Genomic DNA, 71,381 nt, shown 5'->3' with positions numbered 1-71,381 from the left:
ACTTTGCTATGGGATCAAAAATTTTAGAGTTTCTTATGCTTACTTAAAATTCAATAGAGCTATTGTTTCCTTTGAGTGTGGTTTGGATAAAATGCAACAGACAGATTCTCACAGGGAGAAACAAGGAGGCAGGAGGAAATAAAGGGGATCATTTTGTAAAGGCATTTTTGTGGTCTCACACACAGCAGGATTTAATAATTTCAACAATGGCCCTGTCCTCTTCCCCAGGAACTGAATTTAACTGAAGATGCAGGTTTACCTGACTGCACCACATCAGCCAAAGAATTCCTGCGATTTCTTCTCTCCTTTGATAAACCCAGGAGGGATTACAGGATTTACAAACTCCAAATTCCACTACACAAAACTGTGGTCACTGACAGGGTGAATTCCCACCATAGTGTTTAGTCCTCTTTTTACCACTTTTAACTAGGAACAACAAAATTTAACACACATGTCCCATTTAAAATATATTCGCAGCTCTACCCTGCTCTAGAAATAACTGGATATGGAACACATTACACTGATATTTATTTTCCTCTTATTTTTTTTTGAACTGTATGACATTTGTTACATCCATTTTCATTCCTAAGAGCCTCCAGAGGGTCAGAAGCTCCTTCTGCGAGGAGAGCATTGCAAGAGGTGTTGAGTGCCAGCGCACTAGAACTCCGGGCCAGAGCACACCACTTCTTCCTGAGCCAGGGGATGGTGAAGAGGCTCTGCACAGAGCAAGATGCAACTATCTCCTTTGGTGCCAGTCACAACAGGAGCAGGTCACCTTTGTCTCTGTACCTGCACCTCATCAGCTGACACCATTTCCCCAGCACACCATGACGGGTGAGACCAGTCCTGCTCAAATTCCTTATAAATCTCCCTCTGCTTCCACTGTCTTCCACTGTCCTCACTGCCACTACTTTACCTTCTGTGACCGTGAATTTCAATGCACAACTGAAAGGAGCAGAGTATGTCCTGCCATGTAGAATTACAGAAAAGACACACAGCACTCCAAGGTGGTAATGCTACACCCCTGTGTTACCGACCACGGGTTCTATAAACTGCAAAAAATCTGGAAGAGCTCAACCTTCCTGTAGAACAAAACAGCACCTGTAAGCCTCTGAAGAGATCACACAGCATTTGCTTACTGGTTATGGGTACTTGAAGAGGAAATAAAATGTTTTATCCTTGGTTCATTGTTTCATACAGCGAAACCATTAACCTTCCTCTTTCTTTGAATGCAGGAAAAACAGAGATACTGAGCTTTTAAGGACTACTTTCTCAGTACAAAGCTGCAACAGGAAAAAATGCAGCATATTTTAACATATATTAGATGAAATGGGGTAGATGTAGTTTCCCTACAACCACCTACAATGCATTTTGTCCATATTTGTTATTCCTGCACTCTACAATGACCCGAAGTATTTTCCTTGTTTGCTTTTCCATCCTCCCACTTAATTACAACTTAACAACAAAAGTCTTCTTTAAAGTAGGGTATCAGTAAATAAGAATTTTACATAAATTCCCTCCTCTCCCAGAATCAAGACCAACAGAACATCGAAAAGCAGTTGTCACATTTGCATATTTTTTCCATCCACATGACTCGATAGCATCATGTTGTTGTGTTGGTTTTGTTTAAACTTTAATTCATGCCATTTTCTTATCTCAAAAGACAAAGCTGCATGTAGCTGATTTTTAGGAACTGTGATAGTTGATTTACTTTGATAAAACCATCAGCAGACTGCACAGATTAAAGCCTCTTTGCTCTATTTCAAAACATAATTACAAACAAGTATACCGTACCCTGCCTGTGACAAACAAGCTGACAGCAAGTGCCCAGTTAAAGGAACTAAATTAAATTCTCAGTTAGGAGCCTTGGGTCCTAAAAGCCACCCTTCAAATAACTGATTTATTTACTTAACTAAATCGAAATGAGAAAACCACAGAAGATCATTGCAAAATCAGCAGGTAGTCTAAACTTTATAAAAATTCATTTGGATCCAAATTATTTTGGCTATGTAGTACCAACATGTAATGAAACTGTGTAAATATCCCCTGTGAATAAACCTTGTGCAAAGTATTTTGCATCTCACAAACCATTTCTTTATATAAGTCTATCTCACCTCTCTTCTCTCAAACACCATTTACCCATTCCATAGGAACTACCCAAGTTTCTGCAAAGGACTACAGGCCTCACACAGCCAAGATAGTGCACATGCTGTCCACCAAAAAAGATTACTTAAAAAAAACAAACCACATAATAATTTAATATTGTTTCCTTACTATCAGCTATTATCCTATCAACCCCACAAGAAGCAATGTTAAGAAAAGTTCGTTTCTACTCTTTGTTCATAATATCAGTGCTAAGGGCGCAATTTACACGACCACGGTGTTTGACTTCACCATATAGTCACTAAAAATAAATAGCTTCCAGAACACCTTACAAAAGTTTTAAACAAAAAAAATTATTGGGAAACAGGATTTTAATTATTTTTTTTAAAAGCTTCGGATTCCCATTTTTACTTGATTCCAGAGAGTGTTGAGCCCGAATTTATTGCAGGCTGATTGTGAAGCCAATGCTGAACACGCACAGAGGCGTTAAACAAACAGAACCGAGTTCTGTAACTTCCAAAAGTTTTTACCTTCCCTTCAAAAACCAACAGATCAAGAGATGGCAAAGGGAGGAGGGGGGGGAGAAGGCATGTCTTTAGCTTTTCACAGGTACGGAACGCTCGCTCGGAGGTTCCACGCTGTGCTCGGATGCCGGTTCGCGAGGGAAACACGACCTTCCCTTCGCCCCGGCGGCGGCCGCTCGGGGGGCGCACCCTGCCGCGCTCCCCCCCGGGGCCCCGGCAAGCCCCTCCGGGCGGGGCCGCCCGCCGCGCCCCCTCCGCCTCGACGAGCCCCGCGGCGGCCCCCGGTACCTGTCAGTCTCCAGCGCTCGGGGTGCCCAGGGCCAGCAGCCTTTCCGAGCCTCGAAGCGCGGCGGGGGGCCCGGAGCCCTCCCCGCGGCTCCGTGCCCGCCGCCGGTGCTCAGCGAGCGCGCTGGGACGGCAGAGGAAGCGGCGCAGGACGGGAAAGAGCCCAACGCAGCAGCAGCGGCGGCGGACCGCCCCGCACCTTGCCGAGCCGCCGCGCCGGGACGGCGGAGCGCGCGGCCCCGGGCCGCCCGAGCCAGGGGGGCGGCGGCCGCCCCCGCAGCACGGCCAGCAGCCAGGGCAGGCGCGCGCGCGTAGCCCGGCCATGCGGCCGGCGCGACACCCGAGCTGCTGCTGCCGCCGCAGGACCCCGCAGCCCGGTCTGCGGCGGAGAGGAGGAGGAGGCCGCCTGCGAGCCACCGCGCCGCCCATGGGCCGGCGGCCGGGCACCCGCGGCCGCCCGGCCCGGCCCGGCCTGCGGCACGCTGATTTTAAGCTGCGGGCTGCCGGCCTCCTCCCGGCCTCCCCGGCCAGCGCCCTCTGCCGCCGCCCGGCCTGGGGAAGGGAACGGGGCCTGCTGAAATGGCGCCCGAGGAGACTGAGAGGGGATCTCATTAATGCATATAAATATCTCAAAGGCGGGTGCCAAGAGGATGGTGCCAGGCTCTTTTCGGTGGTGCCCAGCGACAGGGCGAGGAGCAGTGGCCATAAACTAAAACACAAGAAGTTCCACCTCAACATAAGGAAGAACTTTACATTGAGGGTGGCGGAGCACTGGAACAGGCTGCCCAGGGAGGTCGTGGAGTCGCCTTGTCTGGAGGGAGAGGGAGCCCACCTGGAAGCGTTTCTGTGTCACCTGCTCTGGGTAACCCTGCCTTGGCAGGGGGCTTGGACTAAGATGATCTCCAGCGGTCCCATTTAACCCTAACAAGTCTGGGATTCTGTGAGCCTGGCCTGCCCAGCGCCGGCAGACTCCCGCCTCGGGCGGGACCGGGGCCTGAGGCAGCCGGGATAAAGAAGGAGGGACTCCGCCCCTTCCCCGGTTCCTCCGTCCCAGATCCGCTAGGGTCACGCCAGGGAAGACCATCTCAGACTAGCCACCCGTGTCCACAGCGCATCCTGCCTGTCCATGGTTTTGGTCGTGGTCTGAACAAGGGAAAACCTCCAGCCACTGGAGAGCTGTCTTTCAGGGACACCAGATGCCCGACCCCGTGCTCAGGCTGGTGGCTGCGGGATCTGTGCCCATGTTCGGGCTAGAGCCTACAGGATTACAATGAGTAATGGGTAAAAACTGAAAGAGGGGAAATTTAGGTTAGATATTAGTAAGAAATTCTTTACTGTGAGAGGGGTGAAGTACTGCAACAGGTTGCCCAGAGAAGTTCTGCCTGTCCCATCCCTGGAAGTGTTTAAGGCTAGTTTGGATGGAGCACTGAACAACCTGATATAGTAGAAGGTGTCCCTGCCCATGGCAGGGGGCATTTGGAAAGAGATGATCTTTAAGGTCCCTTCCAACCCTTAACAATCTATGATTCTATGATCCATACGAACAGCTTTTCATTGTTACTATTTTCTTCACATATTACTTCTTGGGGTATGAGCCATTTTCCAAACAATCTGCTGCCCCTAACCCTGATTTAAGAAAAGGAAATGGAGCCACAGCTTTTCTGAGGCCACACAGTACTGGGAGCCAGAGCATGGAACTGACCCCACTGACCTGTTTTCCCCACTGGAGTGCTCAGTATAGGGATACCTACACTTCAATTTTAAATTTTTGGGTCAAGCTTCTCTGTGAATTAGTTAAAATCAGTTTGTGAGATTTAGTTTGCCAGAATGGTTTGAACAACCGTGATTTAGACTGCAAATGAATAAACTTGTATTAAAAGATCACAAGAAAACCTGAACAGCCTTTTGCTACTGCAAATCATATAGCCAAATTCCCAGCATTTAGGGAAATTGAGGGGTTAGCACACCCAGTGAGCATGCTGAGGGATGGAGGCTCATCCTGGGAAAACCACTAGAGCCCTTTCCCTTGATATTTGAGTGAATTAGCATAAACCTTCCTCAAAGCCCTCAGGTGATGCGGGAATGTTTGGAAACCTGTGGTGTGAGCGCAGCAGCACAGCAACCTCACCCTGTTGCCTGGGTTTCCTCCTTTCCCACAGAAAGCCTCCCTGCCCTCTCCAATGCGGCCTTGGGCACTGCAGGAGGATATGATATATATATACCATATACTTAATCACAGAATCGGTCGGGTTGGAAGGGACCACAGTGGGCCATCTAGTCCAACCTCCCTGTAGGGTCATCCTAGAGCACATGGCACAGGATTGCATCCAGATGGTTCTTGAATATCTCCAGGTGAGGGAGACTCCACAACCTCTCTGGACAACCTGTTCCAGTGCATGGTCACCTGAACAGTAAAGAAGTTCTTCCTCATATCCAGGGGGAACTTCCGTGCATCAGTTGCTGCCCACTGCCTCTTGTCCTACTGCTTGGCACCACCGAGAAGAACCTGGCTCCATCCTCCTGGCACCCTGCCTTTAGATATTTATACACATCGATGAGGTCCCCTCTCAGCCGTCTCTGCAATAGAAATCCCGTGACCTTTTCCCAGCGCTCGAGGTGCCTCACGGAGCCACAACCTCTGGGATGGCGGAGCGCCGGGGCCGGGGTGCCGCCAGGGGGCAGGGCCCAGCCCCGCGCTGCGCTGGGCCGAGCCAGGGCGGGTTTTCGCGCCGCTTCCCCGCGCAGAGCACCCGGGGCGGGTGCGCTTTGTGGCGCTCGCCTCCTCCCGGGCTGCCTCGGAACAGAGGCGCGACCAATCGATCCCTCGGGCAAGGAGCGGGACGGGGCGGGCCGCCCGCCCTGTGAGAGGCGGAGTTCGTGTGTGGAAGTTGACCCGCACTTGCCTCGTGCCCAGTGTTAGGGTCGTTTTTTGGGTAATTGTGTCCCGTTGGAAAATACAGCGCAGCGCGCGGCCACCTCCCACGGGCCAGGAGAGGGCCGGGGGAGCGCCCTTCGGCGGGATCGCACCGACCGGTCCCGCCTTTCCTGGAAAAACGGGAGCGTTTTCACAAAATCACAGAATCATAAAGGTTGGAAAAAACCTCTGGGATCATCGAGTCCAACCTTTGACCGAACACTACCACGTCAACTAGACCATGGCACTCAGAGCCACATACGGTCTTTCCTAAATACCTCCAGGGACGGTGACTCATCCATCTCCTTGGGCAGCCCATTCCAATGTCTAATCAGCCCCTCTGTGAAGAAATTCTTCTTAATATCCATTGTAAACCTTCCCTGCAGCTTTAGACTACATCCTCTCATCCTGTCACTGGTTGCCTGAGAGAAGAGACCGATCCCTACCTGGCTACAACCTCCTTTCAGGTACTTGTAGAGAGTGATAAGGTCACCCCGGGCTTCCTATTCTCCAGCCTAAACAACCTGGTTTTGGAAAACAGTAATACGCAAACTACTAGTGTAGTTTTGGAGCAACACTATACAAGATATCCCAAATCTTCACTCATGAACCCTAGTCATGATGATGATACAAGATAGCATATGAGAGGGGAGAAACACTCAATTAAATAGCACTTTTTAATAAGAGTGGTGGTTAGTTTAGGCTGTTGTGGCCCAAGGAGCTTCATGCCACTGCAGTCTGTGCCACAGTGCACCCCAGGAGTCAGCACCATGTTCCCCACACCAGCCCCTGGCTGGCCACCCCGTTTCCAGAGGCTGGGGATTAATTAGGGTCTGAGAGAGGGCAGAGAGCAAACCTCCAGCCTGGGTGCAGTACTGAGGGCCAGGGTCTTGCCAAACCTGCCACAGTGCTGGACCCCTGCTCCTGCAGGATCCTGGAAGGTGCAGAGGGGAAACCCAGTGAATACAGGAGAAAGCATGGCAAGAGTGGCACACTCAGGAAAGTTTGCAGAGATGTGAGTTTATGTCTTCTAGTGAAGCTTCAGGTGCTGCAGGTTGTCCTGGCCAAGCTGTGCTGTCCCCATGTTATCTGATTGGGTGCATAAAAGCTGATGGTGTTACAAGCTGTAGATTAAAGAGCAAATATTAAATTTCTCTTTAGTTATTGTGTGATACTGAAATAGTTTTGTAGCCTGTCTTCAAGGAGAAAAAAGCCAGGCACTGCAGGACAAAAGTCCTTGCGTGGGGCAAAGCAAGCAGTACAAAAGCAACACAGAGCATTGAAATCCCACAATACACATTCTTCCACAGTGCTATTTGGAGGAAAATGAAACATTGTGAAATTAAACCTGACTGAAGCATACAGTTCCCACTGCCAGGTGCACCTGAGCAGTGAGGTATGCAGGGTGGGGCTCTGGCATCTCTGCACGTAGATGTCACTGAGATCTGTGAAGTGACCTCTTGATGCAATAAAACAATCTATGGAGACACAAACAGTGCTTCAGGAAGGCAGGTTCTCAGTGCTTGTGTCTTTCCTGTGCTGGCTGCAGGATAAGGGCTTTTGAGAACACAGGATGTTTTCTTTTGAAGAGACTTTGGAGAAGTAAGAATTATGGATAAATAATTTTAAAAAGAACAGAGAAAGCCACGCACCCCCTACCTTCATCAGGACAAGGAGATCTGACTGGCAAAGGTGCCGGAAAATTTAGATGCAGCAGAACTTGACGCTCCACTTTGGTTTAGGCTTTGCTTCTGGGGAAAAAATAACATATAAAAACACAGCCACCGCCAAACTCACATATGGTTATACAGTCATCCTAAGTGGTCATGAAATATTTGCACCAGTGGAGTGGAGTTGCCAGGAGGGAAGAGAGTGCATACAATTCTGGCTATTCTTTTCCAGTCTCTCACATGCAGATTACTCTGCTATTGCCTTAAGCAAAAACGGCAAAAACAGCAGTCCTGCACATATCTAAAAAAAAAAAAAAAAGAAAAAAAAAAAAGAACAAAATCTGTGCTGAAGTTGTGATGTGTTAATCTAACTACAAAGTCACATGTGCACTCACAACTCCAGTCCTAAGGAACAAATGTTTAGGGCTTGGCCGATTCCTAGTGTTGAAGTACATGCAGCTCTGGAAGGATCTGTGCTAGTTCTAAAGGGCAAATTGTCAGTACACAAGTTTTGCTATGCTTTTCTGGATGCCAGACAAATGGCCATTCTCCACATGCAGTTGGCACTTGTTTGTCTGGGGTTGTCTTACAGCATGACCTCAGTTTATCACTGCAATGAGCATGCAGGAGTTTCTGCCCTTATTTGCCCTGTCCCTCTCCATGAACTGCAAAGCTTCAGTAGCTATTGCAGAGCCAGGCCCGGAGCTGGTCTAAGGCAGACATCAGAGGACAGGTACTATCACTGCTGTCCAGAGAACAAGAAACTCCTTCTGGCAGGAGTAGTTAGTTATCTAGCAGCCTTGCTCCACTTAGTGTCCACCTGCTTCTCCTCTATCCATCACTTTTAGAAACTTCCTGAGACTCACGTGCAACCCAGCCTTTGGATGCTTCAGCAGCAGTATTGCTGCACCTCCAAACAGACCCACAGCGCTCACTCACTGCTGTCTAGGCAGCCCACTTACCCAAGTGTAAAAGTGGAGTCTAATCTGCCATCTTCCAAGGTAGAGGCAGGGTGTTCAAGATATCCCTGTATATAACATAACATCTCTGTACACATGCTGATTGGTGCAGTTGTATAGCAGTGTCCATGAAACAGAAAGTCAGATACACCTGAAATTGTTAAAAAAGATTACTAGTCCAAAGACAAATTTTATCAATATTTTGTACTTGAAATATCTTAAGCATGGAGAACATTGTTGAGTTATTTAAGTCAGTTTTGGTTCCTATTCAGTACCTTAACAAAAAGCCCATAGCTAATGTGCAGCATGACAGGATAGTCTTTGGCAAGGGACATCCAGGCAGTTAATTTAACTGTCACGTTGGCATCTTGTAACGGTACAGTTTTAGAGCCTGGCTCATCACAAATGACTAGACACCACTCAGAAGAAAGGCCATTTCAGGAGTTTCTTGAAGAACCCACTGAGCCCACAGGTCTAACAAAAGTCAGCAAGTGTTAAAACAAGGTTAACAAAATGGCCCAAAATCCTTTTTATTTTTCTTGGCAAACCTAAAGGATCTGTTAATGGTAATACCATTTCTTTTAAATGTTTTTAGACTTAAAAGACACTTTTAAGAGACAGTCTTGTAAAAGATAGTCTTTTCACAATGGAACCAGAATGGGGAGGAATAGGATGAACTTTACCATTTGGGAAATTAAGACATTTGACTGAGCAGTATGGCAGCATACTGCACGGGAGATGCCAGTGTTGAAAGTGAGAAGGGAAACTTCAGTAGACCTGTGAATGGGTGTAGCAATTTATTAGAGCAAATACCCTTTCCTTTCATCAGTATTCAGTGACTAAAAATAGACTTTTACCTCAGCTTTGTCTGTATTTACTGTGGCCTGGACTACCTGACACCTTTTGAAAGGGTGTTTTACTCTTTGTTGTCTTTATCAATTCAAGAGGTTAGGGAACAGAACAAAATTATCAGATAACGAATGTCAAGAACAAGGAATTATTTTTCCCCCTCATAAAAACAAGGTGCAGAACTTCTTGCTGCACCAAACTGTGGAAAGTACAAGTATATAGCTGATTAATAAAAGAGATGAGACTAATTTAGATGAAACTAAATCCATCAGCAGCTATTAAAGACACATAGGCTGCAGTTCTGGTGGTCTACAATAACAAATCCCAAAACTCAACAAACCATAACTGTGAGAACACAGGAATGTGTAAACCAAGGAAGGACTGCTGTCCACTGTCCTCTTTTTCTCAGCATCTACTGATAGCCACTGGCACCATGCAGTGCCCGGTGCACTGGGCATTGTCCAGGAGGCACATGAAGTGAACAGAGTTTTACAGGGGAAGGAGGACCCAGTCAGCGACAGAGAAAGCATTATGCACAGACACACGAGCTGCAAGATCCCTGCTATGATGCTTACTTATATTTGAGTGCTTAACTACGTCAGCTTAAATGCTTTTGTGGTTTTTGATATACATTTAAAATAGAATAAGGAAGTGTTCCACACAACTGCGCTTGCTAGATAGTTAATAGAGGCTACAGTCCAAATTTTCCTAGACTTAATGGTATTCCTCCCATTCATACTTTTCTCTGAGTTCTGCCTTAAAATTCAGCTTGTCAATCAACTGCAAACATTTCTTAATAGCCTAGATTATTTCCTGGCTTCCTTCCTTCAAACATTTATGTTTCACAAGCACCAAAAAAACTCTCTACACTGTACATAGAAATTTACAGGCTTGAAGCTCATAATTAGTGATTTTTTCCAACACCTCAGAAATCACTTTTACATCTTTCAGCCTATGTACATATAACAGGATTTTCTTCCCAAGCATCTTTACTCTTGTCATTTCTGTATGCAAAATACTTCACAGTAATCCAAGTAATAAAAAGCCCAATTCTACTGGAAAAGTAAGACGTTAAAGAGAAACTTTGTTCTCTGCCCATCTCACTCTTATTTCCGTCTCTTTCCACCCCTTCTCCCCCCCTTTTTGCTCTACTACAGGTTTCTGTTTGCTCTACTTCAGGACTGAAAGTCTCGTTGCTCTAAATCTAAACACTGCTCGGGACATTTGGCAACAAACAGCAAAATGACTTCCAGAGAGCACTCATGAGCCACATCCTACCTAGGTATTCACATGGGCATTCAGCCAAGAGTAATTTCACAATGAAACCTTTGGGATACAAAGTAAAACTACTCAAAACAACTGGAAAGATTACTGCAGATTGAAGAATACCATGTGTCTGGTCTGGAGAGCAGTATTGGCTCAACAGAGCTGAAGAAGAAGGTCTCTCTGGAGACGTGCATAGCACGAAGAACCAGAAATACAACCATGACCCTTTTTTTTCCCCCTCAAAACTCCTGGTGCTGGTCTGGGATTGTTAAGCTGCTTGACACTTTTGATGTGCAGCTGTCAGGAGATTAGCAGTGCCATTTATCTCCAAGTGTACAGAGGGGTTTCTAGTGCTCCCAGAGTTGTGCCACAGCTCATGCTGTTATTAATCTCAGAAAGGTCAAACACTTTTCTGATAAAATATTTTGGTTTGCCAATGCGTAAGTACACAATAAAATAAAATAAAAAAAAGCAACTGTGAGTTGTAGTCCAAACTCTCAGATTGTTTAGGTGTTCTCAAGAGAATTTTCTCATGAAAATCCAGAAGATTTGAGGGAAGCTGAAGGGAATTCCCATTTAATACTAACAGCCTGTCTAGAAGACATTTGCTCAAAAGAGGCACTTTAAAACATCAAAGTAAAGGTCATGCAGCAGTACTGGTGCATAGTGTCAACCTCAGGGGGTACCTAGATCTTCCATGTGGGTTTCAGCCAACTTGTAAAGCTGTACATGTGCATTTCAGCCAACCTACAACACTCTATTCTGTGATCTGTCACATCAGCTCTGTGGAAAGCCAGTAGGGGGACATCAAAACAGCATGCACCAAGTGAGCGAGACCACCAGATTCAGCCTCCAAGTGCCAACTGGGTTCTGGCTCAAGCAGTGTAGAAACATGCTGCTGCTTTCTTCCCATGCAAGTTGGAGTGAACTTCCCAGAAAGGGACCAAACCATTTTTATTTTTCTTTTTAAACTAAATGCTTTTAATAGAAAACAAAATACAAAATAACTCTTTCCAGAAAGCAGAAATATTTAATCTCTCCAAATGACAAACTAGAACGTGCTTTTTCCGCAGATCCTTGTTGTAAATGCTGATGATTTATCTCACAAAGTGTTCATGAAACCGGTATTGCAACATCTGAGAAGAATCCAACACTGGCAGAGCTGCCTCTGTGTACACACAATAATTTAGTAAGACTATTTTTTCCCATGTCACTTTGTGTGTCTCTCTTCATCACCCTCTCCCTAGACTGCCAACTTCCATTTATGGAAATATTTCTGTGAGGTGCAGTGGTGGATTGACATGCCCTGTTTCCAATAGGAGTCCAAACTTAGCCACTTTATTTCTATTGTGCCCTCCCTCCAGACAAGGCAAGTTGTTTATTACCCTTAAAGCCACTGCTGTGCCCCCACTGTCCTCCCATCCTCAAAACACAGTGCAACCAGAGTCAGAAAATTTCCTAATTAATGGAACATAAATACAAATATCACAGCTAGTATCAGGAATCAAACCCAAATGACAATGCAGAGATGGGCCCCAACTGAGGTCAGATTTTCATCCCCTTACAAAAAAGAACAATCGTATTTTCTACTTACTTAGTCCAAAATATTCCAGAAGTGCTATAAAGAGCTGTAGTATTTAGGACCACTATCACTGTAGAATATACACAATGTTCTTTTAATAGAAGGGTCTTAAAAATGCTGGTCCTCTGCAATACCAGGAAAACAAAAGCAAAACAAAACAAAAAACACTGGGCCAGTAGTTCTCCACACACTTGAGCCTCAGTTAACAGTAGGTAACATGTGCCCATCAATCAACGCAGGATATTTAAGTGCAGGTCAGCAGCTTATCTGGTTGGCAGTTTCACTTGTCTGGACCAAGCTTTTGGTTTCCCCAAGCTACTGGATTTACTCCCCTTTTTCTCGTTCCTACAAGTACAAGATTAGAACGTATATGTATTTTCATCACTTCTCCTTTTTTCCTTATTCTGTTCAACAGCACAGGCCTTTTCGTGACATCTTAAAGCATCTGCATTACTCTGAACATGCCTTTCAAGGGGCAAAGGAAGAAAAGTGTTTCACAGTCAGTAATCTCAGCTTGCAATGGACTCTGACATTCAATACACCCACCCACTTCCCTAAAAAAAAAAAAAATAAAAATTAATGTTCCTGATTTTCTTGTGCAATTCCAGTCACTAGAAGAAGATTACAGGCCATAAACTGTACGCTCAGTACATTATTCATTTGCCCGGTATATACACCAACCAGTTCACTGGAAGACCCATCCGCAGGGGCATTGCAGTACGTGTTCCGAATGTCCCAGACCCGAACTGAATTGTCCATTGACGCTGAAGCAATCAAACTACTGTCAGGGCTAAAAGTAAGGCTGGTTATGTTGTCCGTGTGCCCCCTCAGTTCTTTGTAAAGAGTTCCTGATGCCAAATCCCACAGCTTTAGCCGCTGGTCTTCGCCTGCTGATGCCAGATACTTACCGTTGGGAGAGAACGCAAGCGCCAGCACAGGGCCACGGTGCCCGGTGAAAAGACGCACCGAATTGCCCTGCTGAGTGCTCCACAAGCGCACAGTTTTGTCCGTGGAGCCCGTCGCCAAGTAGTTGGAATTGGGGTGGAACTTGACGCAGTCTACGTCTGCCAAATGGCCTGCATATATTCGCAGTGGGTACGTCCGATCAAACGACCAGAGCCTCGCAGTGCGATCGTGGGAACCACTGGCAAAGTACAGGCTGCAGGGGCTAATATCCAAATCCCACACAGGATAGGCATGCCCTTGGTACAACACAGTGTTTGTAAAACTCCCAAGGTCCCAGTATCTGATGGACATGTCCTCAGAACAAGATAAGAGTCCTGAACTGTCTGAAAGGAACCTTGTGCTATACACAGGTCCACAATGTCCTCTCAGGATCTTCATTTCTGTGCCTGTGCTGTCATCCTCTTCCTCCTGGTCATGGAGGAGAAAAAGGAACAAGAAAGGAAAGCATGTTTATCTGTTCAACAACTACAGGAATCACCATCAGGAAAACAGGTGGGTGTTAATACAGAAGGAGTTATTTTAGACATGGCACACACAGTTTGTGCAACTCTGAGACACAAACATTTCTGGTGCATTTGCTGTATCTAAGTGAATGCTGGAAGAGATGGTGAGACAAGACTTTCTATAATGGCATTATCTTCATTTTGGGTGGTCTCATACTCAATCCAGAAGGCATCTTACCTGGGACTGCATGTAAATAGGGAAAAAATAACTATTTAATGACATTTTTCCTTTTGCTAAAAACATATGCATAGTCCCTATTCATGCTATACTAAACATTTGGCTAAGATGTTGAAACAGATCTTGGCATCTACTCTTTTGGTGCAGTCATTATTGGAAGTGAATCTCACAGTAGAGGGAAATAATCACAGATGTCTTAAACAAAAGGCAGGATATGGCAAGACAAAGCGTATTTGACAAGTTGGACATTCTTTCTTAAACCCACATGTGAATAGAAACCCAGTAAGGCTGTAACATTTATTTCCCTGTGCAAGCTCCATCAGGATACTTTCACATCCTCACCATTCAAGAACACCCTTCAAGAATTGCAAATGTGTGCAGCTTATTTAGGTCAATGTATCCATTTTGGGTTAGGAAAAGATGAATAATCACAAAAATGATGGCACTGGAAACCTTTTTATCCTGTTATTCTCTAATTCAAGTACCAGGGCAGGTAAGTAAAGGCTTTCATGTTTAAAGACTGTTCAGTGAGCTATGCTAAAATAATCTCCACATGATGGGTAAGAGCCTCTGAAGCCTACTCAGGTAGCACCTCTTGACGCTCAAAGGCTACAAACTACAAAAGTTTCAACAAATCTCAAGAGAGTGTCCTTGCCTGACAAGCTGTGGTCTCACTGACAGTGCAAGATAACCATGGCTCGGGGTGTACCTGTGTAGTAGGTTGAGACCACCTTTCCTCAGGGCTGTCAGGCAGGCACTTTTTCTCAGTACTGAACCAGTAACACTCATTGACAGAATCTCTGCACATCAAATTCAACACAATGCCCTTTTGTTTGTGAGCAGCCCCTTTAACTATTATCAGAGTGAACTGGCCTGTTTCCTGCAGAAGGAGCACTTCCTGCCCCGAGAGGAAACTCAATTCCCCAGGGCTGCTGGACTGCAGTTGACCAGCAGAAGTCAACATGTTGTGAGCAGCTTCCATCCCTCTGACCTCAGGACCCACAGACAGTTTTGGCTTCAGACTTCACACCAAAAGTGAACAAACTCTGACTGAGCAACCTCCTTGTCTTTCTCCATTTCGGTGGCATGTTACATAGTAGGCAGCAAGCAGCATTTAGCAATACTAATTCTCTTCAGAGCAGTCAGTGCTCATGGGAGTTTTATGAGGTGGCTGGAAGCCAACTTCATCTTTGCTATGGAGGTGAGGCAGAGATAAACTGCAGTCTCCAGCATGCAAAGCCCCATTCATATTCAAATTGCTTTTTCTACCTCAGATAGAGCATTGCTTGCTGGAATCTACAGCATCTCTAGGCTATTAAAGGAGAACATTAAAGGAGAAAGTATAAATTGCTGCAGGTAACAGCCTAATTAATTATGACCATAAGATTCCTGACGAGTTACCGGTGGAAGCCCATTACCTATACTGCACTACAGTTTCTGTAAATTTTGCAAGTCCGAGTACTTAATTTTATGCATTTGAAGTAATACAAGGCTACTCAGGCTGTCTGCAAGCATATACTCTTTCTCTCTTACTCGCACTTCCTCTTCTTTCCTTGTATTACAGTAGCAGCTGATTTGACAACACCTCCTGCAGCATTCAAACCCACATTCCTATATGGTCACAGGCAGCAAATCTTTGACTTCTGTTTGACACCCACTTAGCGCAACAAGTGCACACTGCTCACTGAAGACAGTACACCTATAGTGCTTCTGAGTCACTACATTTTTCTGTTTCCTCCCTACCCAAGTTAATCTGCTGACCCTATTAACAAAAGCAGCTGCAAGTGCAGCCACTAATTTACTTCCTTGCAAAACCAAGCTACGTTTCTTCACCAGATCAATCACGCTTGCATCCCACAGCTACTACCACCATTGTGGTGTGCATTTGCAGCAGCTATAGAAAGATTGCAATCTGTGTTATAAATCAACAGGGAGGCAGGGAATCCCTCTTCATAATATTTTTTCAGGATTTCAATTTCACACCTTGAATGTGTTTCCTGGATATAATAAACAACTGGGCATACCCAGATCCCATCAGCTCCTTCTGAAGTGGCTGCTGCTGCAGGTTAGCATGAACTATTTGTATTTCCTTGGAATGGACAAGAAATTAAATTAAATAAGTCTATGTTAATCAATAACCTACAGACACACACACACACACACAAACAGCTACATTTTATTAGTTGAACTACCTATTTTGAAAAGAACTATCAAAACAGATTTTAAGTAACAGGATATAACTGGAAAGCCTACCCACACTACTGAAGTGAGCTAAAAAATTTACTGTTTAAACACTGAACAGAAAATGTTCCTGAGCAAGTGCAAGACTCCAAAAAATTATATTAATAAGAAACTGAAAAGAGCAAAAATGTTGGCATGTTTTGTTACACAGAGCACCTTCTAAATGACATACCTATGGACAAACTGCCCAAATCCTCAGCTATTGCTTAAATCAGTAATGGATTTTGCACTTGGACCTAGAAAAATTTATAGTTAATACATTTAACCATGTAAGCAGCAAACATTATCTAGCTGACAAAAATTATCTTGGTCTTCCACCCAGCATAAGCCTCAAAGGAATGAGTAAGCCTCAAAAAACAACAGTGACATCCTCAAAAAAAAACCCAAAACAAAATCTCACACCACTCCCTTTTTTTTTTTTTAAGTAACTAGGAACAGGTTTCCCTGGGTGTCATCATCTTTCTCATCCTCCAGTGCTCTTAAGATGTCAAAAGGGAAGATTTCTTACCTGCCTACAGTAGAGATCTCCTAGCAGGAAAAGATGGGGAAGGATGGCTCTCATTGCAAGACATTTCTTACTGCTCCTTCCAGAATTCCCTCCCATCTGCCACTGAACAAGGTGTCAGCATCATCCCTGCTCATTACCACTTGAAGGACCACTGCCACTTAAAAGCAAAACCTTAAAAGCAGAGCTAAAAAGGGTCAAGTCTTAAATATTCACAGGATTTAAAGGATGCCACTCTTGCGGCTTGGAACCGAGCATTATTTTCTGCTGTTATGTAGTACCAGCGATGAGCATGGCAAAATTGCAGAGGCAGACAATAAATCCATTTGGACAGCTGCAAAACTACATTTTTATACTGGACCTTAAGTAAGAGACTAAAAAGTGGCATTTTTGAGATGCTACTATAAAGAAAACAGAACTACTGTATCCCAAAATAGTAAGCCTCACCTGTTTCCGAGAGGAAAGACAACACTAGTGAAGTACAGTGCAGCATCACACTGAGTAAAATTCACTAAAACTATGCCTAGAAAATGATTTTGACCTTAGTGACACAAAGGCTCTACATGGACTAGGAAAAAATGTTGTTCTCTTAACACTTTTGCCAAGTCTCGACCTCACATATGTGCACGTGTGTATACACACATATAGAAAAAGAGTTAATAAACTAAACCCAATGGTATAGCTTTAGTGCCAGCCTGAACAAGATCCACTGTAACTACCATAATTTTAGACCTTTATAATTTCATAAACAGAAGGACCTATTTGTTTGCAGCAAACAGAAACCAAGATAAAGACTAATTATTTCATGCATTACTATTTAAATACAATATCCAAAGCTAATTAAACAACACAGAAGTCAACCAAACCAAATTTTAACATCCTCACAAGTTGTTCTATAGAACTCACTAAAGTAATGTCAAAGCACATTCAAGATTTTTGTTCTTTGTCAAAGTTTTCATCAGATTTATCCCTCTGAATTGCTGCTAATCAGACTGCAGTGACAGTCTGAAACACAGCCCCTGCTCACACTGAGCTGCATGACTGATAACTGCAGCCCAGTTGAGGTGGTCTGGTTTGGTCTTAGTATCTGTGGCTTCCACTCCCATGGCACCCAAGCAAGTACTGGTCTGTCCCCACCTGCAATCCTATGGGTGCCTCTGTATTTTCATTTAGGGCTCCCAGACAATGGAATTTATTTCCTTTGTAGTCAAAGGGGTTTCATTTGCATTTGGTAACCAGCAGTGTGTTCAGGTTGGTATCCGTCCTTAACTTTCAAGTCCTGCTCAGGTCACTATTTGTTTTGTTAGTGGTGGAAGTTACTCAGGGCAATGATGACTTTGACCCCTGCTGGTCTTCAACCAGTTTTTGATTTTAGATCTGTGCACAAAATCTGCAGGATACATGAAATATCAAATAGCCAACAAAAGCCATTTGCACTCAAGCTTCCATGGCTGTTTCATAATACAGGTACAATACCCAAGTATGTGCCTACGTACCAAAAAAACCTAATACACACACTCTCGATAACCTGGCATTATCTCACTTTTCTATAGTCTAGAGCCAAAGGTGACCCACTGATTTATCAGACAAATTCTCCTCTGTTGCTGGCTATTGACATTTGGCTTCCAAGACAGACAATAGCCACATGTCCTGCGAACTCTTGCAGGTTATAATGAAAACAAATCCATAGTACCACCTTGGTTTAGTCTGACCCACTTACCTGCTCACTTTGCAGAAAGGGTTAACCTGGGAAGCAGCAAACATGCTGCTGTGCTGTCTCACCTCAGTACCTGCCTCCTGTTCTCAAGCTGACTAACAAAGCAATCCCTAATCACATCTCTGCATACAGGCATACACCAAGCTCTCTGCACTCTTCCAAAATAAACAGAACCCTGACACTAAGTATTTTTAGGAGAAGAAAAAACAGTGGAAAAAAAGCTGTTTCTACTGCTAAATGCTCAACACAAGAACAAACGAGGCTTTTCTTTTTTTCAAGAGGGGAGTGATTAAAAAACAGAAGAGTCACAAATTTTGATCTCTAACCAGATATAAGATGCTACTTAGGTAGCTGTGTCAAGAGGGGAGGAAGGGCGTAACTAGAAGGCAAAAAAAAAGCAAATTAGAAGATGCTATCTGGCCTCGAAAGTGAAGGTATACACATCCCTGACCTTGTCTCCAGCACTCCAGAGTAGAAAGCCTCTCAAGTTTCTACACTTTGGATTCCTTAACATTCTGCATATTTTTTCCGTGATAACTCTTCACCTCTGGTTAAGGTGATGCCTCAAATGCAGTTTTGCACTTAGGCACTGGAGCAGACTCTTTTGGCTCTTTCCTTACTTTGTCTTTATTTTCCTCTTCCTGTGTCTCCACCCTTCTGCCTGGTTGTTCTGAGCTATTTTCCTTCTAGTTTTCATTCAGTGCTGTGTTTTTATTGTCCATATCTCCTTGACTCGTCTTCCCACCCCTAAGAAGGCTCCATGCTCCTAAGGAAAGGGAGCCTTCTCTAGTCACCTGTCCTTACTTAGCTGCTTGTCTACTGTCATCTGTTCAAGGACAGCTGGAGGAGGAAGATAACACCCAGGACTAGCCAACTATGACCCATGCACAAACTCACTGCACCTCAGTGCAGCATTTACAACCACTCCAGGAAAGAATAAGGACAAGACTAGGCTATAAAATTTGTGCATCAGCAAGGCAGACAGGTTGTGGAACAGCCTCATAGTCCCCTAAGACATTACTAGATACTTCACAACGCACTTCCAAAATAGCCCAGCAAAAGGGGTAGAAGGGGAAAAAGAAAAGGGCATCCAGACCTCCTCGTCCAGGATGTCACAAGCCAGACGGATGCGGGACACATCAACAAGGTGGGGCTCAGATTTTAACTTCCTGGAACGCAGGCTCCACAGCTTCACACACGAGTTATCGAACCCAGCAGCGAGCAGCTTGCTGTTTGGTGAAATCTCTGCAGTGTTCAGCAACTGCTCTGTGTTATAGAAGGCATAGAAGCAGATGGTCGTTAAGGAAGGGGGCCCGTCCTTGACACGTTTAATGCTGTCCTGCAATAAATCCAGCGCTGCCTCATTCTGCAGAATGGAAGCTGGCACATCGCTGGGTTCCAGGCCGTTGCTCTCGCTGCGCGAGGAGCTCCCACCAGCATAGAGCTGGTAGTCAGTCCTCTTGGCAGGCTGCACATCCAGGTGAATGTGCAAGGTCAGAACTTTGCACAGGGCATTGTTGTTGTCACTTTGGAGGTAGCGAAGAAGGTAGTTGTAGCTGTCCTCTTGAAGGCGGATGACATACTTGTTGTCCAGAAAAGCCCGGAGCTTCAAGTTGGACAGGATATCTTGAATAGTCATGGTAGTCTGCAACTGTTCAATGATATCCTTCTGGCTGGCATTCTGCAAGAACATGCCATGGAAGCGGCTGTAAAAACTGTCCACTGTGCTTTTTAGGCCATTCTGGACCATGTTCAGATGGAGGTAGACGAAGAGGGGATATAGAAGAGGCATCACTTCATGGCTGTGCTGAGAATCTGAATCTATATAAAAAACAGCAACAAACTTTGAATGATTTCTCAATCCTCTTTCTACTGGGAATAAAACAGAGCAAGGATGATTACTGAGAAAGCCTTGACAGTGGCATCAGAGAGCAAGCAAAAGGAGACTTTTGTTGACACATCCAAATGAACCTTTTCTGTCACCTAAAGGCGGTACAGTACCTATTACAGACCTCAATAGAGATTGTCAAGTCAGTGAGGTACCTTGTCAGAACAAAATTCAGAGATTTCATAACTCTTTTTAGGTGTGGGATACCTAATAATATACCACCTCCTAAAACACATGACAGTTGAATTTCCCCCATTTATTTAAGAGGAAAAACTATGCCCTTTGTTTATTGCGATAAAGGAACTGGAAAATTTATTCATTATATTTAAAATAGTATTTAAGTGTTTAAGTCAAAATTATTTACCTAGCTTGCTAAGGCCTCAGCTTTGTTGGCTTTTTTTCTCTTAGCTTCAATAAAACTTGCATGTGGTACTTCGGATGGAACTAATTTGTCCTCAGGGGAAAAGAAGCTACAGTTTCCAAAATGTACTGCAATATGCTATGCTCTTGTTTTATTTCTGTGTCTGCCCATGTACACGCTTTCTCTCTCTCTGCCAAGGCAAATCCCAGCAGTAATTCCTAGTACACAGCGTAACAAACCCCCGATTAGGCCGTGCTGTACCTTGCAGAGACTGATCTGTGCAACAGCTCCACCCTTCCTTCACCAGCTTCTTGGGGCTGTTTGCCAGCTACAGGAAGCTGTGAGGAGGCAGAGCCCTGCAGCAGAACACCATGGCAACATACAGGGCTGCAATGAGTTACTACCAGAGGAGCAAATGGTCCAAATTACTGGAAAACAAATAGGCATTGCCGATCCTTAAAATGGAAAAAGCATTGCTGCTTTTCAGCTTTTTCGTCTCTCCTGCCGCTCACCAATGCATACCCTTTTTCCCCCCGTTTCCATTAGGTTATTTTTCCTCTGTGCTGAGCACTCTTCCAGACTTTCTCTGGTCCATACTGTGCCTCTCTCTCTCTCATTTCTATGAGCAAATATAGAGTAGGTCTGGCATGCTTGTATACTTAAGCATCATTCTCCTTCCTGTCCCACTGAAACTGGGACAAAGCCAGTGAAAACAGTGGTCAGGATGTAGTAAAACCTCTAAGCAGCCAGCAGGTGGTCTTTTCTCTCTAGGTGCACTAGTCCAAAAATGCAACAAGAGGAAGGACCTCATTGTGCAGTGGGGACAAAAGGGAAAAGATGGGAAGTTGGCAGAAAAAGGAATGAAGAAAACATTCCCTAGGAACATATGAAGAAATGTTACAGGAGCTGGGTCTGTCTAGTCTGGAGAAGACCAAGGGGGTATCCAATTGCTGCCTTCAGTACAGAGTGGGACACTACACAGGAAAAGGAGCCTGCCTCTCCTCGGAGGTGCTCAGTGGAAGGACATTAGGCAAGCTGCTGCAAGGGAAATTCTCATCAAATTGCTCAGCCCTGCAGCCGGGTCCCAGAGGTGCAGAGCAATATGTACCTTCTTTTGATATTCTAAACCTGACTGGAAAAGGCTCTGAGCAACCTGATCAAACTCTCATCCTGCCCTTCTTTGAGCGGTTGGTTGAACTAGAGACTAGTTAGTTTACTTCTTCAGTGACCCTAATCCCCTGCCCACTCCTCGGTGGCGCAGGCATCACAGAAATGGGAAGTGTCCTGCTCTGCCTGGTGGCTGGCTGGCAAGTTACTCCCATGAAGAAAGAAGTAGCTCATACATGTTAGATATCAAAACAGAGCAAGAGGGACAACAAAAAAGATGAAAACAGCCAACCTGAACACCAAAACCATGCCTAGCACTTCCTCAAGCAATTAAGTGACCGAACAGAGCCACCATACTTCTCAAAAAAATCTATTAAACCACAGGGATTTACCTCAAATATTCAAGTGCAAAGGTGTGTAACTGCTGCAGGCAGCAAGGCTCTAAGACTTCATTATTTTCTGCCTCTGCCTTCCTGCCTGCGTGCTTCTCTTCCCTTCAACAACTATCAGAAATATTAATCCTGATGTTATGCACAGTGGGATCAAATCCCTACACTGGACAAATGTTGATGTGCCCAAAGGCAGGAGGAGTGACAACCTCACTTTCCTTGGTATTATTCTCTAAAAATTCTGCCTACTTTCTTCTTCCCATATTGGAGACTTGTAGAAGAATAAGGAGATTCCCAAGAGAACCTTTTCAAAAAAAAGAGTGAATAATAATAAAAAATAAAAATTATTATTGTTTTGGGCATCACCACAGAGTGAGAATTTTTTTTACTTTGTCATATCCCTCCAGTCTCAAAGCCAGTACAAATTTAAGGGAACAAATTCTCCCTTAAAAATCCAGACCACCATAAAAATAAGCTAATTATGGATAAAATTAAAACTCCTAAATTAGGAGACAGCAGAGAACTACACTCATTTCTAAGTTACCTGCCTTTCACATAAAACACTAATCTTCCTTCTTGTCCTGTGTATGTATGCTGTTGTCTAGAAGATCTAAAAGGCCAAATCTTTGAACAAGAAAGAGCAGACATCTACAAAATTCAAGGCTACTCAGCACACAGACAACAGCCAAAATACGAAAAAATCAAACATTTCTATTTGTAGTAACTGAAATATCAAAACTAGAAGTCAGAACATTGTTAGAGACATGATTTTGAATTTTATTATATTTACTCACTGAAATGACAAAAAAAAATCAGCTATTGTCCTCTTCCTTGTTTCCTCATATTTACCTGTGAGAAAATTGCGTAATCGTCCAAATTGTACTTCATATTGCTGTGGCTCTGCCAGGCAGGGAGCTGCAGACACAACGTTGGCACAACCAGACTCAGATTGGACTGCGAAATAAAATAAGTAAAAATTAAATGGGGATTTAAGGAGTTTTGTATGTGTGTCTGGAAACAAAGCTTCTCATAAAATTCAAGATACGCAGCCACTCAGATGACATTTCATATTTGAAACCACCCAGGTATGACATAGTCCAAGGCATCTAAATGTGGCATTAACAACCTAGACAGATCATGAATGAGAAAGTATAATGAAAGCTAAACCCCACCTCCCAAAAATCTCAGCAACTCATGTGCTCCACCCAGAATACCTTTTAAACTTTTCAAATACAACCTTAAGTTCCCATGAAATTCAGACTAACACCATCACAGATCCCTTAAGAGTTTTACAACTCAGTAGTTTTACTACTTTGCACTCAAAAAGGACGAGGAAAGCAATCTACAATCTATGTTTCTCCAAAACATAGTTTCTTAATCAGTGGGTCCCACCAACTGTCCTAAACAGAAGGTTTGCAGTGACACTACCTCAGATTCTCAAATTCCTTGTCCCTGTCATTATAGTTTACAACAAATTATAATCAGTATAATTTACTAAGTCTCATGGATATGGTGGTAAAAATGCACTGAATTTTTAAGCAAACACTTAGTAGTTTTTAATCAAAACGTGCCCTCCTCCCTGAGGATTTTAGGTTAAAGGGTAGCTGTTTACCGACCACAAACCCAGTTGGTGTGGTCTCCTGAGATGGTGCTAAACTGTTTTTCAGAACCAGTACTGACTCTGGTAAAAGTGGTTCTGAACTATTTAGAAATGGAATTGGCTTCTCCTTCTCTGGCAGTAAACCTTTGCTGTTCTGCTAACTGCCTGGAATCCAACAGGGGACTTTGTGCAAGTCTACAGACATGCATGAACATACCCCAAGCATATGGAAATACCGGTGATTAGAAACACAAGTTCCTCCCTTCAAGAGCACAAGAGGGTAAGCAGTTTCACTATTTTCCTTTCATATTTTTTTTTTTCAATTCGTAACTATTTTTCGCTCCACAAACTATTTTTATTACTTTCACTTCAATTTCTTTCAGTTTCCCCTGGCCTGCACCACTTTCCATCCTCTCTCTTTGTCTTTCTACTTCTGAGCGATTGGGGTTTTTTTTTGTTCCAGCATTTGGCTCATGCACAGAGGCACAGCTCTGACATCCCTGGAAGTCTATAAACAACATAATCAAACGTTCACATGCTAAAGAGAGATAGGCCAGCCTCCAGCTCATCTCAACGCTTCTAATTAGAAAGAGATCAGCACATGGTATACAGGGGCAGCCTGTTGCTATTCTCTTCCCCCTCTCTCTCTCTGGTAAGACACAGGTCTATCTTCCTTCAGCTTATGTAAACATAGGAGGTGTGTTTACCAACTCTCAAGGGCAAGCCGAGTTCAGCTTTTGAAACAGAGAGCTGGGTTGTGCTCATCGTTCCCTCTTGGGAAAAAACCCCAAACAGATTCCAGCACCAATACCCTACTGTATCTTAAATTAGTTTGGAAATAAATAAATATAACTTGCTGAAAGATACAGCTACAATGAGCTTTCTACAGCCTGTCTGCTTCTGAAACTCAAAGTTGGTAAGAACTCCAGCCTCACATATTTGTAGTACTTAACAGCTAAAGTAAAAAGCTCTGCTATTTGGACTTAAAATTTAATATAATCAATATTTAGCATGAAAAAGTAAACGACATGCACATGTAGTAACTCAAGAATGCTTAGTGTCAATTTTCAATTTCACTCATACTATTCACTATAAAAGCAAAGAAAAACAGAAATATGACAGCCTGTCTCATGCTGTGTCACAGGATTATATACAAGGGTCAACTCCTCAGAGTTCTGGTGGTCTCATTTCAGCAGGAATGGGAATGACTTGACACCTTGCTCACTCCATGAAAGCACAATTCATTGGCCTTGGCTTTATGAAGTGTTCCCTCCGTGCCACAACTTTCTCTGCATAAGCAACTTAATTCCAAAATGAAGCTGTACTTGATGCTTCAGAAAGCGAAATATCATCTTTGGCTACCTATCCTGAAATAGTCTGACTGGACAATCATTATGCCCTATTCTTTCAGTAACAATGCTAGAGCTCATTTCCATCCAGCAAATGGTAAATGAAGCCCTACATACCAGACAGCTGTAACAAGTTACATTCCAAGTCTTTGCCTTACCAAAACTTTCAACCAACCAGAATTGCAAAAAGGATCAAGAGCTCAATTGATTCCAAAACGAGTAAAATTTCAAGCATATTTTCTTCCTGGTAGAAATAAAACACTGGCTATATCCTTCTCATACATTAATAAACCTACCATAGCTTCTTTTTCATCTTCTCCAGTGGTCACAGGAACATCTATTGGAAACATCTGCTCCTTTACTTCACTTCCAGTAAGTGGAGCCAGCTATGTGACCTGATAGCAGATTGAAAGGAACTCACTCCTAACTCAGGGATACAGACAGTACCCTCCTGGTTTTGTGTGTTTGCTACCAGATTTGCTTTCAGCTAACAAATGTGTGGCTACTGTAAATGCAGTTGAACAGCAACTGATTTGTCTTTTGAGTGAGTGTGATGATGTATAATTTTATATTATTTCAGACAGTCCTATGGGCAATATTAGAGGAACCTGTTCCTTGGTCACTCATTCTGTCCTCAAATATTATTCTACTTTTCTACAGAAATATAGGATAGTCACAAGGAAGCTCTGTGCTGCAGATGTGATTGGGCAGGGTCCTAGATAATCTCTTCTGGGCTAACTCTCCCACAAAAAAACTTGGGCCAGATGGTCTTCTGAGGTTCCTTCCAACCTGGGCTGCTCTGTGATTCTGTGAAAACAGCTGTACAGATATAGCAAACATATGAAGAACTGAAGAAGGGCTGAACTGAAGAGACTGAGGAAGAAATGTGGAAGTAAAATTGAAAAACAAAGCTACTTCCAAAACTGAGGACACTTTACACTGTGAAAGAGAAATCACAGAACTGAAGCCTGAAGTAAGCAACTCTCCCATTTATACAGGCTAGTTAATTTAAAAGTCAAACAAAAGACCTGAACACAAAAAGCAAGGTGAGTTTTCTTATGGAAAAACCAAAAACATTTTCAGAAAAACATATTTGATCGCTCTCCCCAAAATAAAGCAATGCAGGCTTTACAGTCTGCTCAGTTTTTAGTCAGTTTGCAAAACTAAGATGACTGCAGAAAAAAGTATTTTCTGCCTCTGTTGTCAGCATAAGAAGCTGGGTTTTGCTTTTTCAACAGTCATTCATGGAACTGCAGCATGCTCGCTGACAGCTAATTATGAGCATGTTTGACAAGAAGTAGTAAGCAGCTGAATACATGAGAGCAGACCATTTTCAGTTCTATTGAAAACTGATGACTAAATTCTGAATCACCATCCACAAAACCCGCACCCTGGCTAGAGGATACCGACTAATATGAAATCTAGTAATAACATTTGGTGGAAGATAGTAAAAAGACAAAACCCAAACACACACTCATTCACACTCTTTATGGAAACTTTTTTTCTGCATGATGCCACCTGGTATGGTTGGTATCACATTCTAAGCCCATTTCAACACTGACCTTTCTACCCACTTCTCACATAAAATCTCCCACTAAAAAAACAAGTCCGCATTTTACTTTGGTTTCATTCCTTCCCCATTTCCCCCAGTACTTTTTCACGGAGTTGCAACAAACTTCTGATAGTTACACTGAAAAAAGTGAGGAAATGAAAAGTATTAGTAAGACCTAAGTCACTTCTAAATAACGAAATACTACCAAATTTCCTTCAGGCCCCTGAGAGAGTCAGCCTGAACATTTACCCACAAGTCACTTATCTTTGGATTGTTAACTATGGTAAAATAGTCTAGAGGTGGGAAAAGCTATTTTGGCATCCAATCTTACATAGCCACAAGAAGAGAGCTATACAGCAACTTATGTTTTGTCAAAACAAGTTGTACCACAAGTAACTAAGGTCTCCACCACTCTGTTTAGCCTAGGATACTGTCACAATCTAAGCAGTTTCATTAACAGAAAACATTTTCACTCAAAGGTTATCCCAGCACTTTCTATTACTTTTACTAGTAAATTTAATTTCTATAACCTCCACATTGCTTGCATCCTTCTGGTACTTGTATGTGCTCAAGCAGCAGAATTTCTTGTAACAAAAATAATAACTACAACACAGACTGTCACAGACACAATTTGAAAAGCAGGTGGTGTGGCAGGATTCAAAAGCCTTTAAGAAAGAGGAGAAAGGGCATGCAGGGAAATAAACTGTCTCTCCACTGAAGGTTTTAGATTTTTTTACCCCAAGTGACAGAGTAGTGCTTTCACCACTACAAAGCTGACTAGTCCAGAAAAAGACACAGCCTTATCTCTTCCACTTCACATGATATAACAAAGGTACAACAGATTTTCCTGCTTCTACTTAATTCTTCATCTAGGTTCTTCTCACCTCTGTCCCAAAGTAGCAGTACTCACCAGATTTCATGTTCTTTGGGATACAACATGTGTATTTTCCACTACCCTAACCTGGTATTTCAGCCTGTTCTTTCACTGACTATGAATGTCACCTTGTTACACTTTCATCCACATTTTCATTATTCAAAAGTTCATAACTCAGGCCAACTTCACACTGAGAAATTTCTTTATTTCAAAAGGAGAGCTGTCCATATGCGCAGACAAATTCACACAGTTGCCAATATACACACAACTCTGCCAAGTACCCGTGGAAGATTTGACAGAATTACCTGTGAGATTAGCTGCCATCTCTTCAGCAGTCTGACACAGCCTCAGCCCTTGTTTTAGGGGACCTTCTGAGTCCACATACTGACGGCGCTTGAGGTAGCAGGACACTGCCATCTGAATCTGTTCTGTGCGTACGCGTTTCATGACCTCAAAAGAAAAGGAAGAGATGATGAGGCTCTTACTGTGCAACCATAAGCTAAGATCAACTTACACCACAGTTGTATTAATACTGATAGAAAACAAACAGCCCAGTATTTTCATTGCTGAAGTCAAACAACTTCATTACTGAAGTATGAAACAGAACCTTCGGGCATTTGCCTCTCAGTACTAAGGCGTACCTAGAGACTTTGTATCAGATCCCTGAAGATGTTTTGCTGCCTATTTCTGCTAATTTCACTGTGGAATCAAAAACAGGATTCTGGACTAAAACTGCAGTGGTGAGCTGAAGCATTTGTTTTTGTTAAAAATAGCTCATAAAAAGGGAATGTTTTTCCTCCTCGTGTTTTTATAGTAGCAGTTTAAGTATTCTTCAATCATTTTCTGGTTCTTTTGCTTGACCAATCAACAAAACAACTCCAAAAGATAGAGGGGAATGAGAAACTAACATACAAAGAAGAGAATATCATAAACATAATGCTTTTAATACCAAACCTATTTGTGTAGTCCAGGAAGCAATAGCTTATCATCTGAACTTAAAGGTTAGAGCCAAACTTTTGGCACTTTGCTCAGGTTAAGTCCCCCCCAAAAAACCCCAGGGAAATAACAACAAAAGCAGAACCTTCTGCCTTTGTCACCTGGCTCCATCTATCTAGGCTTATGTCCTACAAAGGTCAAAAAGAAAAAAGAATCTTTTGAAGGTTTATCTTATATATATATTTTGAAAGCCATCCTCACAAACACCACTTTTAGTATCTCAAAAGCAAAAGGAGTTCACTGCTGGCTTTTAGCCCCTGGCTTGTAATAAAGGAACCTCAGTAAGATGAATGCAATAGCTCCCTTGCCATTTGAGTAGTCCCTGACTGCCACCAATCCTTCACAATAGCCATCGATTTTACACAGAAGTTTAGATTACCTAAAAGGCTTCAAATAAAGCAGAACTAAACAACAGGGATTTTTTTCTGTCACACTACTAGGTAAAGCCTACCTTGATAGAGTTCAACACCTTACAGTCTCGCTACCAATGACCTGCATGTGTTTCACAAGTGCACATGCTTTCTGGTTTAGGCAGCTAAATCTGATGAAACAGCCTTTTGAGAGAGATAGACAAAGATGCCCTTCCCTCCTTGTAAGAACCATATTCCTAACAAAAGGACAGCTTTAAAAATATGATCATAAATGAGGCTTTGCTAATACCCATGCACACTTTAGTGCTTATCCCAGTTGTTAGAACAATAAGCCTTCTGTGAAGTTAGTTCCAAGTGGATGGGGATGCAAGGTTTCAGCAAAAGTTACTTCCAACAGATACATGGAATTGCAAGCCCATATGCTTTGGTGAAAACCTTAAAAAGGTTCCCATTTGTTCTCACAGGTTAAGTAACTGTTGAGGGTGGAGTCATCAACAAGTGTGGAGTTTTCAAAGCATTTCCAGATAGACCCAATAAAATAGAGTTTCAACCACACCTTTTTCCACTCCAAAAATAAATTTCCTTTTCATCTTCCCTGAAATTAAAGAAATTATATCTGAGACTTACACTGTCTCAAATATAACACCTTTTCTGCTGCACAAAACTGTGACAAAGACAGAATTCTAATGAAGGCCATGAAGAAAGATGGAGACAAGGATGGACCATCTAAACCCACTCTTAACTAAAGTTCACAATGTATTACGTTACCATCCTGCATTTCAGCCAGCAGCACGGACTCACGTGCAAATGACTTGCCCAGGTGCAAGTAAATGCCTCCACATGCACTCTGGCATTCAGTTTAGAATTGGGTAGGAACTTAATTGTATTTGAGATGCTCTCCTAAACGTTTGTTTTAGGTCTAGAAACTGTTTTGGAAAGTTTGCATCCAGATTGTTGTATTTATCTTATAATCCAAAGGAAAATGGCACAGGACAGAATCAACTTAATGTTTCTGAAGCAGTTTTGGCCAGTCAGAGCTGTGCAAATAGCCTCAGGCCAGTGATTCAAATGCAAAGAGGGAGCATTTAGAAATACCCTTGCCTATAGTGTTTTTGCTTCAGTTACAGGATCGATTTATGCTAGGTTAGATTTGGTAAGAAAACCCTTATTCATTATGGCACAGCATACATGTACAGATGATACCCCAAACTCGTAATGGATTGGAGAAACCAAAAACTGGTGAAAGATGCAGAACTCCAGAAGACCCTTTGAAATGACAGTGACAAACAAGAAGAGCACCATGATCAGCATTTTCAAGCTGCTGAACGAGCAATGACCAACAGAGAAAATGGCAAATTTTAAATGATAGGCAAAAAAGCAGTAGGTTACCCAGTAGTCTCAAATTCTAACATCAGGATCAGATATTTTAGCAGCAACAGAGAAGAGCCTGAGAAAGGAGCAGCTGCTGGCAGCTGATTCAAATCCAAGCTTCTTTGGAGCTTTGGGAAAAACAGGGAAGCCCCAGTTTCCTCAGTCAAGACTAGTAAGGTGGTGTTTGCTGCTGAATTATGCAATCTGTATAGTTTCTTGCCCTGCAGTCACAGTAGTGCATGTTACCAGCAGTATCTCATGGAGATCTCTTTCCCTATTCTCAGACGATAGCACAGGAACTACTTTACAAGAAATGCATCTTCACCAAGAAACACCCGTTGGCATCAGACACACTATCACCTCTAGTTTAATTTCAGTCTTGGCTTCTTCATTCGCTTTGCCTTTATACCGCACCCTCAGCATTACAAAGAACAATGTCACCCAAGCAGAAAAAGTATTAATGAAAAGTGCAAGAGCAAAATCAACATTCCTGCAAATATTCTGTATCAAGCCCTTCATCAAAAGTAGAATATATCATGAAGTAAATATATGCACAGCTTGCCAAAATGCCTTCAGCTGGGTTCAAGCTGAGCCAATTCACAACAGGTCAACGATGCAGAATTTATAGGCATAAAAGGACAAGCCTGCTGTTTCAACTTCGCATCAATTTTAAGACTCTTCTTCTCATCACTGAAGATAATCTCCAAAATATGAAAAGCACGTGAAAACTGAAAGTGTATAGAGTTCTGTGTCCATGAAATGCAGAAAGTTTGAAACAATTGTTCGAAAGTCTCAGCTGCCTCATTTCTCTCAAACAGCCAGAGAGAACAACAAATACTAATCACATTAACTGTTTTTACTGATAAGCAAAATACACAAGGAAAGAGAGGAAAGATCACATTGTGACTTTGCACAGCTACAAGGCAGCATCTTCTGCAATACTGCAAATTGGAGCACAGAAAAAAAGGATATTAAGGTAATTTTTTTTGAGGAATCAAAACCACCGAAGCAGAGCAGAGGCTAATCGTACAAACTACATCACAAGTTCCTCCTTCCTAAAAAATCTGGAAATGAACTAAACATCGGGCCAAGGAAATAAATTTCCTGCCTATGCTACATTTCAGGTACACGTTTAGGCAGATTCCATGGCTTGGAAAAATCCCAGTATGGACTCTACAAAAAGAGCTTGAAAAATAGCATTGGAAATGCCGCTTTTAAAGACTCTGTACTCCTGTTGTGAGTCTGGGACAGCAGACAGACTTCTTCCAACAGACTGTGGAAAGACCTGTGAACAGAGAGCCAAGGACAAGCAATCTAAAAAAAAAAAACAAAACCAAAAAAAACCCCAAAAAACCCCATCAAAACCCAAACAATAAAAAATAAAACAACAGAGGCAGCTTTTGATTATTCTCCAATGAGAACTGTGTCTCAGGCCTCAGTTGTGGATGGGGAAGTACAATCTTTTATCCTTTACTACTACAGGTGAAATTTGGGGCCTACCAACAATACTAACTCCAAATTTTTAACTTTATGGCATTAGGGTAATCTGAGATTTACAAAATTTTCAGCGTAAACACGATAAGGATAAACTAATACGAAGATAACCACAAACTTAGAGCCAAGGGATGTTGCACATGCAGTGGCTGCAATTCAGAAAAAACGGGCAAGTAAACATGACAAGTTAATTTGGAGACACAGCATAGGAATGGTGCAAAAGAGGAAAACAGGATAGCGGGAACTACGGAGAAAGCTTTTGCCTGAGCAGTGGCACTCGTGAAGAGGCAGAGAAGGAATAGCTGTGATTTTAGAAGAATCCATTTGCATTTAGACGTAGACGTAGCTCGCCGTCCATGAATTTAGCTTTGCCCATTCCACTATTTTCCCCCCGCTTCAAAGACGGTGCCCAAGAACGCCTGGCTTCACCGGTCCGATCTCCTCTACGCGACCCGGGCAGGGCGCTTTACTCCAGCCCACTTCACACCACCTTGGGCTCAGCTCCACCACCCAGCCCTTCCCCGGCCGAGCGGAGCTGCCGGACATGTGGGCCTCGCGGGCGTGACACCGGGCCGGAGCCTGCCGGCCCCTCGCCGTCCGGGGCTGCCTCTGCGGCCGAAGTGCGCTCGCTGGAGGGACGGCGAAAAGTGAAAGCCTTCCCTGTCAGGATGAAAAAAAAAAAAAAAAAAAAGAGGAAAAAAAAGAAAAGGGAAGAGAGACGGCGCGATAAGAAGCTGCTCATTAAACCCACGCACTTTCCAAGGGAAAGAAGAGCATGAGGAACAGAGCCCCCCCAGCGACCTCCGGGCGCAGGGCAGGCGCCCGGCCCCGTCCGCACCCGGGGCTGCCCCCAGGGCCGCGCCCGTGTCCGGGGTGCCCCCGTCGGCTTCCGGGAGCCACCGGCCGGGCCGGGCCGGGCCTGCGGGCTCGCCACGAAGGCGGCGCGGACCCCGGGCCCGCTCCGCGCGGCACCGCTCGCGACCCCCGCGCGGCCCCGGGCCGCGGCCTAGGGCCGGTCTCCCTCACTGGAGCATCGCAGGCGGCGGGGAGCGGCGGAGGGAGGGGGGCCGGCGCGGCGGGGAGGGCGCTGTCAACTTTGCGCCCAGCGGCGCCAGGCGCTGCCGATGAGCGCGCGCGCTGCGCATCCCCTGCGGGCCGGTGCGGTGGCGCGCCGGTGCTGCCGGGGCCCGGCGGGCGCGGGGCCGCTCCATGGCCCGGCTGACACACGCCGGGGCGGGCGGGAGCGGGGCCGGGCCGCGCAGGCGCCCTCGGCCGCCAATGGGCGCGTTCCCCCAGCGCCGCTCCGCGCTCGGCGCTCGGCTGGCGCGGCTTGCGGACGGGGGCGGGTGGAGGATCCGGCGACCGGGAGGGCGCGGAGCGGCCGGAGGCCTGCGAGGGGAGGGAAGGCGTAGTGCCACCGGGGGCTGTGAGGGTGAAGTGGGCGCTGGGAGCGGGCGGGCGCGGGCTGGTATTGTTGTGCGGCGGCTGGGCCCGAGCGGCGCCACGTGTGTGGGTGCGTGGGTGGGTGCCGGGGTGCGGGGCCGCCTCTGCCCACCTTACCGCCTCTCCTGGGTCCGCGTTTCTTCTTCCAGTGGTGTGTCTGTCTGTCCGCCTGTCCCACGTGTCCCCGCCATGGCCGCGATCTATTCCGGGATTTACTTGAAGCTGAAAAGCGCCAAGACTTCTTGGGAAGACAAACTCAAGCTGGCTCGTTTCGCGTGGATTTCTCACCAGTGCTTCCTGCCTAATAAGGAGCAAGTGAGTACTTTTTAATGGTACACAGTGAAAGAAGAAAACCTCGATAGCGAATCAACTCATAAAACCCGGATCTAGCTTTTGACCATAGACAGTAGTGCAAATACAGCTCTGATTTGCGATTGTGGCAGCTCTTGATTTCTCTGTGGTTATATGAAATGTGTTTTATAACATCATCTTTCAAGTAGCCTCAGCAAAAAGACCTGTATTAGTGCAGGATGAAAGAGGCTTTCGCATAGAGAGGGTGGTCTGTGTGTTCTATCTCCCGGAAAGATGAGAAATCGATGTCTTCAGAACTGTCATTGCCACTGGTTATTACATCCAGTACAGGATACTCCAAAGTCAGATGCTTCTGATCATAGTTAAGAACAAGAAGTTCAGAGTGGGAGAACTGACTGTAGTTAGATGTGTGGTCTCTGGTGCTCTGAACCTGTGCGTGAGCAAAGAGCACACAGTGGATTCTTGGGGTTCACCTTGTAAGGTAATTTGGTGTTCTCTTCATGGAACCCACCCTGTCCCCTTAAGCCTCTGTTTACCGAAGGTCTGTGCCGTGTTTCCTCAAGTGAAGGATATCTTGTCCTGCTCCTCCAGCCCTGGTAGTATTGCGGGGTCTAGGGTTTGCACTGTCTGAGACCTGCGTTTTGGGTTCTTGTTATTTCAGTTACATAGAGTATTAAACCTAGCCACATACTATCCTTTTGTTTTTAAATCGGTAATTTAAATTAGTAGGTTTCAACCTTTTCCAGTTTGCACATATCTAAATTCCTAGGCCTGAATTTCTAGATGGTGAATTCAGACATATAAAGAGGAGGATGTGAACAGAATAGCAATTGTCAGGAAGTGAAAACCGTCTGATTCTCTAAGCTTTGATTGAAAAGACTACGCTTGCTAACTGCTATCACTTGTCAGAATTATACCCTGATGAAAGGACCTTAGGATGTTGACTCCTGAAGGTTATTTTGAAGTGGTGCAGGGGAGCACAGGATCAACATTAGGTTTAGAATGAAAGCTCTCAGGAACTGAAAGCTACAGGGGTAGACTTCTCTGCTCGTTCAGAGCCTGTTCTGCTTGGAAGTAGCACAGTTCTCAAGACACAAACGCTGTAGCTGTGAAAAAGTACTACTTTTGTTTTTGTATGGGGGTTATTAAACGTTACTTCCCTTCTGTTTACAGGTATTACTCGATTGGGTAAGCCATACATTGGTTTCAAATTACAACAAAAAACTGGAACTGAACGATGAAGTTGTTGAGAAACTCTGGACATACCTAGACAATGTTATCCATAGTAGAAGACTACAGGATCTCCTAAAGAGTGGGAAAACGATTGGTCTCAGTTTTTCAATTGCACAGGTAACTAAAACTGTGGATATTTGGTAATATACTCGGTAGCAGTGTGTATCTTCTACAGTACATGACTCTTCCTCACAGTTTCAGGTATTACTTGAAATATATAATAGTTAATCTGATGGCTTGCAGGACCTCTACTAAAAGTTCCTCTATTTCTGTCCTGCAATACAGTTTTATATTAGTGCAGCACTAAGGCTAAAAATGGTAGAGCGTCCTAATAATAATCTTCCTCTCTATCTTAACTTCTTCAGACTAGCAGAGTGAACTGCTTTAAGTATTTAAATAGATAAATAAAGGCTCACTTTCGTATGTTGCTCTCCTGTATTACTTACTGCTTGTAATACCATTTTGCTTGGGAGTTTAGGGAGAGACAGATTTTCTCTCACTGTAGGGCTCATCATGTGTTTGGCTTGAGTATTTGTGCACTGTGATGTGTTGTTCAGCAGACCCTGCAGCTTCTTATGATGACTCTGAATGGTGGTGGCACTGAATCATTATGCATCTTAATCATATAATTATTTTAGCCTCAGCTGAAAGTGAATGGAGGTGACTTCAGTTACAGTTTAGAACTGAACTAAACACTTCTTTTTTGGCTTTTTGGTTAAAGAAATAGCAGAAATAGTGAATGGCTGCAAAAGCAGTGAAAATAACTGAAAAAGGACCCTTTTAGTTGTGATCAGGTTGAAATGAAGCAAGAGAAGATTGTCTTTACCTGCAGAAATTGAATTGTGAAGTACAGAGAAATGGTTGGATGAATCTTTGCTTCAGAGATGTTATGCAGAAAGTGTGCCAAATTTAAACATGGTCTGGGTATGAAAACCTGGTTTCTGGTTGAAGATTAGATCAGAGGTACAGGACAGGGTTCCCTAAAGACCAAGGACAGAGGTGTTAGAGGGTCCAGTGGAAAGAATTTATTGATCTGTTCTAGTCCAGTGGGTTTTCAGCTGAGGAGATGAACCATTCACAGTAAGGTCTAAGGAGGCAGGTGAGTTTTTTAACTGAAATAGACACAGATTTGTAAATTGCTACTGAATTGGTTCACAGACAAGATTATCTGGAGGTGAGAAAAGGGAGAAAATAAAAAGGGGATCAAAGGAGAAAACAATAGGGAAATCAACACAAAGTTTGAAAAAAGGAAGAGAAATGCAAGTTTAAGTAAACATTATTTCTTTAGAACTCTTTATCCCTCAAAGGGAAAAGAGAACAGTCCTTTGCATTCCAGATATCAGGACAGGAAATTCTCTTTTTGAAATATAAAGATGATATTTAGTCATGGACATTCTTCCTGAATAAGCTACCTGGATCAGAGGGGGGACCTGTACTGTGTGTGGGTTTGTTGTTGTTTGTTTGAAGCATAATTTTTGGCAGCATTTAAGAAGGCCAGAAATTTATCCTTACTCCATTTCTGCAGGATCAACTATAAGAACCAGTATGGATAGTCTTATGCTGTTGCCAGTAGCAGACATACCAAGTGAGGGCTTCCTTCCTCATCTGGTGCTGCAAACAAATGCAGGGACAGCAGAGCTTGTGGTTTGGAACTTGTGATGTGAGAGGCACAGGAGCAGCTTGTGGCAAGTCCCTGGTGCTTCTTTGTTGCAGCCAGAGCTCATGGAAGATGTTGTTGGTTCATTATGATCTTTGTATGCAAAATTGACTGGTGTTTTGGTTTTGTTTTTGTCTCTTTTTTCCCAACTTCAGGTCATAAACGAAAGGTTATCGGAGGCTTGTTCTCAAAAAACACAGCAGAACATTGGCACAGTGCTGAACTGCTGCAGTGGCATCCTTTCTACTCCTTCACTGTGCATCATTTACACAGCAAAGTGTGAGCTTTTGGTTGATCTCCTCAGCAAGCTGTGCAAGCTGGCATGTCAGCAGCTGTCTTCTGACAATGCTGTGGGCTGTCAGTTGTTCAGTGTCCTCCAGCTTACCTTTGCTCAGTACCTCCTGATACAGAGGCAGCAAACCAACCCAAATCGTGTGTTTGGACAAGTGACAGGTCACTTGCTCCAGCCATGTCTGCTCCTGAGGCACTTGCTGACTGTGAGGGCTTGGACACAAGCAGATGATAACCATGTGCGTCAGCACCTGAGCAGGGAAATCCGAAACCAAATAGAAACTTTGCTGCAGGCTGGGTTGTTCCAGGCTGAGCTTTTCTCATCCTACAAAGAGGAGCTGCTGCCAGAACAGGAAGTCCAGGAGAAGAAGAAAGGAGCTTTTAAAAGTCTTTTGCTACCAGTCAACACAGTGCAGACCAATCTGAGCAGTGACTTTTGTGAACTTGCTCTCCATGGAGCGGTTGTGGCTGGTTCTGTGTCCCTGCTATATAAGCTCTTTCTGGACTCATACTGTAAGGCAGAAAACCACCTTGTGTGTTTCCACATGTTCAGCAGGCTTTTTGGCTGTCTCAGGCTCTCTGACCTACAACAGGGAGGGAGGGAAGATATGCTCTCACCTGTGGACTGGAGCACAGAGCTGCTTGCTTTGGAGCAGCTTCTGAGCTTGGTGCTCAGCAGTGATATCTATAATGTCGCCAGCGACCGTATCCGGCACAAGGAGGTGCAGTTTGGGTTTTATCGCAAGCTGGCGCAGATGTTGCTGACACACTCCCAAGCTTCCATCCCCGCTTGGTTCAGGTGTCTCAAACTCTTGATATCATTAAACCACCTTATAGTAGACCCAGACCTGGATGACTTAGTGTCGTCAGCTTGGATTGATGCTGAGGCCTCTGAGCCACGTACGAAGAAGCCCCAGGAGACTCTCATCAACACCATGTTTCAGACTTACTCCAAGCTGCGACAGTTCCCACGGCTCTTTGAGGAGGTGCTGACAGTCATTTGCCGCCCAGCTGTTGATGAACTGAGGCCACCCATCTTCTCTGCTGGCCTGACAGTAAAGCTTCGTGAGTGCCTCCTTGAACTTCCACCCAACCAGATTCTGGACATTTTGTGTCTCTTTGTGGAGAAATGCCAGACCCTTATCATTCCTGCAGTTGAAGGGTCAGCTGACATGGCCTTGAAGCTGATGGCAGTGTGCTCAGTGCTGCATGCTTTTCTGTTCAACATGAGGAGCCTAGATGATGTCACTCCTTTCCCTGTGGTGCTTCGCACTCAGAATCTGTTGGCAAAGATACAGAAGGGAATAATTCAGCCACTGATGAAGCTACTGCAGGTTCCTAGAAGAGAGGAAGAGAAGTCAGACCTTTGGCTAAGAAAGGCCAGTGACACTGCTCTCCTCCTTGTTTACACTTGGGTTGAGGTAGACACTCTGTTTGGTGTTAGCTGCAGTAAATATGTGTCTCCAACAGCTGAAATTGCTGGTGCTGTTACTGAACCTGCTGCAAGGCAGGGGCATTTTAGCATTTCAGCTTTCCTCCCTGGTTTGAGGGAACAGTCTTGGGAGAGAGTTATGGAAATTGCAAATAGTTTTGCCTCCCCTAGTAAATATTGCTTAGAACTTCTCACACTTCAGAAAATGAAGATGATCTTAATGCAGGCCAAAGCTGACCTACAGGCCTTGCAGCATGCTGCAGCTTTCATCCTGGAGTCTGGGAGATCCACCATGAGCAGAGGAGAATCTGAACCATGGGATGGAGATATCAGTGTGATAAGTGATCTTACTTACCCCACAGCACACTGGCACCTTGTCGTGTCCAACCTGACTATCCTGTTGCCGTATATTTCCTTAGAAGATGTAGAGTATGTTGCAAATGTGCTTCTAGAGACATTAATGCTGGCCAAAGCTCAGGAGGCTGCCATGGACCAGGAGCCTTCCATCAGCACTGAAAAGATATCTCTTGGCTTGATGCACAGCTCCTTTCTTCCAGAAATGAAGATCCTACACTGTACTTTTCTGACCAGACTTATTATTAAGTTTTCTACGGTGCTGCCCACTGCTACCAGGGATCCGGTAGGTCTGCCACTTCAGCAGCTGTTTGCAAGTAATATCCCTTGGCATGAAGAAATCCTGGCTCCTTGCAAAACTCTTGACCTGTTGGAAGTACCATCAGAAACCAAACTGCCGAAGGATGAGCTCAGCTTGTCTTGGAAAACTTTGGAGAAAGTTGCCCAATGTATAGTACAGTTAGCAAAGAGTGGCTGCCCTGTCACCCTGAAAGAAAGTCAGCTAGAAAGCTGCCTGGGTTTGCTAGACATTTTTTCTCTTCTGAAACTAGACAGTTTTCTTCCCTCTGACTGTACTCGGTGTTTTCTGGTGCTGCTGTCCCTGCTAGCCAATACCAGGGCCAGTGTCTCTTGCAGCAAATTGTTATTGCTGAAGTTTTTAAGTACTTGCCTCCACCTCCTGAGGTGCCTGCAAGCTGGCAGGAATGCCAACTCTGTTTTTAAGGTGTTACATGCCAGTGATGTTCTTGAGGCTGTCATGACCTCCCAGTTTACAGCGAGCAAATTCTTCTCTGATATTTTGACTGTTCCTCTTTGGGCACAGTATCTCCAGGAATTCCAAGCTTTTCTGGAAGACTTTCTTCAGATGGTAATTGAAAGACGACAAAGTGTGAGGCTCAACTTGGAAAAGTTCATATCTTTCCTGGTAAGCTGCAAACCAGACACCGGTGCAGCCAAAAGCAAAGACCGGAAAAACTGGAATCCTGCAGCTGAGCAGTTACTGCTCACGACGTTCACCACACTATGTCACGTTGTCACGCTCTACCTTCAGCAGCTACCAGAAAAGAAGCTACATTCTGCAGATGTGCTGTCTGCTCTGTTGGAGCCCGTAGTTCTGCAGATGGTCAGAACTGTTGAACATGGTCTTCAGAGTAGCACCCCAAACCAGCTTTTGCCTGTAGCATTCATACCATCTGTCACTACTCTCCTCAAAGCAGATCTGAGCCATCCGGTCAGGAGGGGCTGGCAGAAGGAGCCCAGTGAGTTTTTGGAGCAACCTCGTATTAAACTGTACCAAGAGTTTTACTCTCAGATACTGAGAGAGCTGCCCTGTGCAGGACATAATCTGCAGTTCCTTCAGCCTGCATTGCAGTTCCTAACGGTCTTCTGCTCAGTGCCAGAGCTGTATCCTGGAAAAGAAACTGCGGTCATGGTTGGTTTTGCCATAAAAAAACTTCTCTCTGGTATGAAAACTCTCTTTCTCCAGTTCCTTTGCTAATTTTGCAGTGCAGAGGCGAGTTAAAAGCCATTTAGCAAAGCATACAGCTTTTTGAAAAGTCCAGATTTGTTTACTCGTGCTAAAGCAACAGGCTGTCCTTTTATAAATGCATAACAGGAAGCTTTACAAGGAGACAATGTTGTGGTACATGGACCACAGCCACCATCTAATTTGATCATGATCTTCTGAAAGATGTAAACATCTTAATAAAGTTCAGGTCCTGAATTACTTATCCCTGTAGAGCATTTTGACAGTAACTGGAACATGATAACACTTCTGGATGTAGGGCTGAAGACGCAGTGTCCTGCTTGTGTAGTCGATGTAGTAGACACCACTGAAGCAGCTGATGTGCCCCAGGTCAGATCAGAAATGTCCTATCTGGGGATCAGAAATGTCCTATCTGGGGATCTTACAGTAAAATACTCATCTACTTTGGTAGGTGAGGTTATAGAATAGTGGAAGTTACCTAACTGTTACGGATGTTGAATGCCCATAATTCTGATAAAGTCTGTGGGAGATTGGCAGGTCTGTCCCTTTATCCTCATTAAATAAAGAGCCAGGGCTAGAAATTACATGAAAAACCTCTTCTGCCGGCTGTGGGAGCTAATGACTCCTTTATAGTGTCTCTTTCAGAAAGAGAGCTGAACATAGCACAGGTGTAACTGTTCTCTTTGACTTCTTCAAGCTGTCGGAATTTATCCGACTTGTTACTGACATGCTCTAGTGTCATGCTCCAAACATTTTTGATTGTGCATACCTATCATTAGAATTAAAGATTGAGCATGCAGCCTCAATATATATTTACTTATAAATTATATACACATACTGCTCTAGTGGTATACTATGTACATTGCAAAACATACACATAGAAAGAGTATAAAAAGCATGAGACAAAGATGAAATAAACACTATTTTTAATGCTTTATTAAAGATACTCTATTTATAATTCCCACATCCCAGTGAATTGTCTCATAGACACCCTGAGGGAGTGCACCCTACTGGGGAGGCTACTGTTGAAGTGAACTACAGTTGTGATCTCAGTGTTTATATTGGCATTAAGTAGTTAAGAACAGAGGACAGCTTTCCATGGAATGGAGATGAGGATGTGTTGACTCTTGTAATTTTTCTGCTGATTTTTCTCTGTCTCATTCTGTGCCTCATATTATTAGTGTGAGATTGGTAAAGTTCTTTAGCTTGGAGACATAATGAATCACTGCAAAAAGCTGTAATAATTTCCATTGAATAAGTAGAGTATTCAATAAAATGAAATATTAATTCCTGTTGAAGAAGATTTTTGGCATTGCCACAGATCCTGTGGATACTTGCAGAACTAAAGAACAAACCGTCAAAATCAGTTGAATTATGAGCTAGTCTAAGACTGTCTATGTAGTAGTAATTGAGTAAGTGGGGAGTGTGAGTTAGGCTCAGCAGAGACCTAACTTTGTCAGCTTAATGTTTTTGTGATTTGTGATGGATTTCTGGCCACCATCTAGTAAAGCCCTGCAGCTTGTTTAGCCTGCTCCCTTGGCTTGTGCACCTGCGTTAGTGTGGTATTTCTGTACTGCTGAAGGCTTTTTTATTGGAATGATGGCTGCTCTGTGAACCCGAGGGTAGGAAATAATTGAGGTCAGCAAATCGTTGCACTAGTGGGGAAAGAGGTAAAGTGGGGAGCCCTCTGTGAATCTGAGTGTTAAAAAGGTACCCATAGAGCTGTTTTATTTTCAATTTGCCCTATTCTTACCTGTGGAAGTCTATGTGTTGGGAATTGATTTCTTTTGTCTCTTGAATATGCAGATCCTGCAATCACAACCCAGGTGATCCAAAGCATGGAGATGGAGTTGACAGAGGTGCTTGTCCAGCTGCTGGGAAACTGCTCTGTTGAGGAGTTTTATGCCATAATGAGGCTGGTGCTACAGGGACTGGAACTGAGGAATGTTTGGCAACAGAAGGCTAAAGTAAGGCACGAGCTTACTATATTGTCAGCTTCCTTCTTCAGTGTGCTGTACCTTGAAAAAAACCTGTTGGCTGAATGACATTTGATAAATATTTTTTCCTCTTCCTGCTTTATGTTCAGTAATCAGGACATATTAATTTGTATGGATAAGAGCTTGGTGACTGCTGAAATACGTTATGGATATAAATTGAGGGAGGTGGAAAGATCATGGAAACCTACCTGAAAAATTTTCTGTCCAGTTTAAGGACTCTGCAGTCTTAATTCCATGTACTGTCAACAGAAATCACACAGCTGTGATGTTACAGGCCATGCTGAAAGCTCTTTTCTACTTTCTGCTCCAAGCTCTTGCACAACAGATACTAGCAGTCAGTGGATCTTCCTAACAAGATTAAAGGCACTTTTAGAAATGCTGGCATTTTTCAGTAAAAACAAAACTACCCCTATGCTTTTGTTAGTTGTCTCTAAAGACTACTCAGTAACAATCAGATACCACTCAGTAGCTTTATAAGCTCTGTGCCTTTCTTCAGAGCAGCTTAAGCAGCAGTGGTGACTTGTGAAACACTTTTGGCAAAAACACCAGCTGTATGCTCTGTAGAAAGCTCAGTGACTTGAGAATGAAACCTGGATTATACCTGGGGGGGTTGTCTGGCTCTGTCTTATTTGTCAGAAAGAGACACAAATATACTGCTTCAATTCTTGATATATCTTTTTCAAAGTGTATCTAGAATTTCTGTACTGTGCATATAATTCCTGCCACCTGAGTATAGCTTGCAATATGCTTCTTTTATCAGTCTGTATAAACAACTAGCAAGTAAAAAAAGCCCTGCTACCAAATGCAATGTTCTTAGTCTATAGTAGACTGGTATCCCTGTATTCCCTCTGCCTCCCTCTGTTATCTAGTGGCAGTTGTATGAGAAGGCTTTCATTTTTTAAAAATCACGCAAGCCTTTTTATACAGCAAGTTAATTCTGAAATAAATGTGCCATGGAGTACATTTGGGCCAGTGCTGCTCAGCATATTGAATTTTGTTGAACTGCTGCTTACTTCACAATTTCCAAAGAGATGTACTGGTGGGAGGACTTTCATGTGTCAAGGCTCTGGTAATGCTCAAAAGTGCCACTGGCCTTGAAAGGGCTCTTCTGTGCTTGAAAGGAGCCAGTGCACCTAGTACCAGTGACTGATCCTCTGCTTTCTGCAGGAAGTATTGTCAGCTGTTACCCTAACTAAATTGTTGCTTAACTGCCCATTAAGTGGAGACAAAGTGAAAGCTTTCTGGTTTACCAGCCCACAGATAATCACAGCTTTAGCGGTAAGTATCTCTTCATTGTAACTTAATTACCTATTCCTTTGTTAGAGTCTGTAGCGGTTATATGTACCGTGCACAGAGGCACACAAGAGCAAAAACATTGTGGATACTGAACAAATCCATGTCTCTGCCTCCCTCAAGTAAATCTCCTGTAAGTGCAGTGTGTAGGTCATTAACTTCTTATACACAGTAATTCTATGGAACTGCACCATATAATATGGAGCTTGGGAGAAACTTGTTAGACTGCAGAGTAGACAGTCTGAGTGTCTTGAACTTCTTCCTGTCCAAAGGAGAAGGTAACTGTCAGCCATGTGTTGCAGCAGAAGCCAACAGCAGCAAAACAAAATAAAGAAGTGCTCATACAAAAAAAAAAAATTCACTGAATTATGAAAGGAAAACTTGATGGAAAGTAATCAAACCCAAGTTTCCTGTCTTTCATTTGTACAGCATATAAACCTAGGGATGCAGGTTTTTCTCCTCTTGTGGTGATGATGTTTCTAGACCAGAATTTATCAGAGGTTGGCTCTGCAATGCATGGGAATCATGAGCATGCAGTGTCTGCCCTTTTTTTGATAGGTCTGCATGCTTGTAAAGGACTGAACTGTGTCAGTGCATTTGTTTAAGGAGGTGCAAAGAGGTGCTAGTTGGTCAAGGGACTGGAGAATAGTTGCAATTCCAGTTACACTGCAGTGTTGGTTTGAAGTGCATCACAGGCATCCTTGCCCAGGGTGCAGTTGGACGAAAATGGCTCAGGTACAGGAGTCTGCCTGCCAGTCCAGCTTGCACCAGTCTAGTTCCTTTGGCTCCAGTCAGAGCATTACGGTTCTCTGGTGTTCGAACACTGATATAGGTGGCTAATGTTCTCCTCCTTACCTGTTTCTTCTTCTTGTAGATGCAAACCAAAGAGGCCTGTCAGGACCCATCACTGATTTCCATCATAGTTGTACCTATTCTAGAGACTGTAGCAGCTCTGCTAAGGCAAGGAGAAGGGGTTCTTGTGAATCCACATCATGTGTCATTGGCATTCAACATTCTCTTAACAATCCCTCTGGATCATCTGAAGTTAGAAGACTATAGTGGTGTCTTCCTGGGAGTCCATGAAGTGCTCTTCTCTATTGTGCAGTGTCATCCAAAGGTATGTCTGTGAGGGGATGGGAGGAGAGGAAAAAGGTATGGTATCAGTTTGGCCTGGCTTTCTTGCCAAGTCCAAGCTGTCCCCTCCCACCTCCCACTCTTTCAAGTGCGGAAAAAAAAACGAACCACAGAAAAACTGAAAGAAGCCCTAACGAAACAGGATTATATCAAAAATATATATTTACATATATTTACAATTATATATACAATTTGAATATATTGTACACACAATAGGGAGCTCCCGAGGGGAAAAAAGGGAAAAGGGAGGGGAAAAACAGGGATAAAAAAACCCCAAAACAAATATCCTCCAAATATACACCGTTAATAGAGAGCTAGTGAATAAATAAAAAAACACGAATTAAATACTTCCCTGAACGAGACAGCAGAACCGTGCGAAGCACCAACCAACTCCTCCACGCCTCCCAGAGGGACTGGAGATAATGGCAGGTCTGAGCAGGCAGGCCTTGGCCCATACAAGCAAAGACCGTCTGCAGAGAGACCTGTCATCTTCAGCCACCAGAAGAGAGAAAAGCGCAAGCTCTCTTATCTCCACCTTGTTTCTATGTTGTGTTATGCTAAAGGACGATATGGAATACTTCCTTAGATTTCTGACTCCCGTTGCTAAGGAAGGCCTAAAAAATCCAAAAGCCAACCTACTACAGGTATAAAGAACAAACGTAACAGTAATAAGAATTTTTTTAATAGTTGTTTTGAAATATTTTGTCCTGATAGTATAAAAGTACATTGTACTGCTTCTTATTTAAAAGGCTGGGAATCTCAAAATCACACAATTTCAGTCACTCTTCTGCTTTGCATATGCCTGTGTTGTTCTTTGGCAGTGCATTTCTCATCAGCATCTAACAAGGTATTAGAATAAAACTTCCTTTTTCTATGATTGGTTTCTAGAAGCACAGATGGCTCAGGCTCTGGGACCTCATTCTCACTGGAGGTTAAGATTCTGCAGTGCTCTGAAAACAGGGCTTAGACACTGTTGAAGGTGATGACCTTCAAACGTTGTACCATCCTGGTATTCTTGTCAGCCTTCTGTCATGGGAAAGGGAAAATGTGTCAGGAGCTACACGGGGATGGAGATACTCCTACATGGAATATGTAGGCAGAGATGAAAAAAAAAGGAAAGGGGCCTCGTGCATTTGTATTAAGACTGAGAGTGGGGAAAGTTAAAGATGGGGAAATGGCACATTCTAAAAGCAAGGCAGTATGCATTGCTAAAATGCCCTTACAAAAACCCCGTGGTAGAAAGCTGCCTATCCAGGCTGTTTTCACACATTGATCTGTGGTGTTACTGGAACCCATGTTCTGTCAATCTGTCTGGCTATGCAGGTTCTCTGCCAGCAAGGACAAATACCCTAGACATTAGACTGTTAAATCAAATGCTGCTTTGGAGAGATGAAGTAACTCTAATATGATGTTGCTATTTATATTTGATTATGGCTAGGAATGCCGTCCTACTCCTGGATTCTCATGTGCTAAACACTCTATGGATGCAGAATGAAAAGATACTGTCTACCTCTACTCTCTCACTCCCTTTAATATGTAATCTGATGGTTTTATTACATGTCTTTTGCAGGTGCTGTTGAAAGCAGCACCATCTTTTCTGAACAGTTTCCATCGTCTGGTTGTTTCTGTCATGCATGAAGGACGTCAGAAAGGAGACAGAGGTACTGTATTTTTTCCACCTTTATGATACATATATACACTGTAATTTTATGTGTTCTGGACTGGGAGGTGCCAAACAGGGCACATCAGAATCAAAGTCCTCAAAGCCTAGCTGTGGCATTGAAACTATTAGCCCTGTCCGTCCTTTTTTTTTAAATTGAAGATGAACTTTGTGGTGTCATGGGCTTATGAAGAAAACTGGGGCTCCTACGGAACTGCATGCCAGCAGTACTGCTTTTGGTGAATAAGTTATTCTTCACTGACTGGCTGGCAAGTAGACAGGAACCAGTAAGGCTGCTGTGCCCAGTTTCTGCTCTTCCAATCAACCCCTGTGCCTGAAAGCATGGTGACTGTGAACTCTGGTGATGCATGCTATTATTTGTGAGTTATAATCCCAAATCGATCCTACTAAGTGGAGTTTCTTAAGACTGCAACTATGTTTACTACAGACCTGAATTGTCACCATTCTGTGCTAAGTATGAAGCCAGAACATTATACATATCTGAAGCATCAGTTGGGGTTAGATGATATATCTGTACGGTTAAGGACTTGGAATTAATGTAGTTAAATATCCCAAAAGGAAGGAAAAAAAAAGATATTAAAGTAGCCAAGTCAAAGATGTTCACAGTGATTTAGGTAATCATTCTGTGCTTTATACTGGTCAGGACACAAATACCCTGCCATTAATAGTGGTGAGTTGCTGAGACAAGTTGACTTCATGGCCTGAAACTGATTGTATCCTGGCTTTCCACTGGTGTCCCACAGCCTATGCCATGTTCAGGTTTATCCCAGCTGATATGTTGCCCACAGCTGTGGGCAAATGTAAGTGTATGTATTTGTCATGGAAGAATATAGTAGCAAAGGCTCAGTGATAAAGGAAAAGGTATGTTAAACTGGTGCCAAACTTTGAGAATTTGCTTGCTTCTGCGATATGTTTGCATAAGGCAAGGATCACAGGAAATTTACAGATATGCAGCATTGTCAAGTTGAAAAACGTGCTGTTTACCTTTGCAGGATTTTTCTGTTTTTGTAAGAGATAACATGAAAGTAATTTCTGGATTTCCCTTCTCCCTTATTTGTGTTGGCTCTCTTCATTCACTGCCTACTGAGTAAATTCTCAGCTGATCTCACCAGTCTCACTTTAAATATCTTCAGTGATGTGGCTTCTGCTGCTATATGCCACGTAATAGATCTCATCAGAAAGCTTTCCTAATATGCTCTTTCTGAGAGATGTCTTCTGATTTTCTGTAGGTAGAGAATATAATTTTCCTGTCTCCTTTTCTCTCCTCCACAGTGCTAGTTGGGACTGAATCATGGATGGGACCATAACTACTGCTTTTAGCACTTTAACATCTATAACAAATAGTTTTTGCCTTGCAGTGCACATAGACTTAAAATTAGTGTGCTCTTACAAAATAGCCATTTTGAGAGATGTGTACTGTGTGTTGTGGGACGCCTTGTATCTGTGGCTTCATGAGAAAAGAAGATAAAATGGCAAGCTGTCCTTGGCCTCATGTAGTTCAAGAATCATGGAAGAGTGGGTGATTCTTCAAGGGTTTTTTTCTAGTGTTTTTAAGCCTCAAATGCCAGGCTGCATCTCACTTTCTGTTTTAGGCAACACAGATGAGTTTGAAGTTATACTGCAATGTGCACACTTGGTGGAACGGATGTATACTCATATTGCCGCAGAAATGGAGGACTTTACTGTGTTTTCTGCTTTCATGGTGGCTCAGTATGTGACTGAACTGCAGAAGGTATGTTCTCATCCATCTTGAAAGTGCCACAGTGTTGTGCTGGCTTTGGCATTCCTATTCCAAAGGCAACTGTGTTAAATTTTGTAAAATTTGTGAAGTTACAAAAGTTGCTTTGGTTCATGGAGATATAGGTTTGATCCAGACTGTTATTTTGAGCACGAGTTCCTGAGAATCTTTCTTACCAAACTCCTGAAAACTTTCTAAAGGTGTGGACTGTGGGGTTTTTTTAAGGTTAAACAATGCAATGCCCAGTTACAGAACTGCTTTGGATGTTGCTCTTTCTTCACAGAATCATAGAATGGCTTGGGTTGAAAGGCTGAAAGATGACCTTTAAAGGTCATCTAGTCTAAACCTCCTACAACGAGCAGGGACATCTTCAACTAGATCAGGTTGCTCAGAGCCCCATCTGATTTGGCCTTGAATGTTTCCAGGGATGAGGTATCCACTACCTCTCTGGGCCGCCTGTTCCAGAATTTAACCATGGCTTCTTTATACATCTGGTAGTTAAATTTATTTCCCGGTTAGTCTTATTTGTGCAGGATTGATAGCAGTTAGGGGCCCATCTGGTAAAGTAATGGTGGAAAATTCTCGTGGAAAATATCTTTTATTCTGATCTAAATGATTAAGTGAGTGGAAAAAATGTTACCAAGCCAAGAATTGTTAGCTTTTCAGTAATTCTCCTTCTATACCAAAGCTATCACTGCAATTCTTACTGAAAGCAACTACTACTGCTACTATGGATGCCAGAGCCAGGTCAGTAGTTTCTCACATTCAGACCTAAGTTCAGCTTGCAATTTTCTTCAGCCTGATGGATTTAGATTTCACCAGGGTTTGAATGCTGCTTGTGGTGCAAGTACCTGCAAATTGATTATTTGTGGCTTCAGCCTGGGCATGGGCTGAAATACAGAAAGGAATATTAGTCTTTGTTTTTACGCCCTCTTGCAAAAAATATATTCCAACTGGTGCTATGTTTCTGAAGGATTATGGTGTAACCAGTGTAACTAACCATAAAGGTTATTACAGAAGTTAAACTTGTTTGCCTTTTTTATTGCTTATCTTTTTTCCAAGGTTTGGGAGCAAAACAATTGGAGATGTCAGTTTTTAGCTATGTTATGTAGTGTTCCTGATAAGTTGGTTACTGTTTACATAGTGAACATGGTAGTTTAGCAAAGGGGGAGATTGCTGTTGAGACTACTACTGCTCTCCTTAACCATCTCTGAACTATGTAATCTGTTCATCATTGAGTGTACGTCAAATGACCTTTTTAAGTTGAAAGGACACTTGCCTCAGTATTAACAGGAGTACAAAGTCTCATGAGAGTTCTAGGAAAGTTCTGTGCAATACTTTCATTGGGAAATGGAAAGTGATGGATGATAGGTGAAACCACAGATCAGTAATGTATGCAGTGGAACCTTTGGGCGTGTAAAGGGGAATTAGTGTAGTGAGCCATTAGATGCTGTGACAAAGGAGTGTTTTCTGTCTGACAGAGCAGATAGATCACAAGTAGGTGATGATTTATTGATGATATATATTATTTGCTCGTTAGACTGGTGAGAATTGATGAATATCAGAGGAAGGGGAAGCCTCAGCCTGTCTTAAGTGGGGCATGTACACATCTTTCATGTTGCTCTGCAGAGGGAGAGAAAAACTCATTCAACTATTCATGTCTTCTGAGACTGGATCTGTGGCTTTCTGCCTGTGATCTGAAGATCCTGGGGGGTCCATCAAAGATAACTGAGAAAACATGTTTGTAGATTTAAGTCTCTATATGGGCATCTTCACACTTACTGGAACCCTTTTAAGGGTCTGCAAACTAGAACTGATGAAAGCTACTGGCCTAAATAGTCACTTACTCCTAAAGTGGTTGTGTAACGGCTCCCTCAGTGCTTCCTCTTTATATCATGAATTATTTTGTATTAATCTAGAAAGATTCCTTGCTGGAGTGGGTGGCATCTCTTTCATACTGTTGACAGTGCTTTTCGCTTGTTGCCTATGAGCTGTTGCTTAATTCAGCAATAGTGAAATACCTCTTCACACATTTAATGTCTCACATCAAGAGCTCTGTAATGCTTGACAAATTGGTTGTGCTAACTATATAGACCATAAACCTCTTACAAGTATAATTAACTGCCAGCCAGTAGTGGCAGCTGTTTAAATCTTTAGCTCTGCTTCCCATGGTGTTATTGGTGTTTATAGGAAACTGCAAAGTGAGAATGGCCCAAATAAGGCATGGATCCAGATGAATTTGTGATCTGAGGGATGCAGTTCCATTAACTGCAGCTCTGAGGTAGCTCTGTATCCCAAGGGGACCATCTGGTCCATATTGTCAATAGCTGTGGGTTTTCATGTCCTTTTTCACTGCAGTCGTTTCTCTGCCCGGGAGGGGAGAGCCCAGCCTAGTGCATTCACTGGGAGCTGTGATGCTCAACTGTTCTCTTACTTTAAGCATGGTGTAGGGAGAAATAACATCTGTTATAAACCAACCAATTGATCAACTGATAGAGAGGCAAAAAAAATTACAACTTTTTAGATTGCAAACTCTTCAGGGTCACAGATCCAAAGAAAGGCTTATATGCCTTAATGCCTGCTATATGTTTTTCCTAGCTATGTTAGTGGGCCTAATAAAATATATTAGCTGTTCCACATTTAGGGCAGAAAGAGAGCAGGAGCCTGTCACAGTGATTAGGAGTGCACTTCATTAGCAGAAAGTTTATTAGTTGCCTAAGGAAGAAAGAACCCTGAATTTTAATGACAGCTTTTTATGTAATTTTCATTAGGCATGGAGTGAAGAGGCTTACATCTGGAGGCATAAAGCTAATTTTGGGATTCAGCAAAGATAAGACATGGTTCTGCAGCAAAAATAACGTGATTATGCCAGAGGCCAGCACTGTCTCAGGCAGTGAAGTATTTAGGAAGTGATTTGTGAGCACAGGACAAATTTCAATTAGCCTGGAGCACCAGAGGACTCCAGAGTCAGCGCTGATGTTCCTGGTTTTAGTGGCAGTTCTGCTGGTTGTGGGGTTGAGCAGGGGTAATGTCAGGGGCAGGGCACGGAATCTTGAGTCATTTTTTGTATTCCTTCAACTTTCTGCATGACTTCAGACAAGATGCCTGATTCCCAGTGTTAAAACAGATTAAGGAAATGTACATCTCCTGAGCTTTTTGAAAGCTTCTTTTATAAAGACTTGTGCATTGAAGTCTTCAGAAAAAAATTTTTAGATAAGTACCAAATTATTAAGTGATAAGTTAAAATTGTTTGACTACCCAATGTAAATGATAGGGCAGCCTAAAGGAAGTGCTCATTTGAAGCTGAGACTTAGAAGCATACAGCCTGTATGAGACATACAGGCTCTACTGAAATGTGTAATCAGGGCAAGTATTGTAGGGTTTTTTAATTTTGATTCCAGGATGTGTCTTTGCCTCTGGCAGTGTATATAGTAGTACTCTCGTAGATTTTATTGCAAGGGCTGTGCTTGTTCTGCCAAACATGTTTGCAAAAATCAGGACAATACTGCACAAGTCAAAATCTTGGATTTTATCTAAGGTGGTGTTCCATATGGTCTGATGCACTGAATAAATTGTTTTCAGCATTTAGTATATACTGACTGTGGAAATGGTGTTTTCGTGCCTTTTTTGTCTTCAATTTTAATGCAATTTGTTCTTCTTATAGGTGACTTTGCACCCAACTGTGAAGACACATCTCACAGAAGGAATATATCACATCCTTGACCTTTGCATTGAACGGGACATCAAATTCTTAAATGCATCATTACCAGCAGGCGTAAGGGAGGTCTTTAAGGATCTGTATAATGATTACAACCACTACCACAAAGCAAAAAAGCAGGGGGAGGAAAAGTACACTGCATGATGAATCCTGTCTGGTGCTTCGTGACCAGCCATGAATTGACCTTGCAGCGCTCAGAACATCTTCAGCCGTTGTTTGGTTTGGGATGACTAGTAAGACCAAATCTGAAGAGGGTCATAAACGTTGCCTTTATCTCTATACAGCCAGGCTTCATAATGAGGAAGAGGGTACGGGGAGGGAGGATGTGCTGTTTGGTCTGGTCCTGCTGTGTGCCACAAGTGGCAGAACTACTGTGCCTGTGCTGGCCCCCTGATGAACTCTCTGGGAGCGCTGGGGAGCTCACTGCTCTTTGGCAGCAGATGGCAGGCTTCAGCCTTTGCCACATCACGGTGGAAGCAATAGTCTGGTGTAAAAGCCAGCGAGGGATATAACCCTGCTTTCACTTACATGGTAAGCAGAATTAAAGCAGTTAAAGTGCTTTTTTTTGTAACCTGTTATTTTACATTTTGTTACTGAAGAAATCTGTGAGTGTTACACAGCTGTGCAGTAGGTTACTGTGCAAAACTGTGGAAATAACAGTAAAAAATATGAAAGTTTGTATCTCTTTGTGTCATTGATTTTACTTTCGAGCCCAGCCCTGGGCAACCTGATCTGACCTATTGAATTTCCTTCCCAAATGTATTATCCTGTGATCTCATGATAATCAAAAAGACTGACTGCTTAGAGGTCTGGTTGATTTACTGTTATTAAGCAATTACACTTAGTCATCTGAGCTGTGGTCCCTGTGAATGTACATTTTTAGTTTGTGACAAATGCTAATTACTGCTGTTACTATCTGAGACCTTTTTGGTCTAAGCTGAGCCTTGTTGCTTTGCATTCACTCTAGGTTAAGAGCAAGCCCTAGACTTATTGCAGCTCAGCTGACAATAATTTAATAAGCTGTAGTAAACTAATCACATTTGAGCCTTTAAGAAGCTTTATCAAATAACTCCCTTTCATTAGCTAAACTACAGAAATTTATTTGCTTGAAAATGATAGAGACTGAAGATCTAAATTTCTGTGTAAGTGGTAAAACAGTCTTCACAGATACATGGAGTTAGTAGAAAGAGCTCAGTACTCTCACATGACTATCTGCTTTAATCCATAGGTAGGGGGTGGGCAGGGGAAGACTGGAATGTGGCTTACCACTTTTACTGGGTCCATCTGCCTCATGGCAAGGTCCAAAGGATGAAGTTTGTCCGGGGCAGGAAATTCCACATGGCTCAGATGAGGGAGGTGAGGAAGGCTGCCTAAACTTCATCCTTTGGACTGAAGATGACTCTAATCATCCTGAAAAAGCATCTTGGAGAGCTTTGATACTGTGCAAGCACTACTCAGAAGTAGTAATAGTGGTATGTTATCAACACTGTTCTAGCCACAAATGCAAACCACAGCACCTTCTGGGCTACCACAATGCAAGTTAACGCCATCCAAGCTGGACCCTGTGCTCCACTGTGCCACTTCTGTATTTTATTTCAGAGCTGAAAAGCTGATGTGGGCCAGTGATGGGAGGGGCAGTTACTGCTGCCCCACCAGGCAGTGGGACAGTGACGTAGGTCCCAAAAAGGAAACATGTATGAGCTGGGGGCAGCCAAATGAGCACCAAAGTGGGGAGTTCTGCAGGGTGAAGACAATTAATGCGTCAGTTAAGTGAAGGAAGGTTATGAACCCTGGGGGAGGATATGGAAAGAACAGCAAGAACAGTGAAAAAATGAGCTAGGTTTGGAGTGGGGGAGGAAGGAAGTGAGGTAGCATCTCTGGTGTGTAAGTGTCAAGGCTCCCCTGATGTAGTCATATGGTTGCAAGCCACACACATAGCTCAGAAGCTTCCGAGTGCAGACCACAGAGTAAATAACATCTTAGCTATCGCTTTAAAGACGGTAAACTAGTTGAGTTGAGATGAGTTTTTTTGCATTAATGCTAATTTTTTAAATGTTACCAAATTTAACTTCTTGGTTTGGAAATGAAAACCTGTAACCGACTTACATGGGCAGGGGTGATGGAAATAACAAATTCCTACTATAAAAAGAATGCAGTGCTTGAATGAATGAAAACTTGAAACCCTGTCACAGTTAAACCTTTATTTCAAACGTGCTGTGTGACTGCCACTTATCCCACAGCCCTCCTCCTTCTCCAGGCAAAGCAGCGGAGTTCTGAAGCACAAAGCAGCGTTTCTGTGTAGAAGTGACAAAGGGGTTAAAAAGAAGGCTGTATTTCATTTGCTAATCCCAGGTCTTTGTCCAAGAACTGCTCCGGAGGTTTTTTTAGCAAGAATAAATTAAGTCACTGGCAGAGGACCACCTGCTGAGAAAGCCAGCTTTGTGTTCCTGAGTACAATCCCAGTGAGTGCAGTGTTCCTCTGCTGTCACACGATGGGGCCATCCTGCAAGGGTACAAAGCACCATCTGAAATCATTTTTGGAGCCCTTCCTCATATGCTGGGTTAGTCTATGAGCTTTGAACATCAGGAAGGTAAAGGGTTTGGAAGAAGCACTGTCTCAGGGATAAAGGACAGGATTGCGACCTTTTTTTAGTTTGCGCATTAGCTTTGTGTAAGTGAACCTAAAAGCCTTACAGGCTTCTGCAACAGTTACTCTTGGCCAGATTTCCAGCTGTTGATGCAGCGCCTCTTGTGAGGGCTTTTCTTGCTGCTGCACGAACAGAAATGCCTCCTGTAGGCAGAGCTCACAGGCTGGGATTATCAGGGTCCTGCTGGCTGTGCCACTGGCTCAGCCTGTGACTCTGTGTGTGGTGTCTGTTACTCGTGCATGGGCAGTGTCCAAGTCTGCTGTGCCAAAACTAGCTCAAATATCAAGTAAGAAACAGGAAGGGCAAGAAAGACAGTCAAGATCAAAAAAAATATCTCTGGGTTTATTTACTCCTTATTTTGTGTAACTGCTGTGAAAATCAGCTGATTTTTCTACTTACCTGGGGCTTGATGCTTGATTTATCTTCTTGTTGTGGATAGAAATGTCAAAAAACATGATGGTGTGATATGGTAGAAATCATTTTGCTAGTTTAGAAAGTTATTTTTCCTGTTCATACCTGCTGGGAGGAGACAATGTACCGAGTACTTTCCTTTGCGTTTGAAATGAACCAGAAAGTTCCTATTTGTTTACTTCTTGATGCAGCTCTGGGGCTTCTGGATAAGGGAAGGCTCCTTCCAAAGCTTCCTTTATGGGTTAAAACATAATAGTATGGATAATGGAGTACTTTGAGAGATTTCTTTACTATTATTTTCTGTTCCATTAAATGTCTACAGTGATAATAGTTTGCTGATAAATACCAAACTGAATGGAAAAGTGAACACTTGCCAAGCTGTAAGAAGACCTGGATAGGCTGAAAAAAAAACCTTGTGAAGTTCAACAAGGACAAGCATAAGGTCTTGCACCTGGGAAAACATAATCCAGGAGTGCAGCACAGGCTGGGATGTGCCCGTCTGGGGTGCAGCTCTGTGGAAAGGGACCTGGGGTTGCAATGAACAACAAACTCAGTATGAGTGAACAGAAGTGCTGCTGTGGCAAAGAAAGCCAATGGGATACACCATCCCATCAAGGGCATCACTAGCAGAGATACAGAAGTCATTATCCCACTCTACTTGGTGCTTCTCAGGCCACACCTGGAATACTGTGTTCAGTTTTGGTCCCTGCTATGCAAAAAAGATGTGGACAGGCTGGAAAGGGTCCAAGGAAGGGCCACAACGATGATCAAAGGACTGGGAAGCTTTCCAAGGGAAGAAAGGCTGAGAGAACTTAGCTTGTTCAGCTTTGAGAAAAGAAGCTTTGGGGGGAGACCTTATCACTGTGTTCCTGTATTTAAAGGGTGGCTACAAAGAAGATGAAACTCCCTTTTTACAAGGATTCACATAAAAAAGACAAAGAGTAATGGTAGAAGTTACTCCTAGGGACATTCCGATTGGACACGAGGAAAATTTTTCACAGTGAGAACAATTGGCCATTGGAGTAATCTCCCCGGGGAAGCAGTGGGTTTTTCAACATTGGACAATTTTTTAATATTTTTTTTTCCCAGCAAAATGACTGCTTGAGTTTTTTCAATGAGAAACATACAAAAGTGCCATTGTATCATTGCTGGCAGTGCTGACATTTGCTGCTGAATGATCAGTGACATATTCTGCAAGTGGTTAAAGTTTCCAAAAAGGAAGATGCTCCTTTTTTCTTATTGTACCTATGATGTAATGTTTATGTCACAGGCAATTGGAAGTGAAACCTGACTTGCTACGGAGCAGTACTGATTTGTAGTCACATATGTTGTTTTGGTTTTTTAAATATGAAAGGAGGTTTTTTGTTCTTTAATTGACTTTGAAGTCTGGAAAATTTGTGAAAGAAAGTGTGTCCCTGTGACCTTCTCAAAGCTTTTAGTCTAGGACAGCCCTCTAGCAAACTTATTGACTGTTCTTTGAGAGAATTTGGGAAGAATAAATAAATGCACACCAAGTGCCCAAGCTGTATTGTTAACCTGTCCTTCCAAAGAAGGATGCTGACATTTTGTACCTATTTCTAAAGATGGTAACAAACGAAAATTAAAAATCCATTTTGTCTTTTTAGCCATCTTTTAATGCAAGCATAGAGTGGCAAGAGGTACAGGCCTGCAATGACTTTCCACTGGTGGCTGCTTGGTCCTTTCTAGGTGTAGAGTTGGTTATGTCAGGAGAGCCTTGTTTTGACATGTGATTCTGAGGCTTCTCTCTTAGGATTGATGTAGACCAATGTCTGCCCCAAAGCAATTGTAATTATTTTGATTACTTTTTGTAGATGTTGGATTCAGAATTGCTTCTTGAAAGAAGTTCCACAGATGATCTGCTCTGAGCTAGACATCTTCTTTTGGAGACTGCTGCAGAGCCCTGGCCCTCTTTTTCCAGCTAGGAAGTCATTGTAATGCCTTTTCAGTTCTTCCCCACAACGAGAGGACAGGAGTGTTTCTGCTGATAGGTGGAACAGAGGGTTTGGAAAGCAAGTAAAGAGTAAAAGGAGAGAAAAACTGGGGACAGGTCCCCTGTTAATTCATCCATCTGAGTCTGCTGTTAGGTTCAGGAACCCCTACTTTTATTTTTACAGCCGCCTCTTGAGGGATTGGTTCTCCAAGCTTTTACAGAGCTGTGCTGGGGCTGCTCAGGAGTATGCACAAAGCTGACACGTTGCTGTCCTAAGGATGATGATGATGGACTGCTTCTGCTGTAGGAAGGGAGAGAAGAAAAAGAGCAGGAATGGAGGTCTGGGATGCAGTCAGACTATTTCCAGGGCTCCTTGCTGGTGAGATGACTTTGTTAATTATTTGATTTTGGGCATCAGCAGCTTACTGAAAGCAAAGCAGTTTGGAAAACCAGGCTGTCCCTGATTTTCAGTGCATCTTAAACACACATTGCTTTATCTGATGTGCTGCAAGCACCTAGAAACCTCTCTGGGCGATGGGCCACCATGTGTGCAGCAGAGTGAACTGTGAGCAGGCACTCGCTGTCCTAACACACTGCCAGGTGTGAGAGACGGTGGGTGGGAGAAGAAACAACATTGTAGGAAGAAGTGATTGATTTGTGTTTAGTTTTTCACGCCAGTTTTAGAGCAGGACGTGGGAGTTCCCTCCAGTAACCTCAGGGAAAAGTATTCTTGGGTTTGGGGTTTGTTAATGTCTCAGGAAAAGAAAGGAAGAGTAAAGGACCATGTTACAAAAAAAATATCAAACTTTCTTGTTGGGTCACAAGCAGACAAATCCATAATAGACAATTTGGTCAATACTGCCACCGGTAAATTATGTGGTCAGCGCAAACAAAGCCTCAGCTTTATCAGAGAGTGTATTAGCTCATGGAGGGAAGGCTGATTTATTACTCTTCATCCAGTAATTGTCAGCCCATAATCCCCTGGAGAGAAAGTAGCTATCCTTGCTTATCACTTGAGGAGAGACACTAGAACAAACATATGCTGATTTTAGACTGGAAAAAAAACACTGCCACTTGAGCACAGCTGGTCTGTCCGAGTGCAAGTGGCTGCTGCTTGTTCCTGTTCTCAAGGCTCAGGAGTGCAGCTGATTTTGAGAACCCAATGGCTGGGAGTAAAGCTTGGGGCTTTGGTCTTGCATCTGCTGTGGGTCACCTGTGGCTTTGTTTGCTGAGCACTTACATTTTTTGGCCTTTGACACCGACAGGAGTCTTCCCTGTAAGGGATCTGTGCAGTTTGCAAAATGTTTAATGCTCTACGGGTACCTGAGTGAACTGAGATTTTTTTTTTTTTTTTAACAGCTACAGAGGTGAGTGATACAACATTGCTTAGTTGATTCACAGTATCCCCAGTGATAACCAGAAAATACATTGACTGACAGCATAATTTCTGCTCCTTTTGTCTTCTCACCAGATATACGTGAAACTTGCTACTGTTTAATGTGCATTTTACTTTCTTTTCTAGGATTTATTGAAATTGTTCAATGTTTTTAGGAGGCAGCCATGCAAATGTGAGCTGCTAGTACCTGATTTCTTCAGACTGAAATCTAAAATATGTTCATAACCTAAGCCCATAATACTGAGAGCCTACAGTATGTGCCTCCTGGTACCATATGCAAAGGAAGTGGGACTAAGAAGCCTGTTATTAGCAGCTCGTATTTTGTTTGTGCAGTGACATCTAAGAGACTTTCTAAGTAACTTATTTTCCCTTGCTGTAAAGGAAGATTTCTTACTGCAGCAAGAGGTAAATCTATTCTTCAGATCTCAGCCTGTGCTTTATTGTCTTGACAAGGAGAAACCTGGGGAGGTGAAATACTTTTGTTCCTGAGCCATGGAAACTTCACCATCTGGAAACTTCTTTTGACCCACATGCCCTTTCCCTGCAATAGTACTACTCCTCTGTTCCTGGTTTTGGAGGACAATATGTAGCTGTCTGGTCTGAACACTGGCAGTATCTGGAAGGTAAGTTAACCTCTGCATCCAGACCTACGGTGTTGAGGAGTAGTTGTGGTATGGGCATCTTTTTGCCTGCCACACTGTAGCAGTGGTAATGTTTAGAATTAGCTTCTGCACATGATTCCTAGGGACTTTGGAGGGCAGAAACTTGTCCTTAGAGCTCCCAGCACTTTTCATCTTCAAAGTGGATTATAATTATTAATACATTAATTAGGCATTCTCCCCTTCTATCCTGCTAACAAGGTTTATTAAGCTGAATGTGTTTATCTTCTACAAGCAATTGAATGAATAATTTTCCTAATAACTTTAATAGCAAAGACATGAAAGGGAACAGGGATGATGAGAACAGAAGACCAAGGCAAATAAAGCTTTGCTATGAAAGGTGCGAAGCAATTTCATTATAGGTGTAACTCCACCTACCCTTGCAATTCCCAGCTGAAAGCTGTGCAGCCTTTCTTGCTTCCATCTCCCCTAACCTACATGGAATTGCACATCTATGTAACATTTATGCTAGCACACACACAAATGCAAAAAAGGAGGTCATGGATGACTTGGATCTGCTGGAAAGGAGAACATGAAAATAGCTTGCAGTTGCAAGGTGGAAAAAGCCTATATGAATGTTTGACTTTTACATATGCTTATGTCTTAGGTGTTTTTATAAGAACCAATATAATCTAGCAGATTTTTTCACAGTAGGTAAGTTGCAGGGGTGAAGGAAGGTCATGGAAGACTATGTAAGGGAGTTTAAGGTGTTGAAAACTGTCATCTAAAGCAAATGAAATCTTGCTTTCCTTCTCCATCTTTACCCTTCAACCGTTACCTGTCATGCCCTCAAAGTACACACAAATACATCATACAGATGCAATTTTGATTGTACTCTCTCAGTTAATGTTGGTGGAAGGACATAAAAGATTTTCTCTGAACAAGGACATGCCCCCAAAACAGTTCTGAGACTTGGTGACTTAGTGGCTGTGATGCTGCACCGTGAATTTAGTGATTTTTGCAGTGCTCTGCCATTTGCCAAGTGATTTCACCTCTGTCTTCTTCCTGTCTTGTTTATTTAGATTCACGAGCTTAAGACCAGGAGGGACTACTAGATCATCTTGCCAGACCTCTAGTGTATCACATCACAGTCCATTGAGTGTGATATACTTACTGCTGTAGAGAACCCAGTAACCTGTGGGTAGTTGCAACACATCTTCCACGAAGCCAAATTTTTGACATTAAGCTCTTCAGGGCAGGAGTTGTATTCTGTCCATGCTTTAAGTGGAGCTTCTCAGCAGTGTTATTAAACCAATTTCAACACCAAAAAAAACCAACAACAAGGGAATGTAATGTTTCTTACAATAAAATCTATTAATATTTTATAGGTTAAGCTTGTGAAGTTGTTTTTGTTTTCCTTTTTCTTTTTTGACTGTGAAGCCAGCCACTATATATGAACTGTAACCTTCAGAAAGGAGACTAAGTGGTGGCTTTTCAATTCTGGTATGCACTTTTTCAGGGCAACAGACCAGATACTGGGAAGGCTCATCAATGCAGCAGAGGAGGTTGTAACAAAAGAACCCCAGCATAGGTAGAAGCTGTGCTCCAGCAGTGCAGATTGGCAGTAAGTTGATCTCCATACAGCAGTAAGGGAGTAAAATGTTACTGCTGATGGCATATAGGACAAATGGTATGACTCTCAAATGTAGATCTTATTAAACATGGAGAATCAGCCCATTCTTATATCTCTTAATTCCTAAATTAAAGATCAAGTAGTCTGCCTGTGCCACTTTGATGGAAAGTGGCTTGCCAAATGGAGCATGTTGGGGTTTTTTGTAAGAATTCTTTCAGCTAATGTGGATTTGACACTCCCACAGCTTTTTTCAAACTCTGTCAGACCAGGGAGATGTTTGTCAGCATCCTCTTTTACTGGGAGAGCTAACCCAGTCTGAAGTCTAGAAGGAATAAAACCTTGACTTAAAATAGAAGTGTTTGTGACAGGACAGGGTGATAGGAATGCAAGGATCCTTCCTAACCACCTGCCCGGTTGTCAGAGGAGCTCATCTCTTCCCCTTGCTCCCTTTGGCTGTCTAGAATTTGCCGTGGACTGCCTGTAGGCTGCGAAGGGACAGGGTGAGATGAACACATGCACTGAGAAGTGACCGGAGTTTATTTACTTTGACAGGAATGGTGCCCCACCCCTTCCCTCCACTGGCAGTTGGAGGAGCTTCAGCTAGTTTAACCCAAGGGGTGCTGGGCTGTGTCAATCTCACTGCACCCTGTTGGAGGCTACTTTCCCCACAGCAGCATCAGTGGAGCAGAGCTGTGGTCTTGCCTCAGACCCTGCAGCTCTGAGCCTGAGCCATTACCCCAAACCCCTGGGGACAATGGTTAAAAATAAAATGCTGAATTGCAGAGAATGTAACACGCTTCTGCTCTCTCTGGTCCCTGCTGTGGGGCAGTGGTTTTTGGCACATAGGCAGGACAACCATGGCTGATGAAACTTAAGGGGGTATCTGAAAGGGATGCAGCTAGGGCAATGCAACTAAGAGGAGCTGCCTTGGAAATCTCAGATCCCGCACACTCAGAGTGGAGCTCAGCCCTGTCACAGACCTCCCACTCTGCCCTGTATCATGTCTGTGCTGCAGATGGAGGCACTCACAGCACCAGCAGTCAAACTATCTCTCAACTGGTTTCCCACAGCTGCCAAAGCTCAAAAGTGATGTTTCAATCCTGGTCACTAATTGCCTTGAAGGTGTGGGGGGTGCTGTCTTCCTTTTAGCCCTTGTTACCCTGGCACCACAGATGCTGCCATCACAAATACCTTCTTTAAAGCTGGCCAAAGCATAGCCAGAAGCACTGCAGTTACGCCTCTAATGGTAAAGCAAACATGCGTTCCTTGGCTTCAAAGCCTTGCCTTGGACTTCAGCACAAGAGTGGATTCTCTTTCTTAGAGCAGCATGGGAATTGTTAAGACTCTGCTGCAGGAGAGAAAGGAGGGAGTGAAACTGGGCTGGAGCAAAATTAAGTTTATGGTTGCAGGGCTTGTGACGCAGTTTCCTCTCCATAGCTAGAACTGAGCTTTAAGCCTGGTTCATTGAATGAGATGAGCTACTAAGGCTTTATTACTTTAAGGTACAGTGATAACACCTCTGTTGTCTCAAACCAAGCAGCTTGGGAGTCCAAGCTTTTTCTTAAAAGGAAACATTCACAAGTTCAGATGCAAGTCTGCTTCAGCATTTTGTTTCAAAGCTAATAGGAATTGTTCAAGTCAAAAGACCAATTCAAAAAAAAAATCTTCAGTGCTGCTCAGTTCAAAGCAAGGTCTGCCCCGCTGCTTCTATTTGTATTACTTCAAGAATGTGTTTATTTTGTTTTTCCAAGAAACAGCTGGGATAGAAATTGCAGTATGGAATGGGATGGGTTAAGACAAAAAAGCTATAGTAGCCCTGTCATCTTTTAATTTTGGAGCCAATGTAGGCTGCAGGTGAGCAAGGCCACAATGAGACTAACTTCTTGCAGCTGATGTTAGCTGGAGTGGTGGATTTCCAGAGCTTTGAAAAGCAGGTCTTGAAGATTTTGTGGCATGTGTTACAGTGTGGGTGGTTCCATTCTTCTTGCTTTGGATTCCTACAGGATGTGCTACTTTTCCCTGTTGAGGTGTTTAGCACTGAATGTGAGCCCCATGCAACTGTGGCAGCATAACCTGGAATGTTAAGTGTGTGCTCCTTGTGTTGTAGACTTTATTAAAGGTGATGTCTTCCACTGCTCTTTGACTGATCAAAGGCTGAGGTGGATTTGTGCTCAGCTTTTGTGGATACCTTGGCTCATGAGCCTTCATCTTGCCTAGGTTCTAATCTTTGGTGCTGGACCGGGTCATCTCTGTCAGGCATCTTATCCTCCTTGCTAAGGGCTCTGTCCCAGCATGTACAGTATTTCACCCCTTCATGCACTTCCTCTGTTTGCATAGTGATGACCGAAATAATTTTTGCCTGCATGACAGCATTCCTTGGGTTCCAGAAAGGCAGGCTGTTATTGTGATTGTTAAATAAAAGCAAAGCTGCAGCTCAGTACTGAGCGTGTAAATATTCCCCCAGCCAGATGTGGTACCTATGTCCATGACTCTCAGGCTTCTGAGAGCTTAAACTGGTCTGAAAAATGAATGTAAGACCTCTTGAGGGGAAGCCAGCCTCTATAGCAGACCACTGAGCAGCTTCACCTTCTCTCTTTTCAGCTCTTGTTTTCAATGTGCACCTTCCAAAATACCTTCTTTTTCTCTTATTCTGCTGACAACAGCTTCTGGGGGTCTTCTGCAACAGCATGAAAATTGTAAGCCCTGCCATTTGCCAGTCTAATGGTATGCCATCTGCATTAAGCCATGCTACTGTGTTCGTCCTTTTGCTTCTTCTGTCTTGGACCGGGTATTTCCACAACTAAGAATTAATCGAATGTACTAATCTGCATTTTGGTAGCCAAGGAAAGATTCTCAATGTCTGCAAGAACTCTGCCCTTCCCTTATGAGGAGGGAGGGGAACCCCAACGTTTTGTCACTGTATGGCTTTGGCTGATTTTTGCTTTAATCATTTCCTCTTGGCAGATGACTATCCAGCTTTCTGTGGTCTTTACCAGGAGCTGACTCATGGAAAAGGAGTTTTCCCTTGATGCATTGTGAGAGAAAATATCTGTGTGTGTTTAAAGAAGCCAGTGAGCTAATGTGCAGGTGATGAAGATTTCTGAATGTGAGGGGAAAACTCATATTTGGCTGTTTTAAATAAAGCTTCCCATTTTATGCATCAGCCATTTGGATGTTCATCTATTCTAAACTAGAGATTTGTCTGCCTCATTGCTCACAAATTGCAAAGCTGGTGACCTGAATGTTGTTCCTATACAGAGGTGATAGTTGGTAGTGGATAGAGCTGATCAGATACCATGGTGATAAGCCTGATATAAAATCCAAACCTTAGTCTTGCTGTCAGCTCTGTGCAGATCTTGTGTTCACTGTTATAACTTCATGGCCTTAGGCCTAATCATCATCATCATCATCATCATCATCACCCAGGCTTGAACCTGTGATTTGTGGATCTAAAAGCACAACCTGCTATGAGCTGGAGGCTCAGGCAGGCAAGAGCACTGTGACCAAACATGAGGTAAAGCATGCTTGTGTAAGCCACAGTGAAAAAGATTTAAGCAAATACATTTTTATCTCACTTTTGTGGTAGGCTAAGTGTGTGTGCAGTCTGCTGCTGCAGCTTGGCAGATAAGCAGCATCTTCTTGAGCTGTAGCAACTAATCAAGTATCTGAACTGTGAGAGGAGGGCCACATTGTTGTTATCCTGAGACTGAACTGTCTCAATAGTATTTGGGATCCAGTCCCAAGGAGACAGAGCTGCAGTAGGCAGGGGTTTAGACTGTGTTTGCCAGAAATCCAGTTGTTTGTAGTGGGGATCCAGGGATTTGTGTATTCAGGGGTCTCACAGGATGAGTGCCTCTGTTATGTTAGAAATGTTTTGGCAAACCAAGCTCTTTAAATTGTATGGTGTGTCACCTATTGTGTCAAAAGTTGGGGTTTTTTGCATGCTGTTTGTTTTCTTCTGTCATAGGATTAAACACTGCAAAACCGGGGCTTTCTCAGTGTCCTCAGGAAGTTATTTCCTACCTTTAAAGATTAATGTCATGGGAATTTTTCTTTGATCTCAAGCCTGACTTTCATTGGCTGAATTTTATCCTCTTATTGCTGGATACAAGGGACAATGGCAGGAGAAGTATGATTTCTTGCATCAAGGTTTGGAGGCATGATACTACTGTTGCCCCAGCTGTGGACTTGTGGATGGCCAGTTTTCGAAACAGTGATGCTTTTCCCCTACGAGCAGGAAAAAACCTGCTACCTTTTAGATGTGTTGCTTGCTGACCCCTGTCTGACCTTTGATGTTTTTATTTTGAGACACATCCCACCATACAAGATATATGCGCAGCTACAGCCCTAGAAGATTATCTGTATGCTGTTGCACATGAGCAGGCTGTGCCCAAGGCTAAATCCTGCAGCCTAGCCGGGTATTAGCTGACAAGCAGGTGATACGCAGGGAAAAAATGGGGAGCACAGAGGGTGTTTGTTTGGCTGCTGGGGCTGAAGAAATGGGTGTCTGTGTTCGGGAACAAAGACAATTTGCATTTAATTTCTCTGGGCTTCAGTGCTGGCAACAATGGTAGATGTTCATCTGTAGCACTAAGCCATTGCACAGTCTGGACTGAATGGCTGTCTTTGTTCAGGGCTGGAGCAGCAGGAGCACTGCACATCAAGGCCAAAGCACTGTGCTGTACAGTGTGGCCACAAGCAGGAGGCAGGGAAAGAGAAAAACTGGATGCTGATAAGGCCTATCCCATCTCTCCCCCTCTCCCAGGGGAGGTGGGAAGCCCTAAAGGGAAAACAGCACCATCCTCCAGTGGCTTTCCTGTAAGGTTGTGATCAGTGCCTGTCCATGCTGGTGCTCACCTCTGCTCTGCACTGAGGAGAGAAGGGGTTGGCTGTGGCTCTTCCCAGAGGGCTGTTGTGTTGTGTCACTCAGTAGTAAACCAGGGCATGCACAAGGCGCATCCTGCTCCTGCAGCTCATTGGGCTCCACACAAGAGACTGAACAGCCCTAAACCTTATTTGGCTGGGACATGGTCTCCTCCCTAGATGAGGTCTTCAGAAGGTGGTGAAGGGGGGTAGGCATGGAGTTGGTGTAAAGCGTGATGCAGAACCTTGTTTCTCTAGCAGGCACCTGAGGTCAGCCAGGTTTTATGTGGTGGATGCCTCTCCAAATTCTGTTAGGGCAGGTTTGGCGCTGTATTCACAGGCTGTTAACTTGTCATGCAGCTTGGAAAGCCCCTCCCAGGGACTCCAGGGACTCAGTGGACTATGAAAATCATATCCCTTCGGACTGGTGGCTAGCAGCCACAGAACACATTGCTGCATCTACCAGCAGTGTTATCTTTCACACAGCCCCAGAAGTCCTCTCAGTAGCCATCTTTCTGATTCAAGTACCCAGCGGGTGCTCCCCCCTCCCCCCCACCCAGCCAGCACGGGTTTAGGAAGGGCAGGTCCTGTCTGACCAACCTTGATCTCCTTTTATGATCAGGTGACCTGCCCGGTGGATAAAGGGAAAGCTGTGGATGTGTCTACCTGGACTTCAGCAAAGCCTTTGACACCGTCTCCCACAGCACACTCCTGGAAAAGCTGGCAGCCCACAGCTTGGACAGGGGCACTCTGTACTGGGTTAGGAACTGGCCGGATGGCCAGGCCCAAAGAGTGGTGATGAACGGTGCTGCATCCCATTGGTGTCTGGTCACTAGTGGTGTCCCCCAGGGATCAGTGTTGGGCCCAGTTCTGCTTAATACCTTTATTGATGATTTAGATGAGGGGATTGAGTCCACCATCAGCAAATTTGCAGATGACACTAAGTTGGGGGGGAGTGTGGATCTGCTGGAAGGCAGGAGGGCTCTGCAGAGGGACCTGGACAGGCTGGGGAATTGGGCTGATTCCAACGGGATGAGGTTCACCAAGGCCAAGTGCCAGGTCCTGCACTTTGGCCACAACAACCCCATGCAGTGCTACAGGCTGGGGACAGAATGGCTGGAGAGCAGCCAGGCAGAAAGGGACCTGGGAGTTTGGACTGACAGGAAGCTGAACATGAGCCAGCAGCGTGCCCAGGTGGGCAAGAAAGCCATTGGCATCCTGGCCTGGATCAGGAACAGTGTGGTCAGCAGGACCAGGGAAGTGATTCTTCCCCTGGACTCAGCACTGGTGGGGCCACACCTGGAGTGCTATGTCCAGTTCTGGGCCCCTCAGTTCAGGAAGGATATTGAGGTGCTGGAGCAGGTCCAGAGAAGAGCAACAAGGCTGGTGAAGGGACTGGAGCACAAGTCCTGTGAGGAGAGGCTGAGGGAGCAGGGGTTGTTCAGCCTGGAGAAGAGGAGGCTGAGGGGAGACCTCATCACTCTCTACAACTGCTTGAAAGGAGGTTGTAGTCAGGTGGGGGTTGGTCTCTTCTCCCAGGCTGCTATCAGCAAGACAAGAGGACATGGTCTTAAGCTGTGCCAGGGGAGGTTTAGGTTAGATATGAGGAAGAAATTCTTTACAGAAAGGGTAATCAGGCATTGGAATGGGCTACCCAGGGAAGTGGTGGATTCTCTGTCCCAGGAGGTTTTTAAGATGAGACTGGATGTGGCCCTTAGTGCCATGGTCTAGTAACCACATCGGTAGTGGATCAAGGATTAGACTTGATGATCTCGGAGGTCCCTTCCAACCCAGCTGATTCTATGATTCTAGGTGGTGGTAGTTTGTCTGAAACCACCACTAGGCAGCAGGTGAGGGTCTTCTACTGGTCTTTTACCAGGAGTGATTGGAAGTCTGTTGTTTTCTGCAATAGGCGGGAAGAAAGTGTGGGATGTAGGATCCTATTCTCTAGCTCCACGGGGAAATAGTGTTTGGCTCAGGGATTGACTGTGCCAAACACTGACTTAGAAACATGAGCTTCTCCTGCCTCACCTACCCCATTGTACAGTGCTCACCATGCCAGCTAAATAAGACATAGTGTTAATTGCACTGTGTGCTCCTAAGCTTCTTTCCATGGCTTTTGGGAAGCTGATTAAGAAAGAGAAAGTAAAGTGGGGATTAATGGGATCCTGGTGGAGGCTTTGGGGGAAAAAAAAGGAAATTCCTTGGAGAGGAAAAAGAGGGATTTGAACAGCTGATGGCAAGCTTCTGCAAACAAACCAGGAGAGTTAGGCAGCAGATGGACTAACACTGTCTGGGCTTGTGCCAATGCATCAGATTGATTTTAAAGATGAAGCACCCACTGCCTGGGAAAGCAAGCCCTTTGAGTAGGAGCGCTTCCTGGCAGCTGTTCAAACACTAGCTGCTTTACAGTTCACTTTTGGTGCACCAGGAGTCAGTGAGAAGCACTGGGGACTTGGTATATGAAATATGACCACTGGGGACTATGGAGCAATAAAGGAGTTATTTTTGTAGGGAGGATTGCATGGAAAATAATGTCCAGTTGCTCAGAAATTCAGTGTGCGATTAAAGAACCAGAAGAGATCAAAGGGCCATCAAGTCAAACTCTGCCTCCCAGCATGGTGAGTGCTAAACCTTTCAAGCAAAGGTGAAGACTTCTCTGGAGTTCAGTTCCAGAGGGGAATTATTTTACTGGACCTCAGCTGTAGACCTTGCTGTAGATCAGCCTCCGTGCCATGAGGTATGACTGCTGTCCTGAACTAGCTGTGTTACTGATGTCTACCCTAATGTGCCTGAACTGAACTCAGAGGTTACTTTAGAGATGGATTTGGATACATACACTGACAAATGCCTCCTTCTCCCCCACTATCCTTTTCCTTCTACAGAAATGTTATGAGCTGGAGTGGTTTATTTTTCCCTCCTGTCCTTTTCTCAAAATGAAATGAAAACCTTCCTGTTGATGAAATAAAACTACTGAATAATAAAACACGTGAAGACTCTTCAGCAAAACAAACATTTTCACAGCAGTTCATTCCATCAGATTATATATACATGTATATGTAATATAGCCCAAAAGTCCACCTAATTTATGATGGCTGTTCCATGGTTCTCCTTCGTAATTTCCTATTATATGTAATTTGGTTCTCTTTTAAGCACACTAAACACAGTTTTATGGTATGCATGGCAAAGAGACACAGTCTCAGACCCTAAGCTGGTACCGGCTCCCACATCTTTAATTGCCCCCTGAACATAAGCTTATACAAAAGTTAATCAGTTTTTAGGCTGATTGTACAGCATGTGCAGTTGTGATCAGAGTCTATATTTAAGACTTGGCTGCCAAAAAGACTTTGGCAATGACAAACTTACAAGTATTTCAGCAAAAGGCTGACACAAAATGTGGTGTGCGTTGGGAGTGCCACACAATTTACGCTCTGCTCTGAGGAAATGCCACCCCCCACCCTGGCACAGCACCTTCCTCCGCCTCTGTTGGTGTTGCAGCAAAGGGTACTTGAGTTTGTCATCCTGCGTCCTCCTCCTCCTGTTGCATTTCTGATGCAATAGAATCAGACCAAGAAAACAAGTATGATGCAGGCCTGGTGAAACACAGATGTGACAAAAGGAGAAAGTGCCTGGAGGCTGGCAGCAGGTCTGATATCAGTGATTTCAGGGGTTCAGAGATGTGGAAAGGTAGAGACGGAGCAGCATCAGCTGCTAATTCCCATCTATGAAGAATTCCTTGTTCCCTTCACTGTGTTGCAGGTTGTATGCAGCCAGAGTAGTTTGGAGAAAACCAATATCCAGCTGTCACTCAGAGCTTGGATGAGTTAGCGTGTCTTGACTTTTGAGTAGCTGGGGTCTTGCTGAAGCAAGAGAACCTGATTGGAGAGGATTTTCAGTCAGATTTTCAGCTGCAAGTTAAGACAAACTCTTATCTGTTCGCTTAGCTGTGAATCTCGGAGACAGTGGCTTGGCCTTTCACTGCTGGTGTATTTGTTCATATGTACTCCACACGAATAGCATGACAGGCTCTGACAGGGTCTACCAGCTGCTTGGTCATTTATGACATTGTGTAAAATAGACATGGTGGTCCCTGGAAGCCAGCAGGAATTTGGCACAAGAAGCACTAGTTTCAGGTGAATATTCACTAAATGGGCATGTATCCAGATTTGTCCAGTTCAAGGAGAGGTCTGAGGATTCCCAAAAATAGCATTCCATCAGTCAAAACCCTCTCTTGGTCTGCTTTACTACAAGACTGTTGACAAATATTAAAACAAAAGTTATTTCTCCCAATAGTCTTCTGTTTTAACCTGCCAGTTTTACACCCCTGACTTCAGTGAAGCATCACTGATGTGAAGCTAAGAGAGTTTGATGGTGAACCTGGTCCTGCATTTGCCTTAGCAAACTCATTGAATGGATTTCTAGAAGTGGGAATGTCATAGTAACTGATGGGAAATGCGTCAGGTAAGAAATGACAGGTTTCTGACTGATAGCCAGGCATGTTAAATATATGGATGTTTACTAGCCGAGATAGTTACTGGAACAAAACATTTTATGATTTGTGGAAAATAAATGGAAACGTAAAATTATTTTGTTTTACTCTCTTCTCCTAGTCACCAAGGACACTTGATTTTAAATGTTACCTTCCTGCTTGGAGAATAAAAATGTTCTCTGGGCAGCCTTTGGGGCTGGTAACACCGAAGTCAACCTGGAGTCATGCCCCAGCACGGTCCATGTGGCTCCTTTGCATTTACACCAGCATTGTGGACGAGCTTATGGCTCATGAAAGCAATCAGAGCTAATTGACGTGGCTAGAATCTGAAATTTCAAATGCTTCTGCTGAATGGTTCATGAGCAATCTACAGGCTAGGAGTTATTTGCGGAAAGTATCCAGCAGTTAATTTCAAATCCCATATACATTTGCGATGTTCATAAGCTACTTGCAGACAATTTGCAAACAGAAAAAGAGGATAAAATTCATCAAAATAAATGATCTTCCATGAATTATTCATTTGGTTCCCATCAATCATGCCAAATCTCTCCCTTGTTGTTAGTCTCTGCAAAGAGATCAGGGATTGGATTTAGCTTAGAGACAGAAGTATGCGTTCACCCCTAGAGGTGCTTCAGCAGAGCAAACCAGCTGCATGTAGGTAATGAGAATAAGAAAGCTTCAGTGGCACAAGACATTTCTGTTCTGTGGATAATCAGCAGAATTTAGCCAGCAGGGCTGTCAGGCAGGCTGCTTCCACAAGGACTGTTTTTAAACACAAAACCCAAAACACCAAAAAAACCCCTGAACTTGAAGGGGAGAAGAAAAGAGAGAATTGGGGGTGTTTGATGCTAACAAGAAAGGTGTCTTTCAGCCTATCCTAGCAGCAGGCTGAGGGTAGCTTTGCCTTTTAAGGTGGGAGGGAAGAGTACAGGTGAAGTGAAATCTGGATCACTGAGAAACGGAAGCAGGTATTACGAACTGAGAATGTTTCAGGCCCCACCATGGCTTCCATTCCTTGAATATGTAGTGTATTTATAGTCATGGGCACTCTCCTGTAACTAGCAGAAAAGGGACAGCCAGAACTAAAGAACTAGTGTCTGTGCAACATCGTGGAGAGAGGAGCTGCAGTGGGAAGGCTCTATACCCCTTGATTAGTGTAGTGGAAACTATATCCAGATACACCTTTTTGGGGGGAACAAAGGCAACTAATTAAAAGGAAAGGGCCTCATTCACTGCTGTTTTGCTCAGATTGACAACAGAGAAATATAGCTGACACCAACTGTATTTTGATAAATGGCAGTGGCATAGTGAAAATAAGAGCACTGAGTAAATAAGCTGACTTAAGTTAAAAAAAAAAAAGGTTGAGTTTAATTCAAAGGCAATCCATGTAACAGCATAAGCCCTCAGCACTCAATGGGCCCTCATATGAGGCTCTTATAACCTGGATTTAGTTGCAGCATGGATGTATTTTCCCTGTGCTTTCAATAAAAGCATTGCCATGCTGCATGCACAGCCACAAGCCAGATCCAACTCTCCAAAGCCTCAGCGCAGTGTCTGAGGTGCTAGGTTACAGCTCTTACTATTCAGAAAATGGAAATAAATAAGGCATAATAGAGTTTAGGGAACTGAAGTGTCACATAGCTGAAAGAGGGGCATCTAGCAGCACAACGGATAAGAATGCCTGTTGAAGCACTCTCTCTGCACTTCAGTTTGCATCTTACACTCTTGCTGTGAGCCCCTTACTTGAGAACCACTCGGCAACATTTAATTTGGACAAGTGTATCTATCATCTTTTGCCTGTTGCTTCTGATGCTGATGTATAACACAGACAGCTTGCTGGGGCTGGTCTCTCAGGCTAGGAGAGCCAGGGCTCTGGCAGCTGGCCACCTGCCTCCCAGTGCATGGAGGTAAGTACCTGGATGGTTTCTTGTTTGAGTCCTGGTTTTGGAAAGGAAGGTCTTGTATGTCTCCAGAAAAGAGCAGCAGGGGTCATCTGGAGGAAAGGCTG

The 71,381-nt window shown here is 43.7% G+C and overlaps 2 protein-coding genes across 3 annotated transcripts; one reads left to right on the top strand and one right to left on the bottom strand.

Moving 5' to 3' along the window:
• Positions 1–11,580: 11,580 nt before the first annotated feature.
• TAF5L (TATA-box binding protein associated factor 5 like) lies at positions 11,581–32,120 on the bottom strand. Its single transcript, XM_029961619.1, has 4 exons — positions 27,688–32,120; positions 22,857–22,961; positions 19,359–20,083; positions 11,581–13,526 (listed from the first exon to the last, which is right to left on the bottom strand). Exons 1-4 carry the CDS (start codon positions 27,827–27,829, stop codon positions 12,729–12,731), a joined length of 1,770 nt encoding a protein of 589 aa, XP_029817479.1. The 5' UTR covers positions 27,830–32,120; the 3' UTR covers positions 11,581–12,728.
• Positions 32,121–33,166: 1,046 nt separating this feature from the next.
• URB2 (URB2 ribosome biogenesis homolog) lies at positions 33,167–52,064 on the top strand. Of its 2 annotated transcripts, XM_008923570.2 has the most exons (9): positions 33,167–33,372; positions 34,543–34,719; positions 36,415–39,799; positions 41,629–41,789; positions 42,987–43,097; positions 43,987–44,229; positions 45,817–45,907; positions 47,520–47,659; positions 51,330–52,064. In XM_008923570.2, the coding sequence occupies exons 1-9, from the start codon at positions 33,247–33,249 to the stop codon at positions 51,525–51,527; spliced, it is 4,632 nt and encodes a 1,543-aa protein (XP_008921818.2). In that variant the 5' UTR covers positions 33,167–33,246; the 3' UTR covers positions 51,528–52,064. The 2 variants fall into 2 exon arrangements, with proteins under 2 accessions (XP_008921818.2, XP_017932925.1); XM_018077436.1 differs by lacking the exon at positions 42,987–43,097.
• Positions 52,065–71,381: the final 19,317 nt, after the last annotated feature.

This window comes from Manacus vitellinus, unplaced genomic scaffold (assembly GCF_001715985.3).
Source record: "Manacus vitellinus isolate BGI_N305 unplaced genomic scaffold, ASM171598v3 scaffold_37_pilon, whole genome shotgun sequence".
Taxonomy (NCBI): domain Eukaryota; kingdom Metazoa; phylum Chordata; class Aves; order Passeriformes; family Pipridae; genus Manacus; species Manacus vitellinus.
This window is presented reverse-complemented; position numbering and strand designations above follow the sequence as displayed.

Excerpts from the sequence above, each read along its gene's own strand:
- TAF5L (XM_029961619.1), bottom strand. The coding sequence starts at position 27,829 with ATGAAACGCGTACGCACAGAACAGATTCAGATGGCAGTGTCCTGCTAC. Across the intron at positions 22,962-27,687 it reads GATGGCAGCTAATCTCACAG|TCCAATCTGAGTCTGGTTGT; the intron begins GTAATTCTGTCA and ends TTTATTTCGCAG. Across the intron at positions 20,084-22,856 it reads ATTACGCAATTTTCTCACAG|ATTCAGATTCTCAGCACAGC; the intron begins GTAAATATGAGG and ends TTTTTTATATAG.
- URB2 (XM_008923570.2), top strand. The coding sequence starts at position 33,247 with ATGGCCGCGATCTATTCCGGGATTTACTTGAAGCTGAAAAGCGCCAAG. Across the intron at positions 43,098-43,986 it reads AGATAATCACAGCTTTAGCG|ATGCAAACCAAAGAGGCCTG; the intron begins GTAAGTATCTCT and ends TTCTTCTTGTAG. Across the intron at positions 47,660-51,329 it reads ATGTGACTGAACTGCAGAAG|GTGACTTTGCACCCAACTGT; the intron begins GTATGTTCTCAT and ends TTCTTCTTATAG.